Here is a 72,089-nt window from a genome sequence, read left to right on the forward strand (position 1 = left end):
GTATATTCTGATATTGGCATATTTTGTTACCAAATGTACTACATGCATATCTCATTTTATTGTGCTTTACTCCATTGTACTTCACAGATTCTCTACAAATCTGCATTTTTTTAAACAAATTTAAGTTTTGTGGCAACCCCACATTAAGTAAGTCTATCAGTGCCATTTTTTAACATTTTCTCCAGTTCATGTCTCTGTGTCACATTTTGGTAATTCTCATATATCAAACTTTTTCATTATTACTATGCTTTATTTAAATTTTTTTAAAGATTTTATTTATTTATTTGTCAGAGAGAGAGGAGCGAGAGTGAGCACAGGCAGACAGAGTGGCAGGCAGAGGCAGAGGAAGAAGCAGGCTCCCTGCCAAGCAAGGAGCCAGATGTGGGACTCGATCCCAAGACGCTGGGATCATGACCTGAGCTGAAGGCAGCTGCTTAACCAACTGAGCCACCCAGGTGTCCCATTACTATGCTTTTTTATGGAGAACTGTGATTAGCGATGTTTGATGTTACTATGGTAATTGTTTTGGGGCCCCACAGACTACATTCATTGGAGATGGTGACTTAACCAGCAAATTGCATGTTCTGGCTACTTTACATAACAGCTGTTTTCTCATCTCTCTTTCCCTTCTCTCTCTTCCTTATTCCCTGAGACACAGTAATATTAAAATTAGACCATTTAATAACGCTATAATAGCCTGGAGATGTTCAAGTGAAAGAATGACTTGCACACCTCTCAGTTTAAGTCAAAATCTAGAAATGATTAAGACAGGCCAAACGCTAGGCATCTTGCATCAAATACAAATGTGGAGATAAAAAATATTCACACAAATAATAACCAAAAATTTCCCCAGTCTCTGAAAAACCTAAACCGACAAATTTACAAAGTTGAGGAAATTCCAAACACTCAAAGAAATCTATGCCAGACATACACATCATAATCAAACTTCTAATAATCAAAGAAAGAAAACCTCTTGAAAGCAGCTAGAATGAAGTGCCATATACAGGAGAACACTGATCTGAATGATGGTGGAGATCTCATGTGAAAATATGCAGCCAAAAAGTGACAAACATATTTAAAATGCTGAAAGAACAGAACCACAAATTTTGAATTCTATATCCAGTAAAAATACTTTTTAGAAAAAAAGAGGAAATAAAGGCATTCTTAGATGCAGGAAAGCTTAGAGAATTTATTAGCAAATACGAATGGCTATAGGAAGTTCTCCAAACAGAAAAGAAACATAACAGAAGAGACTTGAACATTTGAAAATGAAGAAAGATCAATGAAAAGGGCAAAAGTAGGAGTAAATAAAATGCACTATTCTTCTCCTCATGAGTTTTTGTAGCTATCTTTTATGTGAACACAAACGAAAAATTCTTGAAGGAAATTAAAAGTGCCTTCCAGTGAACACACAAATGATAAGAAAACAAACTAACATTATGCTGATATGCAGAAAGTTTTAGTCATTTAGACAGAAGATCAAACCAATCACAACATTCCGTTAAGCCAAAGCCTACTCCAGAGCAAAGCCCTAACTGTCTTTAATTTTAGGAAGCTGAGAGAGGTGAGGAAGGTGCAGAAGAAAAATTGGAAATTAGCAGTGGTTGGTTCATGAGGTTTAAGGAAAGAAGCCATCTCCATGACATAAAAGTGCAAGGGGAAGTAGCAAGTGCTGACGTAGAAGTTACAGTAAATTCTCCAACATTTAGCTAGGACAATTAATGAAGGAGGCTACACTGAATAACAGATTTTTTAATGCAATGAAACAGCCATAGAGGAAGATGCCATTATAGGACTTTCATAGCCAGAGAGTGGGAGAAGTCAGTGCCTGGCTTCAATGTTTTCAAGGAGAGGCTGACTCTCTTGTTAGGGGATAATGCAGTTGGCGACTTTAAGTGGAAGCCAAGGTTCATTTGCTATTCCAGAAATACCAAAGGCCTTAAGAATTATGCTAATCTACTCTGCCTATACTCCCTAAATGAAAAATCAAAGACTAGAAGATAGCACATCTGTTTACAACATAGTTTGTTAAATATTTTAAGCCCACTGTTGAGACTTAATACTCAGGAAAAAAAAAAAAAAAAAAGATTCTTTTCCACATACTACTGCTCATTGACAATGTACCTGGTCACACAAAAGTTCTGATGGTTGTATACAGTAAGATAAACATGGTTCTCTTGCCTGCTAATACAACAACCATTTTGTGGCCCATGGGTCAAGGAGTCATTTCAAATGTCATGTCTTATTATTTAAGAAATATATTTTACCATAGATAGTAACCCTTCTGATGGATTTGGGCAAAGTAAACTAAAACCCTCTGGCAAGGATTCATCATTCTAGAAGCCATTAAGCACAGTTGTGATTCATGGGAAGAGGTCAAAATATCAACAAGAACAGGACCTTGGAAGAAGTGGATTCCAACCCTCATAGTGACTTTGAGGGTTTCAAGACTTCAGTGGAGGAAGTAACTGTAGATGTGGCAGAAATAGCCAGAGAACTAGAATGAGAAGTGGATCCTAAAGATGGGATTGAATTGCTGCAATCTCATGATAAAACTATGAGAATGAGGAGTTACCTCTTATGGATGAGCAAAGGAAATAGTCTCTTGAGATGGAGTCTACTCCCAGTGAAGATACTGCATAGATAGTGGAAATGACAATTAAAAATATAGAATATTATATAGATTTAGCTGATAAAACAGCATCAGGGTTTGAGAGTATTGACTTCAATTTTGAAAGTCCTACTGTGGGTAAAATGCTATCAAACAGCATTACAAACTATAACAGAGAATTCATTCATGAAAGGAAGAGTCAATCAATTTTGCATACTTCACTGCTTTATTTTAAGAATTTACCACAACCACCCAACCTTCAGCAACCACCTATCTGATCAATCAGCAGATATAAGGATCAAGGCAAGCACCCCCTTACCAGCAAAAAGGTACAACTTACTGAAGGTTCAGATGGTGATTAGCATTTTTTTGGTAATAAAATAGTTTTAATTGAGGTATCTACACTGATTTTTTAAGATATAATGCTACTGCACACTTAATAGACTATAGTGGAATATAAGCACAATTTTTATATGCACTGGGAAACCAAAAGAACTTCACTTGACTCATTTTATTGTGATATTCACCTTTTTACACTGGTCTGGTGCCAAACCCATAATATCTCTGGTGTATGCCTATACTCATTCCACTCATTCTTTTAATTGCTTTAGGTGACCTCAAACTTAGAATCTCAATAATTTATAGTCTGTTTACATTTTAGCACAGTACAATAATACAGTGGTAGTCACAAAAATCTGTAAATGCTAAATAAACACTCTGCCTTCTTGAGTAATACCTGAAATTTAATTATGGAATAAAACACATATTTCTATGAGTATTGTAAGATACCTCTATACTTAGAGGAAATATTGCATGATGGATATGATTTAGAATTCTAAAATCAGACAATTCCAAGGTTAAAACCAGGCTCTGCCTTGATTAAGTTACCTATTAACAGTGAAACTTTCCTTAGCTCCTTATCTGTAAAATGGGGACAGTTATATTTCATAAACTTTTTGTGAGAATTGAAGACATACTGTAGAAAAAGAACTAAGTGCTAGACCCAACATATTTTACGTACTCAGTAAATGTTTTCTATTTCTTATTTTATGTCAAATTTCTGAAAACTGGTGTGTGTGTGTGTGTGTATTTTGAGCTAATTTTATTTTAGGCAGACAATTTGGTATTATAAAAGAAATATCTATTCCATGTGCTGAAAGCAAAGATTTGCTTAGAGGGCAAGAGGGAAAAGTAAGAGTGGAATGGAAAGAAATATCCCCCTTGCATTGGTGCCCAAAGAGATTTATCTCTTTTCAATGAATAAAAAATAAATTTAAAAAAAGGTATGAAGTCAATTTTCTCCAATAAGATCCATAAGTGAATAAAAAGAATTCTTTCTTCCAGTTCTGTTCACTATAGACATAGAGTGTATCGGTTACATCATGACCTGATTAAAAGCACAGTAGTCTCTAAGACAGAAAAGATTTGTCTTGCTCAAAAACCAAGAGACAAATGAAAGTACTTAACATAGAAATAATTAACAGGGATCATTTGAGTTGACCACAAGGTTTTTAGAAGGAAGATTAGGAGTTTTATTTTTAACTACTAGGAGTGAAAAATAGAAATTAAAAAAAAAAAAAATTACACCCCTGACTGACCTTAAGTAATTGAAAGGACCTGCTGCTTAATTCCTTTTTGTCACTTACTCCCAAGGGCCTCCACCTCCAAGCCTTCAGGCAAGGGCAATTTTCTGGGGAGAAAAAAAAAAAAAAACTGCTTTGTTGCTGGATTGTGTCTTGCCTGTCACAGCACGGGGGGTTGTTTTCCTGCCAGAGCTCAGCAAACACCTGAAAAGAGAAATGTCTTTGGGAAGAGCTGACATCCCAAATTATCAGGCTGTAAGCTCTTTCTTACACCAATCTCCACACATTATGAGAATAAAGTCAGTCAATGACTCAAAACAAACTTTTCCAAACACTGTTTTTCTCATTACTGTCTCTGCTGGGGAGCTCTATTCTTCAATAACCTGACCTTCTGGTTCAAAGCTTCCAATCAATTCCCCAGTTAAATATTGTCTCTCAGGAATTGAGAACACCATTGAAATTTCAAAGACTGACATTTCTGAACACCTGGGTGAGAAGCTCCTGGTGAGATAAAACAGAAAAACGATAGAGTGGGCTCATCCATATACTGCAAACCTTTGGTATTCAGGAGAAGGACACACAATAATTAATAAGAGTAACAGCTTAATAATTTTGGTCAAGGTTTCTAGCTGATGGCCAAATATACTCTTCTTAATGTGATATGCCCAGGTAAGGAGAACTTCTTCAGTCTCCAAAGATTTCATGCTCTTCTCTTTTTATAACCAGAGATAGGTGAGCCTCCATTATGGTTGAGATTTCTCCTTTTCAAGATAGAAAATATTCAATGACAGACTAATGTTTTGGGGGTTGCTCCAGATTTTATATCACCAAAGTCCCAAAAGGTGCATATCTACCTCAAAGAGGGAAACACAACAACAACAACAGAGCTGGACTTCAGAAATCCCAGTCACATGATTATCAAAGGAGCTTCCTTGCAGAAACAATGATGAGAAATTCAAGTCAGACAAACACAAGAATCAGAAGCAATTCTCTCTCCTGCTCACATAGCATGTGGAATGCCTTATTTCAGAGGAAAAGCTGGCAGGCTTCTCCCAACACAAGATAAGAAACTAGGAAAACTCATCAGACAACAGAAGCATTTTCTTCCTGAGGAGCACAACAGTATATACAGCATATACATATATAAATAAGTAAGAAAGTAATGAAAAGTTGCAATCAATGTAAGCAAACTCAATGAGAAAGATGGAGATCAGTTACAGAGAATGTAGGGAGGCCACATCCAGACTTTGAGAAAGTGGCATTTTCAAAAAGTAAGATGAGCTCATTCAAGATGGAACAAGGGAAATGGGAAAAGAATTGTCTATCAGCAAGTAAAACTAATTGTCCATCAACAAATAAATAAAGAAAATATCATATATAATATGATAATGTAATATTCCATTGTTTTTTGTGTATATACAAACATATGTATATATGTATATAATCAATGCTCAATATTGTGTGTGTGTGTGTATATCTATATACAAACAAATACACACACATATATACACACATACATAATGGTATATGTATAATACACAATATTATATATATGTATCACACAATGGAATATTATTCAATCTTTTAAAAAGAAGAAAATCCCATCATTTGCAACAATATTGATAAACCTGGAGACATTACGCCAAGTGAAATAAGTAAGACACAGAAAGAAAAAAACTTCATGACACAATTATATGGAGAATCTAAAAAAGTCAAACTTTTAGATGCAGAAAGTAAAATGGTAGTTGCCAGGGTGTGGAGATAAAGGAGATGGGGAGATGTTAGCCAAAGGGTCCAAACTTTCACTTATGCAGTATGAATAAGTTCTGAGGATTTAATGTACAAGGTGACTATAGCTAATAACACTGTATTATACTTGAAACTTGCTAAGAGAATTGATTTTAATTGTTCTTACCACAAAAGCAAAAAATGTTAACAATGTGAGGTAAAGAATATACCCATTAGCTTGACTGTGGTGAACATTTTACAACATACATATATGTCAAAACATCATGTTGTATACCTTAAATATTAAAAAATTTTTAAATAAGTATATCTCAATGAAGCTGGGGGAAAAAAATTAAAATTGAAGAGGAGTTCAAGATCATAGCAGAGGAAGATCCTGAACTCACTTCTTTCCATGGACACACCAACTTTATAACTACATATGCATCATTTCCCTCTGAAAAAGATACTAAAACTTCCAAAACTAAAAGATTCTATAAGAAAACATGAGCTCTCCCATCAACAGATGAATGGATAAAGAACATGTGGTATACATATACAATGAAATACTACTCAGTCATAAAAAAAAAATGAGCTCTTACCCTTTGTAGCAACATGGATGGACTTCAAAGTATTATGGTAAGCAAAATAAGCAACACAGAAAAACTAATACTAATATTAGTTTAATACTAATATTTTAATATTTAGTACTTAATATTAGTTTAATACTAACTAATATTAATACTAATAATGTGGAATCCAAAAACAAAACAAACAAAACAAAATATAACTTGGACTCATAGATAAAGAAAACATTTTGGTAATTGCCAGAGGGGTGAAGGATGGGGGGTTGAAGGGGATTAAGAAATACAAATTTCCAGTTACACAATAAAAAGTCATGGTGATGCCAGTTAGAAAGGCCAAAATTAACAAGACAGGAAACAAGGTGTTGTTTGGATGTGGAGAGGATGTGGAGAAAGGGGAACCCTCTTACACTGTTGGTGGGAATGCAAGTTGGTGCAGCCTCTTTGGAAAACAGTGTGGAAATTCCTTAAGAAATTAAAAATAGAACTTCCCTATGACCCTGCAATTGCACTATTGGGTATTTACCCCAAAGATACAGATGTCGTGAAAAGAAGGGCCATCTGTACCCCAATGTTCATAGCAGCAATAGCCAGAGTCACCAAACTATGGAAAGAATCAAGTTGCCCTTCAACAGATGAATGGATAAGGAAGATGTGGTCCATATACACTATGGAGTATTATGCCTCCATCAGAAAGGACGAATACCCAACTTTTGTAGCAACATGGACGGGACTGGAAGAGATTATGCTGAGTGAAATAAGTCAAGCAGAGAGAGTCAATTATCATATGATTTCCCTTTTTTGTGGAGCATAAGAAATAACACGGAGGACATGGGGAGATAGAGAGGAGAAGGGAGTTGAAGGAAATTGGAGGGGGAGATGAACCATGAGAGACTATGGACTCTGATAAACAATCTGAGGGTTTTGAAGGGTCGGGGGGTGGAAGGTTGGGTGAGCCTGGTGGTGGGTATTGGGGAGGGCATGTATTGCATGGAGCACTGGGTGTGGTGCATAAACAATGAATTCTGGTACACTGAAAAGAAATTTAAGAAATAAAAATTTTTTTAAAAAGTCATAGTGAGGTACAGCATAGGGAATATAGTCAACAACATTATATTAAGTTTGTAAGGTGACAAATGGTAACTAGACTTATTGTGGTGATCATTTAACAGTGTATACAAATGTCAAATCACTATGTTGTACACCTAAAACTAATATAATATTGTATGTCAGTTATATCAATAGATAAAAAATAAGAAAAATCTTTAAAAAATTAAAATTTTAAAAATTGAAGTATTTTGAAAAGACGGAACCAGAGAGCTCTGAAGTAGGATCCAGCCACCCAGAAAAGTACTGGTATATATATAAGGAGAAGGTTGTGGTTCTTAGTCACTTTTTAGGGATTCAAATTGAGGCTGCATTTCCTAAAGAGAATGAAAGGAGAGCCTGACACCAGGCAGTTGAGTTAAGGACCATTCAAACAAAGTAACCCATACATGGTAAGAAAAGATTCATTCAGTTAACTTTCAGGGTTTCCACATGGATTCCAAATTCCAAATTTGTCACCAAGTCCATGACACTAGAGATGCTGGGAATTACTGCTGGAAGCATAAAGGGAATGGGGTTCATTAGGGTAGATCTAGATAATGTTTGGAAAGCATTTTCCAACCGTACCACCAGTGACTTCATTCCCACTGAGCCTGGTCCTGGATAGGCCTGAATTAGCAGTAGTAGAATTTGCAACAATCTTTCTACCCTTTTCTTTCCCTTGGAATCCATCACTACTGAATCACTGGGTAGAGCAATGAGCTTTTTGTCATGTTTCACAACTCAGCTGAATGTTTTCATGTAAAATGACAACTAGAGAATTATTTATAAAATGGAGATACTTTATCTACCTCTCAAAATTGTTGTGAAAGAAAAATGTGATAATTCATGTATGGTTTATAGTTATGGTGTTTGATAATGCTATGCACTCATTATACAGCAGCTGTAATAGTCAAAATGATAATAATGATTCAAAACATAAGCATCTTTCTCTCCCTTAGCTGATAATTAAAATACTCAAAGGAACATAAAAATATAGAGAATTCTACATCAACAATGAAAAATAGACAAAAGTACAATCCAGTAGACAGATATTTCTGCCAGTTATGTTGCAAACAACTCACTCAGAAAGTCATTATGCAGAAAGTAGTACAATGCCACAGGTGATAAATAGAAAAGATATTTGCGAACTGTCATGAATATCCGTTTATTCAAAGGGGAAAAAAACTGAAGGCAAACGAAGGCTGTGAGAGATATGGGGAGCCCTCTACTTAATCCCATTTTTCTCACTGCTGAACAAGAACAAACCAAAGCAATTATTCTGGGTGATGTAAGGAGAAGTCAGCATGTGGTAAAACCTCTAATGCAGTTGCTTCTAGAAGGAATCCATTCACAGCCTCACTAAAACCAGTGATTCTCAAGCCTACCTGCATGGTAAAATCATTTGGGACCTTTAAGAAATATTGATGGCTGAATCCTTTTCCCCAGAGATTCTGTTTAATTGGTTCAACCAAGTTCTGAGAGCCATTGAACCTGAACTGTAGGCCATGATGAATTAAAACCTAGAAGCAAAAGGTTGGCTCCTAATGCAACAGCTTCATCATCACAGAAAAAAAACTCTGCAGTTCATCCACGATGCTGACTGACTTTCTACTCCCTTGGGCAGCAGGATCACTGGATGGCTGAATGCAGCATTCTATGGAGCAGAATGTGAGGGGATTCCAAGAGCATGACAAGGCACCAGTCCAACCACCTTGCATTTGATCATGTTTCAGACTGTGGGAGAGCTCGCACTAAAAGCACGTGAACATAGCAAAGCCAGCAGAGCTTATAGAAAAAGAAAAATCATCATGAACAGAAAGAGAATAATGTACCCAAGAAGATAAGAAATAAACTACTTTTGAAAGGTAAAGCAGGACATTTTTTAAAAGTGTTTTGTGTATTAATGAAATTTCAAGAAAATGTGAAGTCTATAATAATGAACAGGAGATAACAAACAAAATAAAGTAGCAATGAGCACTTTATGAAATTCACTGTACAAAAGTGGGTAGCATCATTGCTCCAGTTCTCAGCTATACTTAATTATTTGTTTATTAAACCAAATGGATTATCAGTGACAGAGTTTTTCAAGGAAGAGGTTGTGACTGAAAATTAAAGCACTCAAAATGATTGATCAAATGTGGAAGCTTACAGAAGACATTCTCACAAATGCAAACCATCAAAAAATATACCACTTGAGGAACTATGCAATATATATATAAGTAAAAAACAAAGATTAAAAAGAGTCTCTTCATTTAATTCTTACTTCATTTAATTCTAAATTATTAGAAACATAGGGAAACAACAGAAGAAACAAAAAAGTAGTGGAAGATATTAACTTCTTTCATGTTTTTTGTTTTTATTTTTCATTTCATTTTATTTTGTTTTATTTTATTTCTTTTCAGTGTTCCAGAATTCATTGTTTATGCACCACAACCAGTGCTCCATGCAATACATGCCCTCCATAATACCCACCTCCAGGCTCACCTAACCCCCCAGTCCTAACAGCCAAAGACTTATAATAAATAAGTATAAATGGTACAAAAGTCTAGACTGTAGTACCATAAATGAAGAAATAGGAGAGGGAAAGCTGTTAGGAAATGAAACTATACCATTTTTTTTCATACATGGAATATTCTTACATGGAATATTAGGTATTAAAGGAATAGATAGATTAAAATGGACATTTACTTTTGAAGTTACTAAAAAAAAGATAGTATAACATGTTATTCCCTAATGGAAGAACAGGAATCATTAAAAAAAGTATTAGAAATAGTGACAGAAATGAAACCAATGTATTAATTATCTCATCCAATCTCATTAAAAATTTAAGTCTCTCAGGTTGGATTATAAATGCATATATGTTTGTACATAAGAAATACAGCCAAGATAAAGTGACAAAGATTATAAGAATTAAAAAAAAAAAAAAACAGCAAAGATATTCCAAGCAACAAGAAAGGTAATGGAAGCAGGGGTGCAATATTAAGTCAGACAAAGTAGAATTCAAACCAAAAAAAGCATTAGAGACTGCAATTATGTTTTTGATAATGGATCCATCCATCCATTTTGGATTATATCCAAAGTCAGAATATATATCAACCATGGACATTTAAGCATCACATAGCAGAGCATCAAAGCAAAAATTATTAGAAACATATGGAAACAACAGAAGAAACAAAAAAGTAGTGGGAGATATTAACTTCTTTCATGTTTTTGTTTTATTTTTCATTTCACTTTATTTTGTTTTATTTTATTTCTTTTCAGTGTTCCAGAATTCATTGTTTATGCACCACACCGAGTGCTCCATACAATACATGCCCTCCATAATACCCACCTCCAGGCTCACCTAACCCTCCTGTCCCCTCCCCTCCAAAACCCTCAGCTTGTTTCTCAGAGTCCACAGTCTCTCCTAGTTTGTCTCCCCCTCCTATTTCCCCCAACTCACTTCTCTTCTCCTTCTCCCAAGGCCTTCTGTGTTCTTCCTCATGCTCCACAAGTAAGTGAACCCATATTTTAATTGACTCTCTCTGCTTGACTTATTTCACTGAGCAAAATTTCTTCCAGTCCCAGCATAATCTCTTCCAGTACTGTACATGTTGATACAAAACTTGGGTATTCATCCTTTCTGATGGAGGCATATTGCATTGTACATATAGACCATATCTTTCTTTATCCATTTATCTATTGAAGGGCATCTTGGTTCTTTCCACAGTTTGGTGACCGTGGCCATTGCTGCTATAAACATTGGGGTACAGATGGCCCTTCTTTTCACTACATCTGTATCTTTGGGGTAAATACCTAATAGTGCAATTGCAGGGTCATATGGAAGTTCTATTTTTAATTTCTTAAGAAATTTCCAGACTGTTTTCCAAAGTGGCTGCACCAACTTGCATTCCCACCAACAGTGTAAGAGGGTTCCCCTTTCTCAGCATTCTCCCCAACATTTATTTACTGTCTTGTTAATTTTGCGAATAACATCCTCAATAGGGAAAAGCTGAGACTTTAACTTCTCATACTTGATTAGTCAAGTATTTGTGTGCATGTGAGTGTGTGTGTGTGTGCAAGTGTGCAAAGGGAGAGAGAGAACAAGGATCTTAATAATGTAAGGTTTATTCCATTTGCCTCTAAGCAAAGAAAAATAGCAAAGTTGAAATTGGCACACCAGCAACAAAGAGTCAAGATCAGAAATACACTGTCACCTATAGCCATACCCAGTAAAATAAAAACTGGTAAGGCATGCATCATTTGGCACATCTTTTTATACATGAAGAAACTAAACACAGTTTAGCATGGCTACGATGTTGAAATACTTGAGAAAAGATGTCCATATTCATGTATACAATATCCCTTTAATAAATCATATTTTATTCTTAAAAAAAAATAATGGTGGGCTTAAATGGGTAGGAGAAGAATAAATGAAACAAGATGGGATTGGGAGGGAAACAAACCATAAGTGACTCTTAATCTCACAAAACAAACTGAGGGTTGCTGGGGGGAGGGAGGTTGGGAGAAGGGGGTGGGGTTATGGACATTGGGGAGGGTATGTGCTTTGGTGAGTGCTGTGAAGTGTGTAAACCTGGCGATTCACAGACCTGTACCCCTGGGGATAAAAATATATGTTTATAAAAAATAAAAAATTAAATAATAATAATAATAATGGTGCAGTGGTGGTGGCAGAGAATAAAAGAACACCACTTCAGAAAACATGCTATGTTTATATATAGTATAATGATATGGATGTCACTGAGGTCTCTTCACCTCTCCTTTTCTCTCCAGGTTGGTGAGTACCATGCTTTTTCATTGCACCTCTGTATCTGCTAGCAGAGCTAAATGACACTACATTTCATTCCCCTTCTCCTTATACATCAGTGTCAATGTGGCCCTGGAAAAAGATCTGCAACTAAAATGAAACTGTTCAATGCAATCTACTATACTATTTATTGCCTATTCCCATTTTTTTTTTCAGTGAATTCACAATAATCTCCTTCTATTTGGGAGGGTGGAGAATAGTTATTTCCCTCTATAGATTGCCACATAATTAACACAAGATCATAGAAGTATTTACCTATAGTAACGTATTTAAATTTTGAATTTAAAATGTCTAAGGTAAGGGGCACCTGGGTAGCTCAGCCTGTTAGGCATCAGCCTTAAGATCAGGTCATGATCCCAGGGTCCTGGAATCAAGCCCAACATTGGGCTCCCTGATCAGCAGCAGCTCCCTTTCCCTCTACTACTCTCTCATACTTTCTTTCTCTCAAATGAATAAATAAAATCTTTTTAAAAATGTTTATGAGAAAATAAAATTCCAGAGACTAGAATTTGGGTTAATTATTTATTAAAAAGATAAAGTTAATAATGCTTTAAATATTTTTATTAACTTGTAAATCTGAGTTTGAGTTTAAAATAAATTTTAAGTAAAAATATAATGCTTTTTAAATAAAACAAGATGGGATTGGGAGGGGGACAAACCATAAAAGACTCTTAATCTCACAAAACAAACTGAGGGGGTAGGGGGAGCTGGGCTGGGGATGGAAGAGGGTGGAGGGGTTATGGACATTGGGGAGGGTATGTGCTATGGTGAGTGCTGTGAAGTGTGTAAACCTGGAGATTCGCAGACCAATACCCCTGGGGCTAACAATACACTATGTGTATATAAAATTTTTTTAATTATTTTAAAAATATATATATATATAATTCTTTTTTTTTGCTTCCTAAAATAATTTTTAAATTTAAGTTCAATTAACATATAGTGTATTATTAGTTTCAAAGGTAGAGTTCAGTTATTATAAGTTAGAAATATAGTTTCTTGGGGCACCTGGGTGGCTCAGTTAGTTAAGCATCTGCCTTTGGCTCAGGTCAGGATCCTGGGTTCCTAGAATGGAACTCAGCATCTGGCTCCCTGCTCAGCAGGGAGTCTGCTTCTCTCTCTTCCTCTGGCCCTCTCCTCCACTTGTAATCTCTCTTGCTCATTCTCTCTCTCAAATTAAATAAATAAAGGAAATACATTTTCTTAAATAATGAATGACAACACAAAACTATGACATTGAAAACTACTGTACAATTTTTTTCAATGAATTCTAGCACAATAAATTTTTTAAATTTCTCATATTCTCTCTCATTTCATCTCATCAACATCCCATGAGACAGATAAGAAAAATATAATCCTATTTTGAAAGAAATAGAACTAAGCCAGCTAGAAGCAATTACCTCCTCCAATAGTTAATATTTTGCAGAATCCGGTCTCACTGGCATGAGTTGCAGTTTTATTGTGGTTGGGCAAATGGCATGGCAATTAAAAAAAAAAAAGAAGAAGAAGAAAGAAAGGGAACTAAGATTTTTTGAATGCCTGCTTTATGTGAGACACCATTTATTGGAACAAATAAAAGTAATGTCATCACTGTTATTTAGTACAGCTAGAGAATGTAGGTTTCAGTTACTCAAACATTCTGGTTATAAAAATATCTAAATATTTGTTAGTTGGCAATCAAGGAGAGGATTGCAGTCATTGTAAGACAGGTACCATCTGAACAAAGAGATGAGTTATAAAAATGAAGAATAAAACACTATGATAAATGACTTACCTACAGGATGATTCTGTCAGGAATATACACTATCATCCCTAGAATCTCAACTCCTTATTACTGATATAAACCTCATTTGGGGGTTTAGTTTTAATTCTGGATATAACATTGGATTCTATTAATGTCCAATCCACCCAATTTGGCTTAATATTTTCATAAAATGCAGTCCTTCTTCAGTTCTACTCTGTTCTGAAGGGTTCTTCTGGTAAATCTCTCTTATCATGCTCCTTATGATGAACCTGAATTATCCAGTACGGCAGCCAGTGGCCTTTGTAGGCTACTTTGTAGGCTACTGAATAGCTAGAGTAATTGGAAATGTAACATAAGTATAAAATACATACTGGATTTTGAAGACTTAGTACAAATAAATAATGTGAATTATCTCATTAATATATTTTATGTTGATTATTGAGACAGTTCATATTATTGGGTTAAATAAAATATACTATTAATATAAATTTGTCTATATTTTTAAAGTTTTTTTTAAAAGATTTTATTTATTTATTTGACAGACAGAGATCACAAGTAGACAGAGAGGCAGGCAGAGAGAGAGAGAGAGAGAGAGAAGCAGGCTCCCTGCTGAGCAGAGAGCCCGATGCGGGACTCGATCCCAGGACCCTGAGATCATGACCTGAGCTGAAGGCAGGGGCTTAACTAACTGAGCCACCCAGGTGCCCCTAAAGGTTTTTTTTTTTTTTTTTTTTTTTTTAATGTGGCTACTAAAAACTTTTAAAGTACAAGTGTGGCTTACATTACATTTCTACTAGAGAGCACTATGATAGACTGTCTTGACTCTCTTTTAAATGGAACACAGTCAAATATATTCCAAACCATATTAAGAATAAACAGCTTTCAAAGAATTAAAGTGTATCAAACTATGTCTAACTCAAAGCACCTACCAAATCAAATCTCTCTTCTAAAATAATTTAGAAGGCACTTTAAAATTTTTTATGGCTCAGCATAATTGCAATAAATAATAGTTTGCCCAAGTGGTGGGAAGGGGTAAGCTGAGACTTGTGTATTCCATGGCACATAGAGTACACAACTCAGACTTCTTGGTTGCAAATAGCTTGGATAGTTCTTGGATAGTGTAAGCTGAATATCAAAAGATATGGGATAACTCACAGAATCACTAAATGACCTGGAATAACAGACTCAAGTCTAAATTTCCAAGAACATTATTTCAAAGCCAAAAAATGGATATATTTGCCAACAAAATGAGAGCTTGTTTCTAATCCTATTCACATTACTCATTTCTGAATCAAAGTTCCCTGAAAGAATTTTTGTTTGGTAGAGCCTAAGTCAATGCCAGTGTCTGAAGCATCCAAGGAACCGGATTTGAGTTGTGAATTATATGTTGGAGAGCGAGGGTTCAACACATGGGAATTTTTGCAAGGACATTCAAAAGATTATAGTCTGCTGAAAATATAAAAATCAGCTACTACAAAGAATAAACCCCTTTTCTAGAAGACAAATCTCTTGAATATTCTTTATTTGCTCTACTATAGAATGAAAACAAAACATTGTCAGTGGGTGGGGGAGGGATCGGGAGGCTCAGTGAGTTAAGGATCTGGCTTCCACTCAAGTCATGATCCCAGGGTCCTGGTATCAAGCCCCCCATCAGGCTCGCTGTTTCTCCCTCTTCCTTTGCCACTCCTCCTTCTTGTGCCCTCTCTCTCTCTATGTCAAATAAATAAATAAAATCTTAAAAAAAAAAAAAGCATTGTCAATGGGAAAGTAAATTCATACAACATTTATTCAGACACACACACAAACATATATTTTCAATGATTCCTTTTATATGAAATATAAGAAAAGGTAATGCCAGTCTCTGATGAGAGATACCAGGAAAGTGATTATATATATCAGGTAAGAATGGTCTGGAAAGAGTAATGGAGGGAACTTTCTGGGGTGATGAAATCATTGTATATTCTGATTGAGGTGATGGTTTCATCAATGTCTACATTTATCAAACTCACCAAATTGTGTACTTATACTCTATGCATTATGATGTATGTAAATTTTGCTTTGTAATGAAAAAATACAGAGTGAATGGCTTAATAAGTTTTAGCTTACTTTTCTAGTCCATATCATTCTAGACACAGAGCCTTCTCTAAGGTATCAACCCCTGCAGACCAAGCCTTTGTAGGCTTCCTAAATTTTTAGTATTAGGCAGTAAATGAGGTAATCAAAGTTAGGGGAGAAGGAAGTGAATAGGAATTAATAATAAAATATTTATAATTATTAGGAAAAAAAGTTAGCTAAAGAAATGAAGATCATTATACCAAAAATCATAAGACATAGACAAAAAAGTTGAAGGCACAAATACATGAAAAGATATCTCGCGTTCCAGATTAGATGACTTAATATTTCTAAAATTTCCATAGCCAGCTATAGTTTCAATGCAATCCCTACTAAAATTCCAATGGCGTCTTTCACATAAATAGAAAAATTAATCCTAAAATTCATAGAGAACACAAAAAACTCCAAATAGCTAAAGGAATCTTGAGAAAGAACAAAGCTGGAGGTCTCATACTTCATTGTTTCAAACTATACTACAAAGTGGTATAATCAAAACAGAATGGTACTGGCATAAAAATAGACACATAGATCAATGGAACATAATCCAGAGCCCAGAAATAAACCCACACATATATGGTCAACTAATATTTGGCAAAAGAGCCAAGAATACTCAATGAGGAAAAGTTGATCTCTTCAATAAATGGCATTGACAAAACTGGATAGTCACATGGAATAGAATAAAACTGGGACCCTATCTTACAACACTCAAGAAAATTAGCTCAAAATGGTTTAAAGACTTAAATGTAAAATCTAAAACCATAAAAATCCTAAAATAAAAGATAGGGAAAAGTTTCCTTGACATTGGCATTGGCAATGATATTTTGCATGTGACAACAAAAGCACAAGAAACAAAAGCAAAAATAAGCAAGTGGTACTATATCAAACTATAAAAGCTTCTGCACAGAAAAAGCATCAAAAAAATGAAAAGGAAAACTCTAGAATGTGAGGAAATATTTGCAAATTGTATATCTTTTTTTTTTAATTTTTTATTTTTTATAAACATATATTTTTATCCCCAGGGGTACAGGTCTGTGAATATCTTAAAAGGAATTAATATCCAAAATATATAAGGAACTTGTGTAACTCAATAGCAGAAATAAAAATAATAATAGTGCTTCAATTTAAAAGTGGACAAAGGATCTGAATAGACATTTTTCCAAAGAAGACATACAAATGGCCAACAAGTACATGAAAAGGTGTTCAACATCACTCATAATCAGGGAAATGCAAATCAAAACCACAATAAGATATCTCCTCAAATCTGTTAGAATGGCTATTAACAAACTGACAAGAAATAATAAGTGTTGGTGAAAATGGAGAATAAGGAGATTTTTGTGCACTCCTATTGGGCATGCAAACTGGTGCAGCTACTATGGAAAATAGTATGGAAGTTCCTCAAAAAATTAAAAATATAACTACCCTATGATCAGTAATTGCACTATTTTACAAAAAAAATTAATAAAAATGCTAATTTGAAAAGATACATGCATCCTTATATTTATTGCAGCATTTTTAAAAAAATTTTTTCAGTGTAGGGTGCCTGGGTGGCTCAGTGGGTTAAGCTTCTGCCTTTCGCTCAGGTCATGATCTCAGGGTCCTGGGATCGAGTCCCGCATCGGGCTCTCTGCTCGGCAGGGAGCCTGCTTCCTCCTCTCTTTCTCTCTCTGCCTGCCTCTCTGCTTACTTGTCATCTCTCTCTGTCAAATAAATAAATAAAATCTTTAAAAAATTAAAAAATTTAAAAAAATTTTTTTTCAGTGTAACAGTGTTCATTGTTTTTGCACCACACCCAGTGCTCCATGCAATACGTGCCCTCCCCAATACCCACCACCTGGTTCCCTCAACCTCCCACCCCCTGCCCCTTCAAACCCTCAGGTTGTTTTTCAGGGTCCATAGTCTCTCATGGTTCACCTCCCCTTCCAATTTCTCTCAGCTTCCTTCTCCTCTCCATCTCCCCATGTCCTCCATGTTATTTGTTATGCTCCACAAATAAGTGAAACCATATGATAATTGACTCTCTCTGCTTGACTCATTTCACTCAGCATAATCTCTTCCAGTCCTGTCCATGTTGCTACAAAAGTTGGGTATTCGTCCTTTCTGATGGAGGCATAATACTCCATAGTGTATATGGACCACATCTTCCTTATCCATTTATCCATTGAAGATCATCTTGGTTCTTTCCACAGTTTGGCAACCGTGGCCATTGCTGCTATAAACATTGGGGTACAGATGGCCCTTCTTTTCACGACATCTGTATCTTTGGGGTAAATACCCAGGAGTGCAATTGCAGGGTCATAGGGAAGCTCTATTTTTAATTTCTTGAGGAATCTCCACACTGTTCTCCAAAGTGGCTGCACAAACTTTCATTCCCACCAACAGTGTAAGAGGGTTCCCCTTTCTCCACATTCTCTCCAACACATGTTGTTTCCTGTCTTGCTAATTTTGGCCATTCTAACTGGTGTAAGGTGGTATCTCAATGTGCTTTTAATTTGAATCTCCCTGATGGCTAGTGATGATGAACATTTTTTCATGTGTCTGATAGCCATTTGTATGTCTTCTTTGGTGAAGTGCCTGTTCATGTCTTCTGCTCCATTTTTTGATATGATTATCTGTTTTGTGTGTGTTGAGTTTGAGTTCTTTATATATACTGGATATCAGCCTTTTGTCTGTACTGTCATTTGCAAATATCTTCTCCCAGCATTTTTTTTTTTAACAATAGCCAAGACCTGGAAGCAATGGAGGTATCCTTCAATAGATGAATTGATAAAGAAGATGTGGTACATATACATACAATAGAATATTACTTAGTGATAAAAAGAAGGAAATATTGTCATTTATGACAACATGAATGGAACTGGAGTTCATTGTGCTAAATAAAATAAATTATACAAAGAGTAATTCCAAATTCTCTCACTTATATGTGGACTCTAAAAAAGCCAAATTCATAAAAACAGGGGGGTGGGAGAAATGGAAAGATATTGGTCAAAGGGTACAATCTTTCAGTTATAAGAGAAACAAATTCTGGGGATCTAAGGTACAGCATGGTGATTATATTTGACAATACAGTATTGTACACTTGAAAGTTGCTATGAGAGTAAATCTTAAACGTTCTCATGACAAAAAAATTTCAATCAAGTAAAATGATGAAAGTGCTAACTATTGTAATAATTATTTTACAATATATAATCATATCAACTTATCAGTTATCAGGTGGTACATCTTAAACTTACACAATGTTAAATGTGAATTTTTTTTTTTTTAGTTTCAGGTTTTTGCTTAAATTCTAGTTAGTTAATTAATATACAGTGTAATTTTAGTTCCAGGGGTAGAATTCAGTGAGTCTTCACTTACATATAACACCCGGTGTTCATCACAATCAGTGCTCTCCTTAATACCCATAAACCCATTTTACACATCCCCCCACCCATCTCCCCTCCAGCAACCCTCAGTTTGTTCTCTATAGTTGAGTCTCTTTTTTGTTTACCTCTCCCTTTAAGCTCTTCATTTGTTTTCTTTATTAAATGTTAATTTTTAAATTAATTACTTTTTTATTTAAATTCAATTAACCAAGGGCACCTGGGTGGCCCAGTCATTAAGTGCTGCCTTTGGCTTGGGTCATGATCTGAGGGTTCTGGCCTCAGGCCCCATGTCTATGGGAACCCTACTTCCTCTCTCACTTCCCCTGCTTGGGAAGTGGGTCTCTTGCACTGTGTCTCTCTCTCTGTCAAATAAATAAAATCTTTTTTTAAATTTATAATTTAATTTTTTTCAGTGTTCCAAAATTTATTATTTATGCACCACACCCAGTGCTCTATGCAATATGTGCCCTCCATAATACTCACCTCCAGGCTCAGCCACCCTCCTCCCCTCCAAAACCCTCAGTTTGTTTCTCAGAGTACACAGTCTCTCATGGTTTGTCTCCCCCTCCGATTTCACCCAACTCACTTCTCCTCTCCATCTCCCAATGTCCTCCACATCATTCCTAATGTTCCACAAGTAAGTGAAACCATATGATAATTGAATATCTCTGCTTGACTTATTTCACTCAGCATAATCTCTTCCAGTCCCATCCATGTTGATACAAAAGTTGGGTATTCATCCTTTCTGATGGAGGCATAATACTCCACTGTATATATGGACCATATCTTCTTTATCATTAGCCCATTGAAGGGCATCTTGGTTCTTTCCACAGTTTGGTGACTGTGGCCATTGCTGCTATGAACATTAGGGTACAGATGCCCTTATTTTCACTATATCAGTATCTTTGTGGCAAATACCCAGTAGTGCAATTACAGGATCAGAGGGAAGCTCTATTTTTAATTTCTTAAGGAATTTCCAGACTATTTTCCAAAGTGACTGCACCAACTTGCATTCCCACCAACAGTGTAAGAGGGTTTCCCTTTCTCCACATCCTCTCCAACACATGTTGTTTACATCTTGTTAATTTTGGCCATTCTAACTGGTGTAAGGTGGTATCTCGGTGTGGTTTTGATTTGAATCTTCTTGATGACTAATGATGATGAACATTTTTTCATGTGTCTGTTATCCGTTTGCATGTCTTCATTGGAGAAGTGTCTGTTCATGTCTTCTGCCCATTTTTTGATGTGATTATCTGTTTTGTGTGTGTTGAGTTTGAGGAGTTCTTTATAGATCTTGGATATCAGCCCTTTGTCTGTAGTATCATTTGCAAATATCTTCTCTCATTCCATGGGTTGCCTCTTTATTTTGTTGACTGTTTCCTTTGCTGTGCAGAAGATTTTGATCATGATTAAGTCCCAAAAGTCCATTTTCACTTTTGTTTCCTTTGCCTTTGGAGACATGTCTTGAAAGAAGTTGTTGCAGCCAGTGTCAAAGCAGTTACTGCTTATGTTTTCCTCTAGGATTTTGATAGAAATAAAATCTTTAAAAAAAAACTTCAATTTCCCATCATATATTACATCATTAGTTTCAGGTGTAGTGTTCAACAATCCATCAGTTGTGTATAACACCTAGGGCTCACCACATCATGTACCCTCCTTGTCAATTATTTTTAATAAAGCTGGAAAAAATAAATGAATGATTAAATAAAGACTTGAGATACATGAGCAGTTGGAACAACATTATGACCAAGCCGGAAGCATGAAAACTAATAAATACATTCACATCCAACTTTCCACGTACATTCTTGTGCCATCTATCTGCTTGGAATGTTTTCTCACTACTCTCTTTGTTGGTCCAAATCCATCCAGAAATAGTCACTTGAGGTTCCAACATCAAGGAGTAAGATACCTGGGAAGTAACTAAGAAGTTCAAGGGTAGCAGCAAGCTCTCCTAGTACCATATGTGCATCTTTTTAAAGTTTAAGCTTCTTAATTTGTTGATGTGGTAGAGATGGGACTACAATATTGTCTCAATAGAGCAGTTGCTATTGAAAGTGTTCTGTCTTGCTAAGCTGCCTGCCTCTGGGTGCTTTTGGATGGAGAGTGGGCTTTTTGGGGGGGGTTTTGTCTGCACCTGTTGACATTTCTGGTTTTCTCATTTCTTTAACCCCAAGTTCAGGATATATGAGGCAGAAAGGGAGCCCAGGCAACTCACCATCATATCATTCCTGGGGCATGAGATCTGTTTCTTATCTGCCTTCATCTCCATATCCTTCCAAGCTTCCTTATGTTTTCTACTTAAAGTCTGGGATTTTTAGTTGTACTTAGCACAAGAACTATGGAAAAGTACTAACAACTAACACCATCTTCCTGTATGTACTTTGTCATACTCTTTATCACTCTAAAGTGTTATTGTTTGCTTTTTTATATCCTCCATATTAAGTATTTATTGCCATAGTACTACTGTGAGACAAACCTCAATGATTAAAAACTATATGCCTTTATTTGCTCATGAGTCTTTGAATTTGTGATATGGAATGGACAGTTCCTCTGCACTTAGCTGATCTCATTTGCACGCTTGATAATTGACCACTTGTCAGTGTTACGGTCTGTGATCAAAGGAATGAGACTGATACAAAGCAAAGGTCAAGCAAAACTTTATTTCACGCCAAGCATCAAAAATCAAACTGACTGGGCGGGGCCATCCCTTACAAAGAGGCGACGACAACGAGGAGGATGACCCTGACAGTAGCACTGCTCCCGACGACTACTACTACTCCCCCACCCCAGCCTCACAGACTAAACTTTATAGAGGTAGTTGAGCCCAGCCCACACACAGGTGGCCAATGAGATTGCAACACACAGGGAAAACTGCACAGTCATGCTCGGTCAGCAATATGGGTGGCCAATTGAATTCCTATTCGCCATAGTAAATATATGCACACCCCACTGCTTGGATGTCTCCATCTGGCCTGGCCTGGCCCGCCCCGTATCCTGGGTTTGCAAGTAAGTTCCTCTGGGAGGGGCAGGGTCAATCCAAGTTTACAACGAAATGGCTCCTTCTGGCTAAGCAGACCCTTATAGTCAGCTCAGATTATTTCACTCTGTTCCACATGTTTTCATAGTCTTCTAGATGGTTCACCCTCATTCAGGTTCACAGTTGAAGGAAATGTTGCAAAAATGGAAGCAAAAGTTGCAAATCCTTTTTCAAGCCTCAGGTACCTCACATCAGCTAAAATGCATAAATTCAGAAAGCAAATTCATGGTTGCCAGTGGGAGGAAGAGGGGGGCTAAAAGAGAGGAGTATAATAAGTGAAGGGCACAGACTTCCAGTTATAAAATAAATAACTACAGAGATGAAAAGTACAGCATGGAGAATATAGTCAATATTATTGTAATAGTGTTATAAGGTAACAGATGATAACACTGATCACAGTGAGCATTGTATAATGTATAGAATTGTTGAATCACTATGTTGTGCACCTAAAACTAATATAACCTTGTATGTCAGCTATACTTCAATAATAAACATTTTTTAATAAAATAAAATGTCACATGGCCAAACTCAGAATCAAGGTGCCTACAGGGAGAAGAACTCAAAATCTCAAGGCAAAGCATATATACACAAATAAAGATCAAGAATTGGGGTCATTCATCACGACACACGCCCTCCTTAATACCCTTCACCTAGTTATCCCATCCCCCCCTTCTGTAACACTTAGTTTATGGCTAATTGAACATAATTTTTAAAATGAATGAATAAATGAATATGCACATAAAAAATTGGGGGTCATTCACACAATCAGTCTAACAGTCTCCCACCAAAGTTTATGCTTCTTAAAAGCAAAGAGAGATATTTTGTTTTATGCAGCCATATATCCCAAACATTTAAAGTGCAAAAAGTTCAAAGTGCTCATTAAATGTTTGAATGAATAAATGGATAAATGAATGATTGACAAGCAGTGTTTCAATATACTTGCCAATCATTTAGAGATGGAAAGACAGACTTCTTGGTCTCTAAAACTCATCTTTAGATTTGAGCCTTTGGTTCTAGAGAGTTGCTAATGATACACCTCCCATCAGGACATTTTCCACTTAGGAGATCCTGGCAAACAACTTTTTTCAAGGAATCTTAACTTTCTACTGCAAACTACTTTACCATGAGTACAATTCACTAACAAAAAGATATTATCTGTACCAACAATGAACATTAGAAATTTCAAAGCAGGCAACATTCTCCAACATAACCAGACCTACCTCATTTTATATTAATCTGATCATTTGCCTATAATGGATTGGAGTCTTGCTACAGGCACTGGGACTTGTCTATTTGGGATTGCAGCAGCCTTAGCTCCTGACCTATTTCTCTGAGTTTCTAACACTTTCTTCTTCCATTCTGGTTTCTTCCATGTTGCTCACAGCATGAAGAGCATTACTATCTTATAATGACTCGCATGCCTCTGTTGGAATCAAAGTTCAGTGTCAGTGCATATATTTAGACAATCCCTGAATATGTTCATGAACCTTTAACTGGAATGATGCAACCTACATAAACCAACTTTCCTCAGACAGACTTATACTGTGAATCCTAAAATTACAGCACTCATTTCTTTTAAGATTATGCAGACTGAAAATATAATTTATTTTGAGATGACTATTGACATTCCCAATGATTGATATAGAATATCTTTATAATGAGTATTTCATGATGCTGCCCTCCGCTTTGAAGTCAATGCAACCTTGCTGTCCTATAAAATGTCTCTCAACTCCCAGGACAAAAGAATTTATGATGACTCTTGAAACCTTTAATTTCCTTTCCAAATATATTGGTATGTGGTAAAAGATACATAGCAAATTATGTCTCAAGGCAATTTGGAAAAGTTACATTTTGCTTTAAAGGAAAATCAACTGCAGCAAAGGAGAACTGGTCTTATGTTTAAATTTCAAGAAACACCTAGAACTTTAAAAAACAAAAGCAAAAACAAAAACAAAAAAACCTCATCCTATTGGAAAGAAAATGTGAATTTCATAATGCACAAGAAATGTAATATATTTTCTGCCTTCACTTCTGTAAAAGAAATAAAATAAATATGAAAAGGAAGAAAATGGAGAGAACAAGGAAAGATGTTTCCTTGTTTTCTCTTTCTACTTTTATATTGCCATGTTTAACTATTTCCAACTATTTCTGTAAGGATCTAACAGTTTCTTCTCCCTTTCTGGTCTCTTTCACATTGCTCATAGCAATGTGGTATTAACTATATTTATAGTATTAACTATAAAACCCACCTGTTTTATATAATGAGACTGATTAAATAAAAACATGAACCAAAGGCAAAACTTGAAGTAGTTACAAGAATCTTGTTCAGGAACTCATAATTATTGCAAAATTTTAAAAAATCTATTATGCAGCAATGACCTGCAGGGATTTTCATTCATTGACCTATCACTAAATATTTAATGAATAGCTATTATGAGTAAGGCATGCTGGATATAGTAAGACAATAAAAGGACTTGTCTGGGTCTAAAAAGTTCAGAGCTACTCTCTAAAGAAGATAAAAGAATGAAACTAAATAAATGAATAGATAGTGGATGATAGGTAGGTGATAAAGAAAAAAAAAAAAACAGAGACAGAGAGAGACCACATGATGCAAGAGGAGAGAGAAGAAAATGTAAACAATGGAAAGTAAGTGCTATGGGTAATCAAGTGAGAAATTTCCTTGGCCACCAGAGGAAAATGGTGGTTTAAGATCACAAAAGAGGTAAGAAGAGTGTAGCTATGAGGTGGTGAGAAGTGCTCTTTTAGTAGCTAGAGGGAGTGAGATGGAGTACAAAAATCAGGAAATTTTGCAAAACAGGGAAGTGTGAAAATACCTAGGGAAAAAGAAGTGGTTCCATTTGGTCAGAACACAGAAAACACGTAGAAAATAGAAGAAACAAAGATCAGTAATGGAAGTCCAGGCAACTTGCATCCCAGAGGTGGAAAATTACATGGAAACCCAGCATCAAACAAATTTTAAATTAAACAGATATTGTGTTTCTCTTGCCTATTAAATTTTTAGTGTAACTAATGCTAAACTTTCTATGTAAACTAGCTAAGATTGTGAAAACAATCACTAAACAAACACCAGAACATATTAAAAAATAAGAATATATTTTACTGTATCCTGGATACTTTTCCACTTACAATTCTAAAGAGCAATCCAAAGGTTTTTTTTGCCTGGATAGTTAGATGATAAATTGAAATAATTTTCCAATCCCATTAGAAAATGCATATCCCAGGCTAGAGCAAATAGCAAAAGCTAAATAGAAAAATAAACACATATGCAACAAAAAGAGAAAGAGAAAAATCAATATTGATCTAGAAGCCAAGTAGTTCTCTGAAGAATTACTGGTTTATGCCATATTTCACCTTGTGTTGAAAATTGAAAGAAAAAGTACTGTAGCAACCAAAGCTATGCAGATATGTTTTTATTGCTGCTTCATTAGTTTTGCCACCAAAGCCAGAGCAAAAATACCATAAACCTTTCCATACAATCTTGATCTCTGGAAGGGTGTTTAAATGGAACTATAAAAAATACACTGAAAGCTGATACTTGGCAGTCAGTCAAGACTGCTCCATTTCTGAAATTAAATGGCATGGCCTCTCCAAGAATGGGAGATGAGGGACTCGAAAGGCTGCTGCATTATTTCTGCAACTATAAGCCAGATGGTTTTAAAAGTCAAATGCTCCACACATGAGTAAGTCACTGCTCTAAATGAATTACCTGGGGATCTGCAAAATGGAACCTGAGCTGTCTATGCCACTGGGACATGTTCCATTGCAATTCAATCTGTGAGTAAAATGCTTGCTAGCTCATTCAACATTTTACCTAAAGAAAAATCATGGCAGCCAAAGGCCCTAAATAGCATGTTTAGAAAAAGCATAATGTAATCCTTAGCATGCACACGGAATACAGAATCCCTAATCACGTGAGACAAAAACATCTTTTCATTCAGGGAGGTAGGGACTGATAGAATAATAACAGGTGTATTTCAATTAATAGCTCCTAATAAAGTGAAAGCTGTGGAAGCAACACAGCTTTAATGAAGTACAGATTCTAGAGCTAAGTAAATTTAGTAAAGATACAGAACCTATGAAATCCAAACAGTTCTAAACATCCGACTGAAAAAATCTGATCATTACCAGGTAAGTACCATAATTGCTGTTCCTAGGCCTGATTCACTGCTCCTATAACTGCCTGTATATGATCTCCCAATCTGCCAATGCTGCCTTAGCCCCTCAGGGAACAAGAGAGCCTTTTCTGTGCCATCCTTAGAGTTGTATCACAGTTGAAAAATGGCAGGGAACTAGGGTGCCCAGAAGCTCTGTTTGTTAAATGTCCAACTGTTGATTTCACCACGGGTCATAATCTCAGCAACATATCGGGCTCCATATTGGGTATGGAGTCTGCTTTAGATTCTCTCCCTCTCCCTCTGCTCCTTCTCTCTCTTTCCCTGTCTCTTTCTCTCTCTCTCTCCCACTCTAAAAAAAAAAAAAAAAGCAGGGAAACTAAGAGAGATAGCTCTTAACATCTGTATTAATCCATGGCAATCAGGCTTCTTCAAAGAAACAGAACCAATAGAACATAGATAAGAGGAGATTTATTGTGGGATTCAGCTCACACAATTGTGAAGGCTGACACACACCACAAGATGCTGTCTGCAAGCTGGAGAACCAGGGAAGCTAATGATACAACTCTCAATGCAAGGCTGAAGGCCTGAAAACCAGGAGCTATGATGTCCAAGGGCAGGAGAGAAATAGCTTCCCCAAATCAGGAGGACAGTTAATTCACCCTCCTTCCATTTATTTTTGTTGTTGTTGTTCTGATTGGGCCCTCAGTGATGCCCACTCACATTGGTGATCTACTTAGTCTACTAAAAAATTTCTTCTGGAAACAACCTCACAGCCACACCAGAAATAATGTTTTGCCATCCCTTAGCTCACTGAATTAACACAAAAGTTAATCATCATAGCTTTCCATTATTAAAATAAACAAAAACACACAGGGCCATTTTCCCTAAGAAATAATTTCAACATCCAGATCTAAAGCTGTGCTCAGAAAACCACTGTCTTTTCATTCCCTGAGAGTACACTGCCCTTTTTCAATGAAAGGGTCCAGTCCTACTTCTTGATGCTTCCAGAAGATTTATTTACTACATCTAACAGAGCTGCTACTACTACCACCACACTGCCAGTGGAGACTTGGTCATGCATCTCTTCTCCTTCTGGCAAGGGGTAGCAAACTCCTACCAAAGGTCCAGCAAGTATGTATTGTGAGCAAGGCCATGCTTGAGATGCTGAGGAAAGGGGGTAGACAACTGTATGAAAAGTGTCCCTGCCTTCAAAGCACTCATAATTTGGTAGAGAAGATAAGACCTGTGTATGGAAATACATATGGAATACAAGACAGTGGGAAGTAAAGAAAGGCTTGTGTAAAACCTAACCTACAAAAAAGGGAAATTCAATCCTTAATGACCTCTTACAAAGGCCTTCTAAAGTTAGTAGCATCCAGAAAGTCCTTATGTTTCATTTTCTGTCTTTGATACAGAAAGAAACAAAGGAGCCTGATTTTCTTATCTTCCTTCCTCCCTCCCCCCACTTCCTTCCTTCCTTTTTTTCTCTTTCTTCCTTTTTCTTTCTTTCTCTTTCATCTTTCTTTTTTTCATTCTTTTCCTTCTCTCTCCCTTTCTCTTCTTTCTTTTCTTTCTCTTTCTCTCCTTTCTCTTTCTTTCTTTCTTTCTTTCTTTTCTTTCCCTCCTTGAAAATCCAATAGTGATAGGAGGAGGTGTACAAGGGAAGATCTGAAAAGCCTTCATAAAAATACCTTGGGAAACCTCTCTGAACCAACTGATACTTCTTCTTTAACCAAACTTGACTTTAGTATGCAGAGGGAATGCAGGATAATTACGCAGTAGAGTTTATGGAAATGGCAGAGTGAAAATTATTCTTTGCTTGCTGTTAGAGTAAATTCCATCCAATCATTACTGAAGGTGAATAGACAATTCCTCCAGGATGTTTAAAAGGTCTTTCATCCTCCATTTCTTGAGGTCTGTCTTTCATCCTATTTTTTCTCCTCTAGATTTAAACTAATACGAAATAAGCATACACTGAAAGTAATAGGAGACTTTATAAAATCATTTCACATCAAATATTTGAACATCTATGATAGAAATCCACAGTTTCCATTCACTTGCTTTGATGGACCTTAATACATCAAAGCATAGAATAAATATAAGAACTAGAAAGCTCCATGGTTGTAAGGATAATTATCCCTGTTTTTTCCATGGGGCTGTCATGCTCAAAAGGATTCTTACTGATTTCATTTTTTCAGGTATGGAAAAATGTTAGTACAACTATTAGTACAGTGCTTGGGAATTGTTTTACATAATGAAGCTCTGGACTTCAGCTATTCCCTGTGTTTTGCTTTAGTTGTTGCTTATACAATATCATGCCTCCTCAGCTAGGATGGAAGCTTCTCAAAGGCTCGATAACTTGCATTCACTTTGTGTTCTTTTCAATACAAGAACAGCACAAAGTTAACTCATGGTTGATTTACCCAACATACTTAATTGATTCATTGGTTGAAATGTGTACTTAAAAGTTGTGTCATTTTAATCAAAATAACATTTTGGAAGTCTATATTATCTTTTTAAAGGTATTTTATCTTAAAAGGGATGATATTTCTTAATTTATCACATTTGCCTATATTTTTAGCCTTATCACCATTCTTCATCATCCACTTGCCCTTGTCTTCCTAAATATTTAATGACTTAAAAACTGACACAACTTCACTTGGGAAAACAAACTTATTCATAATCTGTTTCTGCCCAAATCTTCATCATAAAGAATTTAGTCTTTTAGAATACTGGATTAACTCATTTGGACTATTACTAAAAAATACCATAGACTGAGCTGCTTATTAAACAACAGAAATTTATTTTTCAACAGTTCTGGAAGCTGGGAAGTCCAAGATCAAGGTGCCAAAAGATTCTGTGTTTGGTGAGAGCAACTTCTGTTTCACAGATGGCACATTCTCACTCCTTGTGTCCTCAGGTAGTGGAAGAGGTGACAGAGCTCTCTGGCACGTCTTTTATAAGGGCACTACTAATCCTACTCATAAGGGCTTTTCCCTCATGACCTAATCCAAACACCCCACATCCTAATACCATCATCTTGGGAGAATAGAATTTCAACATATGAATTTTGAGGGAATACCATCAGCCCATACCAAATAAAAATAACCAATATCTTTCTTAATTTATTCATTACCTTCTTAGATAGCACTTTCTTAAAGAAGCTATAAGCCAACTAATTCATTCTACAAAGGTGAAAAAATTAATATGAGAGTGAGCCTCACTGATAAGCTGTGAACTTTGGGGTCATCATGTGAATTCTCTGTGTCCATGAAAACATCTTTCTTTCCTTCCAACTTTCTAACCACATGAGGAATAAGGGAAAATAACATATCACCCCCCAAAAAAAAACAGAATCTTTAAAGACTTTTTTAAATTAATATCTCACCCTTTCTGTAGTGTGTCATTCAGAGAACATAATGGCAGCCAGTGGGGTGGTAGAAATATTAGGAAACAGAAGACAATTCCATTTAAATCAGCAGACTAGAGTTCCATAAAAACAGAAAGTTGTCAAGAGCAAGAGTAATGACTCTATTATTTTTCCTATCTTGAAGCCCACCACTATACCGGAAGTAACCTGGAGAACAGAAGATTAATGAAAATGTAGAGATACCCTTAGAAAGTAGAAAAACATATAAGAATCCCCTTAGGTGAACTCACTCTTCCTGAAAGCTTCAGGAGTAGTTGAGCATGAGGCATAAGCCCCTGAGGTTCCTCAGATCCACCTGTTCCTCCTTGACACATTACGGCAAGGAACTGAAGCCTGTCCAAAAGAATCCTGAAGGACTGACCTTAATCATTTAGTTGTCTGTTGATACAGCAGCTCAGTCACATCGTCTAGTCTGGAAATACAAACAAACATGGGTAACTGTGTATGAGCCAGAATTCATGAAATTTGGATTTTATGCATGGCCTTAAATCCTGCAATTAATGAGATGCTGAGTTATGGTATGTCAGTTAACCCATCCAAACATCCAAAGGAACATATTGATATTCTCACCTTTATACAAGGAATTGACTTCTTGCATATGAAAACTCATTAGAACAGAGATTTGAGGGCACTTTGACTCAAAGAAAAATGACACCCTTTGCAAAAAAAAAAGAGTCTTGAATACTCAGCAGAACATCTCTGCTTCGGTCTTTTACCAAATGCCGTAGATTCCAGGCCCTATAAACTAAGACATTAAAAAGAATATGCTTCAAGAAAAGGCCATTCTGGGTAAAGTTATTTCTATTCATCTCCATTACTTTGAGAACAATCTGTCAAACAGAAATTAACTGCCTAAGGAAACTTACCAAAAAATCTGTGTTCCCAAAACTGAAATATTTTAATTTTTCCTTGGCCTCCACTTGCCAAAACCATACATCACAGAATGTCTCCATCCATACTAGTGCTAAATTACAAGTCTCTCCTCTGGCTGTCATCTGGAAGATGGCTCCTAGTCAGGCTCCTGTTCACTATGTGGAAAGACGAGAATATTTTATGACAGCTTAGGCAAGAAAAAGTCAAGAAAGAAATCATTTCTGAAAGTTCCTGAATCAACAGTTTTAAACATATCTCTTCTCTTCATTGGAAAAGGTAGGTATCCCTGTTCCTACAGTGACAGAACCATCAGTACCAAAGTACTTGGGAGGAGTTAATCTGCTGAGGAAGTCACCCTGAGCTAATGAAGTCTCAAGGTGGTCACCTATAAAACTTGGGTTCAAGTTGAGTTTTTTCAGTAAGAGGGAGGGCAAGTTTGAGCTTGTCACCTCCTTGATAATCCTAGGGAGTGTTTTTCATGGCCTTGAGATCTCATTAAAAAAAAAAAAAATGTATAATGACATCATTGGAAAAGACCTAAGACCCCAATTCCAATCCACTTATTCTTGAACCTCTTCCAAAACATCTTGAAAAATAATGTTCCTGACGCCTATGCCTGAAAGCCTCCACAACTCCTCACTCCCTCAAAAACCTCAAAAACTGTTTGGTTTGGCTTGATCATAAAGAAGCTTTTCAGGAAGTAGGACACTAGAAAGTACATGGATTTTGGTATCAGGGAAACTCAGGTTTGATTCTTAAACTTGGGCTAATTATTTACCCCCACTTTTAACCACAGAGTAATAGGCTATTATCACCTAATATGTTACAAGTTTGATAATAATTATAAGTGGGCTGAGCATTCAGGAAATTATTATTCCCCAATTTCCTCTAACTAAACGCAGGATGGCTTCAAATGATCACAACAGCTGTACACTTTCAACAGCTAATTTACATATACCTTGGCTTCTTGAAGTTTGCCCTAGGACACCAAAGATGTTGGCCATGGCCTACTGGGAATATTGAAGTATGAGATAAGGCCATTGAACAAGAAGAGGTCAGAAACTTCTCAGAACTGCTGCAAAATTTTTCAGCAGCAAACTCTTATTTCTGACAATGTTCTTCTGTGTCACCCACTCCTACCCTTGCATACAAATGTGGATGATTACCTATTTCATGTGGTGGTGAAAGAATCAGAAGACAATCTTAAAAGATATTGTGAGTTTGGGAGCTTATGAAATCTTTGAGGAAACTTGTCTCAAAATCAGCTGTGGCTTAGTCATTACCTGATTCCCAGGCAGGCCTATAAAATTTGACATCTGGCTATCAAATGTTACCTGTTTCATTACATTAGCCCAGCCAAGGATATAAAAGGGAGTCATTTGTCTTAACCAAAATTCCAACTCTTAAGGCTGTTATGATGATTTTAAAGAGATAATGTGTGCAAAAGTAATTTCTGGTGCTTCAATCATATAAGGTAGCAATGATTGATTGATCAAATTGCCTTTCTTTCAGACGTTAAATTCTGAAGATTCTTGTTGAGCAAATTTTAAATTACAATGGATATGTAGTTTATGTGTTATGTAATGCAGATGTGTTAAATCTATAATATTCTCAGTTTATGGACATTTTGACATTTACACTTATTTCCACCCTAAAAAATCGAGAGATACACTAATTTTATCCCTACACCTTATATAATCCCCAAACTTCATAGCTTAGGAATGATATCAGAATATCAAATTCAAAACAACTTAACACAAGAAAAATTATTACATACAGTAAGAGAGGTCCTTAGAAAGAGTGACTCCATAATTTAGGAGAGCTGCTGAGTAGATAGTTTCATATTTTGGCAACCTCATCTACGACCCGGGTTCTTTCCATCATTCTGCTTGAACATTCCAGCACTCTGCTTTGTTCTCAGACTAGCTGCCCTCAGGGCTGCCAGATCCAGCTGCATGGTTTCAGGATTCAGATACAGGAATAAAAATACTTTTTTCCTTGCACCTTTTTAAGACGAGAATCTTTCCTCAAAACTGCCAGCATATACACCTCTTATCTCTTTATCTAGAACTAAATCACATGGATAACCTCAGTGCAGTTATCTACTGGAGAAATAGAATTACTACAATTTAGATGAATGAGAATGTACCTTATACTGGAGCTAAAGTCATCCTTCCTAAACCCACAGCTGCAAGGAGAAAACAGCTGTCCAAACAAACCTAGAGCTCTGTCTAGAGGAAGAAGGGGGAGTATTCAATGGTGAGTATACAACCAACACTGTCCCTTACACTCTTTAAGAAAAAAATAAGTGTTTTTATGTTTTAAATTTTTGACCAAATGGATTCATTTATATGATCTGAAAAACCTAATCAAATAGAGATTAAAATTAAAAACAAAACTCCCTTGTCCCATGCCACTTAATCTCTAGTTTTTCTTACATGGATCACACTGAACTTTAAAACTATTTCTAAAAATGTGTTTCTTTTTTTTTTTAAAGGTTATATTTATTGCTATGACAGACAGAGATCACAAGCAGGCAGAGAGGTAGGCAGAGAGAGAGGAGGTAGCAGGCTCCCTGCTAAGGAGAGAGCCCAATGTGGGACTCGATCCCAGGACCCTGGGATCATGACCCGAGCCGAAGGCAGAGGCCTAAACCCACTGAGCCACCAAGGTGCCCCTCTAAAAATGTATTTCTGATGATCACCTTCAGTCTTTAAATAATCTGCTTTTTCACTGTTTTTCTTAATACATTCATTAGAAATAGCATCTACTGATTTCTTATTCTGACATGAGGTTTAATTCTCTTATATCATCCCAAGCATTCCCTTCTCCTTCCTGCCAATATGACTCTTTCCACCCTTTTTAACTTTTTGTTAAAATTGTTTTTGTAACATTAAATAACTGTTCACCATTATATTTATTTTTGTAACAACAGCACTTGCCTTTAAATTGTCAGATTTGATAATATATGTATTCTTCCCAAGGCCATAACTGTTTTCTGTGCTTTATTTATTTATAGTTTGCTTATAAAAGCAGAAAGTTGGCTAATCATGCTTTGTTATTCCTCTCTAGGTGCTATTTACTGCAGAGCCAAGTAGTCAGTTATGATTGATTTTGCTTATTTGTATAACTTTTTAATTTTTTCAGAGTTTTTGTCTTCTTATTCTTTCACATTGCTGGCCTTTATTACATTCTTAAGGAGTTCTGTCTTCTTGAGGATAATATCAAGTTTATGATATTATCATAGATTTCAAATGTCAAATCTTTGCTAGATGCCTTCCTCCTGGATCCTCTGTTCTCTTACTTTTGTCTCGATTGTCATTCTCCAGCTCCTCTGCCAACTACCGTTTGGGACTCCTGCCTTTCTCACCTACCCTAAAGCTGTCTTTCCTTGGATTTCATGTCTTCCAAATTGTTATGTACTTTCCTCATTTTGCTAAAGTAAATCCTCAAGTAATATCCTAAGAAATTTTGTCTGGGAAGTAAATTCCTTAGTATCTATAAATGACTTTATTTTTTACTCATCCAGATTGAGAGCTTGACTTGGTATCTTGAAAATATCTTTGCAAATAATTCTCAGAACTTTGAAAGCACTTCTCCACTTCCTTTTAGAATTCAGTATTACAGATGTGAGGTTAACATTAGTTTAGTTCTCATTCATTTTTATGTGTCCTGGTTTATTCTCCCTGGGAGCTTTTGGAATCTTTCATTTATTTTGGCATTCTAAAATTTCAAAGTGATTTGTCTTGGTGTAAACTTTTTTGTAATTCATGGTGCTCTACATTCCCCCACTGAACCCTGTTAGTCTGATGGCCCTTATACTTCAGGTCTTTAAATTTCTCTTTTAGTATTTATCCTATATTTTCTCTGTACCTCCTCTTAGTCAAATGTTTACCACCAGTTTCAGCCTTTTATGTCTCTCATTATTTCATTTATCTTTTCTTTCTACTTGTATTTTTTTCTATAGCTAGGAAAATTTCATAAAACTCATACTCCAATTATAAGTTGGAATTTATATATTTTTACCATTAATTGCAAAACTCTAATTCTTAGTTTCTAGTTTTTTTACAATTTTTCAAGGCCCTTCTTATTTATTAGTAGAGATGATGCTTTCCTAAATCTCTCTGAGAGCACTGAGTTATTTCACAATTCTATAGTTGAGTTATCTTAATTTCTTTTTTTTTATTAGTTTTTTTTTTCTATTATCACTTTTTTTCTATAGTTTTTCTTCATTTTTCCTATAATATTCCCAATTTCTCTCATGCTGATTGCATGATATGTTTATATAAGTAGAAAATTCACCATCCAGCTTCACTTTAGAGCCATTGGCACGTATCTGGGGACTCAGAAGTGTCAGAATGTATAGGTCTTTATTAAGCAGTGCTGCAGGTCAGATTGGCATCTCTGGAGCTTCTGATTCAATAGATCTAAGTAGGCCCTGAGAGTTAGTATTGCTGGAGCAAGTGCTCAGATGACAATGATGCTGATGATCTGAGAACCTCACTTTAAGAACCACTGGGAGTGCAACAGCTTTGCAAAGGAGAGCTGCTCCTGCTTCCATTGACCCCATCAGCCCTGTATATCTCAGAGCCCTATTTCCCTCACCTGACTTCATGAGCCATCTGTTCTCTACCTTCTTTCCATCTTCCACAAATTGCTAAAATATCTTGTCTATTAACGGTCCACCATCTAAACTTTATGTTAGGGATAAAACTTTTTTTTTTTTTGGTCTCTGTTTCCTATTTATTTGTTTGTCTTAATTCTTTACTCATTTTAATCACATTTGGAGTCAGCCCGCCTTGTTGAGCTAAAGACATTCTGTTATATTTAGTTACATCAATATGTCCCTAGCATTATGTCTGTCTTTGAGCTTCCTCTGCATCCATAGCTCTCACTACCAACCATAATTTCAAGTCAGATTTTTAAAAATTGATTTTTGTTGTAAAAATTTCAGGTATCTGACAGTATATAAAAGAGGTGGGTGTGGAACAAGAAAATATTTTTTAGTAACACAAAAATTAAATATGGCGTAGTTGGGCTAGCTGTTTACCAAGCCCATTTTCTCTTCTGACACAACTGGAAAGTCTACATGTTCTAGTTCTTGGTAATGGGCCGGGAGTGGAAATGATGCAGCCAATGTGGTGAAGATTTGATGGACCTTCTTTGCCTTCTTTTTCACCCATATGCCAGCTTAATGCAAAGTGCTCTGAGGTCTTAGAGGAGAGCAAATCTACAGATGGAAGAAAACTGAGTCCCTGAATGACCCAAAAGAAGAGCAGTTGATCAGGAACAACCTCGTGAACTGCTATATGCCAAGTCACTAAAACATTTCAGTTTACATTACAGTAAACTAATTAATCCTACTAAAATAAATGATAAAAGAAGATCCCCCTAACCATGTGTTGGATGAATTAACTTTGTGTTGGACTACTGTCTACATGAACTTCTGTTTTATGAAAGCTGCAGATCCACATAGAATTTCACCACGGCAATGTATTAGATCATTTTCAATTGATTTCTTGCTTAAAATTTAGTCTTATAAATCTAAAGAAATTGTTCTTGTTTCATTTCCACTTTAATAAATAATATCCAACATTAAATTAGGATGATTTGAATAGGATAATAGATATAAATATACTTTCCAAAAAAAGATATCAGCTAAGTGTCACATAATAATGAAATTTTCTTAAGAACAAGGGTGAATTAGAAACAATTCCAAATTTTTTCTTTGTATTAATTTGTTAATTGAACTTGTAAATTTCAGATTCTTCCCCAATAGGCAGAAGATTCAAGATTATCGGAAAGCTTAAATTAGTATTCTCAGCTTGGTGCCTAAGTTAGTGCCACTGCACTATTGTTAACAAACTTAATTTCCATATTATTTAATTTTTAAGACATGAGAAGTTCTAACTGAGCACCATCAGTGCTTTTAACCTTTGGAGACTCTGAGGTTCTAACTGCAATACGTCATAAGTCATCTAAGATGATTGAGGACCTTGAAGGCCAAATGAGTCTAATCAGACACATTTCCACTTTGGTAATTGAACCACTGGCTTCATTCCATATGCCTAGAGAGGACTCTCAAAAGTGAGTTGTTATCCTCCAGCCCTAAGCTTCATTATTAAGACCTACTTACAAAAAAGTAAGAAAGGAGGAAAAGAATTTTGAGAGCACTTCAGTTCTTCTGCAGATGTAACATTCAGTAGATCACTTATAAATGCTCAGGTTTGTACACTTCATCTAGCAAACATATATTAAACACACAATATGTATCACATTCTGTGAGATGGCCATAAGGCAAGGGTAAGGAATTCACCTTTATTTGATAGCAGAAAATTCAGTTCTCAGCCTTTCTTTTATAAGACAAGTTTTTCAATTTTCTGTGTAACAACATTAAAGTCTTAAATTCATACCAGGAGTGATTTGCAAAAGACCCATAAAACTCATCAGTTCAGACTAGTCCTCTTGTGATTGTTTTGACAGGAGCTGGCTTGGCAATTGATTTAGTGCTTGATGGAAAAGAAATAAAAATATAGTGAGCAAAGAAATAGTGTTAACAAAAATAGAAAGGAAAAAGTTTATTTTTAAAAAAATATAAATTTTAAAGGTTTTATAAATACCCACATGTAGAATACAATTAATGGACTAACACAAACCACCAGTATTATAGCACTCAAGCAGGACTGGAAGAACTTCCATTCGACAACATTAGTTCAGCTGGTGTTCCTGTCAATGCTTAAAATGATGTAGCACTGCTTATCGATAAGATCTAGTCTTGTATATATCTGGGCCAAATTAGCTGTTCACTAATCACTCTCAACTAGAGTTTAAACAATGTTTATTGAATATCTACTCTGTGCCACTCTGCTTATCATTGACCCAAGATTTAATAGGTGTGGTCCCTGCCCTCAAAACCCTTGAACTAAAAATGAAAACGTAATGAACAGTTACAGGCAACAAATGACACACAAATGATACAACCAAGTTCTACTACAGCCCAGAGGAGGCAAAACTCACTTCCAGTTTCAGTTTTCTCAAGACTTTTCTCAGAAAGGTGAAATTTCAGCTGGACCTCAAGGAGAGATGGGATTTCAACAGGCAGTGAGAAGCAGGGAGTTTATTTCAGAGCAACAAAATATGTCGATAGAAAGATGAGAATGCCCAAAGCAGTATTAGAGCATTAAGAAGTCACTCATGGGGACGCCTGGGTGGCTCAGTTGGTTGGACGACTGCCTTCGGCTCAGGTCATGATCCTGGAGTCCCGGGATCGAGTCCCGCATCAGGCTCCCAGCTCCATTGGGGAGTCTGCTTCTCTCTCTGACCTTCTCCTCTTTAATGCTCTCTCTCACTGTCTCTCTCTCAAGTAAATAAATAAAATCTTAAAAAAAAAAAAAAAAAGGAAGTCACTCATGAATGTGAGATTCGTGACTGGAAGAAGGATAGAAAAGTAATTAAGCACTCAAAATTTCAAGCTAATAAGGAAAGACTGATGCATGAGCTTTGATGACAGGCAGATAGGTCTGGTTTCTCATCCTGCAACACTAACCCACATGACTTTGAACAATTTAATCCCTCACAGCCTCCCTTGTATGTTTGTATAATGGAGATGATAAACCTAATCATTGATCTGAGAACCACTAACTATGAAGGTGAAATAAAACACTATATGAAAAACACCTAACCAAGAAATGCATCAACCTATTAGTACTTTCTTCCTATAATACTTCCATTGCATATTCACTTTGATAAGTAGTTGAGTGGTATATATGCTTCCTGATTAATTTGGGATCTGGTAGTACTAGCTAAGAGAAACACCCAGGGCCAACCATTTACCTTCTCTGGGTTGTGGAGATTAAAAAAAAAAAAAAAAAAAAAAAAAAGATAAGGCATTCTGTTCTAACTAAAAAGTTTTATTTAGCTCAAAGTATATCTTAGTCAACTTATCTTTCTCATACAAGATGGCCAAAGAACAAGAAATTCTACTCCCATTTGATACCCAAAACAGAAATATAAGAATTCCATAATGTAAATAGAAGTAACCTATACAGAGGCCCATGGGTGGCTCAGTCAGTTAAGCAACAAAGTCTTCATTTCAGCTCAGGTCATGGTGTCAAGGTTGTAAGATCAAGCTCCACGCCATGCTCCATGCTCAGTGTGGAGTCTGCTTGTCCCTCTCCCTCTATTCCTCCCCCTACTATCTCAAATAAATAAATAAATAAATAAATAAATAAAATCTAAAAAAAAAAAGAATATGTACAGAAACATTAGAAAAGCTAATTAATTTGATATATAACTTTCTGTATTTCAAAGAGTTCCTCAGTACATGACTTCACTGGTGAAAACTAGCAATGTTTTAAAGAAGAAATAATATAAATTCTACCTACAGTCTTGAAAAAAGAAAGGGGGGGGGGAGGAGAGAAGAACTCCCCAACCAATTTTATGAGGCCAGCACTATCCTAAAATCCAAATCAGACAATTATAGTATTTTCAGTGATGAAATGAAATGAATAAATTGCCCTACTTAGGTGTCATGATCATTATGAGAACTAAAACATAACATAGGTGAAAGTCCCTTGAAAAGTTACATATACTATACTGAAACCCCACCTGCTACATTGAGTCATAATCTGCAGTATTGAACTTGCACTTAGAGTCAGTCTACAATGTTACACAGAGTCCTCTTCATACTCTACTCCCAATACTGCATAGTCCTTCCTTGCATTCCTTGCATTTCATGGTTCCAGGTGCATGTCTTTGCAATAGGCACTGAATCTCTTTCCCATATAGTCATTCCCCCACCTCTTATCCATAGGGTATACATTACCAGACCCCCAGTGGATGTCTGAGGATGCCAATAGCACCCAATCCTCCATAGACTATGTTTTTTCTTACATATACATACTTACAATAAAGTTTAATTTATAAATGAGGCATAGTAAGAGATTAACAATAACTAGTAATAAAATACAATTATAACAAAATACTATTAAAAAGCTGTGTGAACGTAGTCTTTCTCTCAGAATAGTTTTTTATACTGTAATCTTCCTTTTTCTTCTTGTGTTGATGTGAGATGATAAAACATCTATGTGATGCAACGAGGTGGCATGAATGACATACGCACTATGACATAGTGTTGGGCAATGACTGACCTTCCGACAGTACATCAGAAGAAGGAGCATCTGCTTCCAGACTGTGGTTTACTGTGGGGAACTAAAACCACAGAAAGCAAAATCATGGATAAGGGGCAAATAGTCATTTTATTCTGACTAATGTTATTTGCCATTATCAATAGATTATACGATAGGATTTGCAGGTTAATCTAGTCATTGAAATCACAAGGAAAACTGAATGATACAACAGGCAATACCCAGGCTGTAGAATTAGGCAAAATGACTTTTTTTTTTTTAAGAGGGAAAAAATGTAGAGGAGTGGCAGAGGAAGAGAAAGAGAGAAACTCAGGACCCTAACATCATGCCCTGAGCCAAAACCTAGATAGAGTCAGATACTCGACTGACCAAGCCACCCAGGCATCCAGAATAACTTTTTTTTTTTTTTTTTTTTTAAGTCTGTGATTTACCAGCACTTACCAGCTATGTGTCGTTAAGCAATTTAACCTCTTGGAAGACTTTTGTGTAAGATGGGAAAATATGTTTCTTACAAACTGTAAATTCTGGCACCTAATAAGTGCTAAATGTTTCATTCCTTTCCTCTTTCCAAGTACATAAGCTGAAGATTCAATTCTACTTTACAACTGCAAAGTGCTGTTATTAGTGTCAATTTATAAACCATAGGCTGCTGCAAATAATGTTACCCACTAATGTATTAAGGTGATGATGGAAAAGGAAGAGTAAGAGATGAAAGCTGACAACAAAGCACATCACCACAGGGACTTGGAACAGGACTTGATGGTTCAGGATCTTAATCCTGTGTATTTTTATATGATCTCAGTGTTATGTATGCTTCCTGGTATCCAATCCAAAATCAATTGGATATAAAACTCAGAACCAACAGCTGTTGCTAACATTATTATATCACTTTTTATTTTTATCTTACTAACCACGCCTAAGTTGGATGAAATAAATGGATCTGAAGTTTAAGTAGGTGTCTATGCTGAATTTTGCACTGAATTTATAAATAGACGAAGCATGAATTTCAATAGGGTTCCATGTACTTTTGCCCTTTCTTCACTGTTTTAGAATTGAGGTTAACTTATCTCATGAATAATGAGATAATGTCAAGAGAAAATACTTTGCCTTTTAGATGATTAAAGCAAAATATCTGGCTCATCTTCACAAAAATGAAATCATTTTTGTCAAATATAAAAAATTAAAATGATTTACACAATAAAATACACCTAATGTCTGTGCCAATAACATTAGATTTCTCCACCAAGTTTCAGCCAATTTTACCTGGGGGGAGGGGGGTTGGGAAAAGGGGGTGGGATTATGGACATTGGGGAGGGTATGTGCTTTGGTGAGTGCTGTGAATTGTGTAAACCTGGTGATTCACAGACCTGTACCCCTGGGGATAAAAATATATGTTTATAAAAAATAAAAAATTTTAAAAAAAATTTAAAAATAAACAAAATCAATGCTGTAAAAAAAATAAAATAAAATAACATTAAGTCATCACCATGTAGAAAATAATAGTTCACAGCATATTATGCATCAAATAATAATCTAGTATTTATATATTATTAGCTATAATAAAAATAGCACAAATTAAACCAGTCTATGGAGTCTAACTTCACTTTAATAACCAAGTCACTGTGGTCTAAGCCCCCAAACATTTTTAACGCAGAGTTTGACCAATTTCATCCTTTCAAAACAAGTTATTGTTCAAGTTTGTAAGTAGAAATTCTTTTCTCTCATTTAAAAAATGAAAATGAGCCACTGAAGGCTACTGTAATGTTTTGGACGAACTGGAAAGTTTATTGCTAGGGACCACTGAAACGTCTCTTAAGCCAGTTTTGCTGCAGCTGCGCCCCTCCGGCCCTGAGCTGTTGCTCCACCCTCCACCAAGCTTCCCTGGTTGTACCAGACACCCTGCTACAAGGTTGTAGTTACTCAGTTGCCAACAAAACCAAGTCTGTAAATTCACAATGCATTCAACATTATGCTGGGAAAATTCTATATCAGTTCCCTTTTTGAAGTCATCCTTCTCCTATTTTCTTATCAACATTTTCACATCCTTTTCACAATTTTCTCCATCCCAGCTTGTGTATTACTTGAAACAAAATGGTACTAAGATCACCACAACCACAGTTCCATAGGAACAGGAAATGAGGTTTGGAGATACAAAACTAAATGTACAGGAAAGTTTACCAGTTATGAATATGACCTACAAAGATGTGGCTCAGTTAAAAGGGATACCCATTTCATGTTACTTTACAAAATGCTCCCTTTTCCAGGCTGAACCATTAATATTTGGAGTATTTCATTGAATTCGGGTCTTCTATGAGAATAAGTGGGAAGTTAATTTTGACTTGCCTAAGTGAAAGGGTTATTATTTCTAAGGGTTAGTTTTTTTTCCCCCAGATTAGTGGGTCAGTCTTCTCCAGTTTCCATCTTAGTTGCTTACAATGTTTCAAATAGTTATCAGATGGTTATTGTTATTGTTATTGTTGTTCTTTTAGCCTGAAAAAGCTATAGGTACAGATTCCGCTTTCACCACCTGCTGAATTCTAATCATTGTGTGCTAAAAATATATCTGCCCTGGTGATTGAAAAATGAAAAAAACTAAGACCCACAAATACCGAGTTATTTGTCCTACATAATATAATCCCACAGATGGCAATGTGAAAACTCTAACTTTATAAAAACTATAATTTTCATTCTTTCTCAAATTCAGTAAGTACCTAGTGAGTGAACACATAAGCTATTAGGAATGGTTGAGAAGTAAATTGTCAGGAAATAAATTTTACATGCATTATTCCCACATTGAAAATATAAGTGATATCATATAGTATTTGTCATTCTCTGTCTGACTTCTTTCACTTAGAATAATGCCTTCAAGGGCCATCCATGTTATCACAAATCTTACTCATTATTTTATGGCTGAAAAATATGCAATGAAATGGTATTCAGCAATTTTATATATATATACCAACTTCTTTATCAATTTACCATGTCTTGGTTATTGCAAACAATGCTGCTATGAACATAGGGGTACAGGTATCTTTTTGAGCTAAGTGTTTTCATTTTCTTCAGATATATTCCCAGAAGCGAGATTGCCAGGTCATATGGTATTTCTATTTTTAATTTTTGAGGACCCTCCATACTGTTTCCCACAGTGGCTGTACCGCTTACAGTCCTACCAACAATCCTCAAGGGTTCCTTTTTCCTCCAGAGCCATGCAGGCATTTGTTATCTCTTGTAAGGTTTTTTTTTTTTTAATCCTAAAATGGGTAATTTAATGAAATCCCCTCTTATTTTATTTCTTTTCAGTGTTCCAAAATTTATTGTTTATGCACCACACCCAGTGCTCCATGCAATACCTGTCCTCCATAATACCCACCACCAGGCTCAACCAACTCCCCACCCTCCTCCCCTCCAAAACCCTCAGTTTGTTTCTCAGAGTCCACAGTTGACCAGGCTCTAAGGCCTGCAAAACTTGTCTGAGAATATGAATCAGTCAGATTTGCACCCACCAAGTTTCCTGGCCAGAATATGTCTCTAACTTGGTTCTGCAGAGGAGCAAAACTCCTGACTGGGATCACTACTTGGACACTGCAGGTGTGAAATCAGTCTGCAAACATCTGCATGCCAGTTGTTGCAATTCCTTCCTTCCTTCTCTGTCACAGTCAGATTCCTAGTAGTGAGCCCCACCCCGTGGTTTGAGATTAGAATGGGGGCTCCTACAAGGGGTGCCAGTGCTAGAGGTGCTGGTTGTCCCCCCACTGATTCTCTTTTCTCTCTAAAGCAACTGGAGGGTTATGGGTGACCTCTCTCCCTGTGGTGTGTTTTGTGTTGTCCTGAGGGAGGGGAAATGTGGTCAGCCTGTAGCCACTTCGGTACCCTTTCAGTACTGTCTGTCTTTGTCTCTCTGTGCAAGAGGGTACTTCAGCCTCACTCCCATGTTCTAAGATCTCTCAGTGGTGTCTTATTCTCGAATAGTTATTACTTGTCCTTGTGAGGGAGAGTGAAGTCAGGAACGACCTATTTCACTATGTTGGTGATGTCACTCCCTTTGATTTTCTTAGTGACATCGTGGGAAGTGAAGAAATTTTTAACTTTAATAAGGTGCAATTTATCAAATTTTCTTTATATCATTAGGGCTTTTTGTGCCTTATGTAAGAAATTTTTTGCTCATTTGAGGCAGATTAAATATGAGCAAATTCTTTGACTTTCTCTCGATCAACAGACAGAACCTAGATTTCCTCCTCTTGAGTCTGCAAGGGATATATTATTGCTTGGCCAATACAGTGTGGCAGAAGCTACGCTAGGCTCAGGTCTTAAGGGACTAGCAGCTCCCAATTCATGTCTTTTTGAATACTGCCTTTTGAAATCCATGTTCTAAAAAACCTGAAGCAGCCCTTGGAGAAGTCCCTGGATTGGGACAGAGGCCACTAGATGTCAACAGTAGTTGAGCTCCTGACTCATAGTCAACATCAACTGGCCAGCCATTTTGAAATGAGATACTCCAGTCCAGTTCAGTAATCCCAACCTGATAGGTGAAGGAGAGTTGAGCTATCTTGCCCAACTTGCAGATTTGTGGGCAAAATTTATAATTGATGTTTTAAGTCATTGTTTTTAATTGGTTTGTTACACAGCAATAGCTAACAAGAATACTATCTTAAGGTTACAAAGACTTGTTGCTTGTTCATCTAGAAGTTAAATAACTTTGGATCTTACATCCAGTTCTCCAACGACTTTCAAGTTACTTTTTATAAATGGTATGGGGTAAGGGTTGAGGATTATTCTTTTTCCATACAGATATCAAGTTGTTCTATTATGACTTTTGAAAAATCTTTCCATTCCTTTCCCCTGCCCCCATTAAATTACCTTTAATGAAAATCTACTGACCAAATATATGAAGACCTATTTAGAGACTATTCTATTCCATCAATGTATATATTCATGCATATGCTAATATCACACTGTCAAACTGTAATTTATAGTTATAGAACTACATAGAGTTAACTTGGATAACAGACTCCTTTTTCAAACTTTGGGAGCTCTAATAGATTTTTACATTTTAATATAAATTTTAGAATCAGCTTATTCATTTTCACAAATAAGCCCGCACAGAATTTTATTGAAATTGCACTGAAACCCAGAGATCAATTTTGGAATAATTAACATCTTAACAACACTGAGATTCCCAATCCTTGAATGTTATATATCATTCCATTTATTCATGCCAGCAATATTTCTTGTGCTTAATTCCATCTAGTAGTATTATGTAGTTCAGCATAGCAGTCTTGAACATCTTATGTTCAATTTATCCCTAGTCATTGCACATTTTAGTCTATTGTAAGATTTCCAATTATGTACTGCTAGCACATAGAAAAGCAATTGATTGTTGAACTTATATTCTTCAAACTTGATAAAGTCACTTATTAGATCTAGTGATTTAGATACCTTGGGGTTTTCAGTGTTAAAAAATATATATATAACAATGACTATAGACACTGTTAAATGCTCTTTTATAATCAATGTGCCTTTTATTTCTCTTTCTTGGTTCATTGCAGTGGCTTAGACCTCCAGTATAATTTTAAATAAAAGTGGTAAAAGATAACCTTATTCCAGATCTTAAGGGAAGTACGATATCAGCTGTAGGTTTTTTCATGGATGCCCTATAGCAGAATGAGAAAATTCTTATCTCCAGTTGTGCAAGAATTTTGGTGATGAATGGGTGCTGAATTTTGTCAAATACTCTATCCACATCTGTTGACATGCTTTTACTTTTTGTCCATTCACTCGTTAGTATGGTGAATTAGCATAGTTGCTTTTTGAATTTTAAACCAAACTTCCATTCCTGGGATGAAAACTTTCTAGTCATAATATGCCTTACTTTTTATGTGTTTCTGGATTTGGTTTGCTGATGGTTTGTTTATGGGTATTTTTTGCAGGTACTTTGTCTGACTTGGATATCAGAAAAATGCTAGTTTTATAAAATTGGTTGGAGAGGTTTTTCTCCTTCTCTTTTTTTTTTTTAAAGACTGTACATAAAACTTATATTATTTCTTCTGTAAAACCTTGCTAGTTTTCAGAACGGAAGTCATCTGAAGAACTCTGTGGGAAGGCTGTGATTACAAATTTATTCACTTTAGTTTAAAAAATATTTGTTTTGGAAATTTTTCTCTTTCAAAGAATTTTCCAACTTCAACTAGCTTTCAGACTTGTTGGTATGAAGTAATTAATATTTCTTTATTTTCATTTCAATTCTATAAGTATATCAAATGATGCTCTCTCAATCATTTCTGATGATGATAATATATAATTTCTTTCTTCCTTTATTAATTAGTCTAGCTTAAGGTTTATCGATCAAAATGATGTCTTTTAAGATGTCATTTCTGCAGGGCGCCTGGGTGGCTCAGTGGGTTAAAGCCTCTGCCTTCGGCTCAGGTCATGATCTCAGGATCCTGGGATCGAGTCCTGCATGGGTTCTCTGCTCAGCAGGGAGCCTGCTTCCTCCTCTCACTCTCTGCCTGCCTCTCTGCCTATTTGTGATCTCTCTCTCTGTCAAATAAATAAATAAAATCTTTAAAAAAAAAAAAAGAAATCATTTTGCTTTCATTCATCTTCTTTATTTAATTCATATATGTTCACTGATATGTGCTGTTATTCTTTATTATTGCCTTTTCTCTATTTATTTTGGGTTTACTTTGCTTTTCCTTCCTGGGTTCTCAAGATAGAAGATCACTGTTTTGTGACCTTTCCCCTTTTCTAATATAAGTATTTAATTTTTTTGTTAGTAGTTTTTTAAATCAATAGACAGATTTTAAATTAATTTTAAGTTTACATAAACAGAAAATACAGACAGTTCTCATATATTCCCTCTCACCCCCTCCCTACATCCCCAATTGTTAGCATCTTGCACTAGTGAAGTACATATGTTGAAATTGAGGAATGACTATGAATAAACCATTATTCATTAATATTAATTATATTGATATTATAATATTAATTGTATAATTATAATAATTATATATTATGCTTACGTTATATATCATTATATCAAATTATATAAATACTATAGAAATATTATATAATATACATCATATATTATAATGCTATATTATATATGTTATATAATTAATATAATACATTATTAGATTATGTATTATTATATTAATTATATTATTCATATACAATAAAGTCCATAGTTTGCATTAGGGTTCACTTTTTGTGTTTTGTAGTCTATGGTTGTCGATAAATGTGTAATGACATGTATCCACCACTACAGTATTGTAGAAAATAATTCCAACCTCCTAAACATCCCCTGTGCTCCACCTTTACCTCTGACCCTTCCCTTTTTCAAAGCACGTGGTAAACACTGGTGTTTTTACTCTCTGTAGTTTTGCCTTTTTCAGAATTCTATGTAATTGAGATCATGCAGTATGTAGCGTTTTCATATTGGCTTCTTTCACTTAGAAAAATGCATGATGTTTTCTCCATGTCTTTTGTAGCATGATAACTTTTTTTAAAAAATCACTGAATAATATTCCATTGTGTAGGTATATTAAAACTTATCCATTCACCTGCTGAAGGACATCTTGGGTGATTTCAAGTTTTGTTTATTATGAGTTAGCTTCCATAAACAGATATGTGCAGGTTTTAAAAATGTTTTATTTATTTACTTTAAAAAAGAGAGAGAGAGAGAGTGCAGCGGGGAGGGCCAGAGGGAGAGAGAGATCCTCAAGCAGGCTCCATACCCAGCACAGGCCCAATGCAGGGCTTGATCTCAAGACCCTGCAAACATGACCTGAGTTGAAATCAAGAGTCCCATGCTTAACCAACTGAGTCACACAGTCACCATGTATATATGCAGGTTTTTGTGTAGACATAAGTTTTCAACTCTTTTGGGTAAATGTCTAGGAATGTATTTCCTAGATCATAGAGTAACACTACACTTAGTTTTGTAAGGAACTGCCAAATGTCTTTCAAAGTGACTGTCTGGATTCCCACCAGAAATGAATGAGGGTTCATTCTTTTCTTCCACACTTTCATAGCATTTGATGTTATCAGTGTTTGGGGTTTTAGTCTTTCTAATAATTATATAGTCATATCTCATTGCTGTTTTATTATTTTTTTAAAGATTTTATTTATTTATTTGACAGACACAGTGAGAGAGGGAGTACAAGCCGGGGGAGTGGGAGAGGTAGAAGCAGTCTTCCTGTGGAGCAGGAAGACCAATGGGGGGCTCGATCCCTGGACCTCATGATTATGACCCGAGCCAAAGGCAGACGCTTAAAGACTGAGCCACCCAGGAACCCCTCATTGCTATTTTAATTTGAAATTCCCTAATGACATGTGAGATTGAGTAACTTTTAATATGCTTATTTGTTATCTGTATATCTTCCTTGGTGAGGTATCTGTTCTGGTCAGGTCTTTTATCTAATTTTGAATTGTGGTTTGTTTTTTTTTTCTGATTGTTGCATTTCTTTGTTATATAATGTTATATTTATTTCCGGTGTATAACATAGTAATTTGGCAATTATATACATTATGCAATGTTCACCATGTTGTGTGAGGTTACCACTTGTAACCATACAAAATGATTACAATATTATTGACTATACTCACCATGCTGTACTTTCCATCCCTGTGACTTCTTTGTAACTGGCAGTGCGTACCTTTTAATCCCCTTATATTGTGGCAATGCCAGTTTGTTCTCTGTTTATGAGTTTGTTTCTGTTTTGTTTGTTCATTTATTCTTCTTTTATTTTTTTCATTTGTTTTTTCAGATTCCACATATAAGTGAAATCATATGCTCTTTATCTTTCTCTGACTTATTTCACTTAAAATAATACTCAAGATTCAGCCATGTTGTCATGAATGACTAGATTTCATTATTTTTTTAAAGATTTTATTTATTTATTTGACAGAAAGAGATCAAAGGTAGACAGAGAGATGGGGAAGCAGGCTCCCAACTGAGCAGAGAGCCTGACATGAGGCTCAATCCCAGGATCCTGAGATCATGACCTGGGTTGAAGGCCGAGGCCTAACCCACTGAGTCACCCAAGATTTCAGGTGCCCCAAGATTTCATTATTTTTTATGGCTGAGTAGTATTCCACTGTGTGTCTACCTCACATCTTCTTTATGTATGTATGTATCTACTGATGACTACCTAGGTTGCTTTCATACTCGGTTATTGTGAATAATGTTGCAATAAACACAGGGTTGCATATGATCTTTTCAAATTAAGTGTTCTTATTTTCTTTTGGGGAACACCCAAAATATTACTGCATTTTAAGAGTTCTCTGTATATTCTGGGTACCAATCCTTTATCAGTTGTGTGTTTCACAAATACTTTCTCCCAGTTTATGGCCTGTTTCACTCTCTAAATAATAAACTTCACAGAGAAGAAGATTCTAATTTTAATGAAGGCCAACTTATGAATATGTTTCCTGCACTGAAACAAGTGGGTGTGTTTCATGCATTCTTTTGTATATAAAGAGTCATCACCAAGCCCATGGTCACCTGGATTTTTCTCCTGTGTTATAATTTTTATTTTCTCACATGTGGGTTTCTCTTTCTTCTAGCACTTCTTAGTACTTTTATTTTCTATTTGTATTTTTTAAAGATTTTATTTATGTATTTTTTTTGAGACAGAAAAAGGATGAGCAAGGGGGAGGGGCTAAGGGAGGAGGAAAAGCAGGCTCCTGCCAGCAGAGGACAAATGTGGGTCCATTTCTTAGCATTTTTAAAATGCATACTACAAATTTTGATATGTTGTGTTTTCACTGTCATGTAGTACAAAATAATTCCTAGTATTTTGACATGTGGGTTATTCCGAACTATGTTAATTTCTAAATATTTGGTGGTTTCTACATATATTATTGTTATCGAGTCATAATATAATTCTATTGTATTGAGTGATTATTTCCTGTAAAAGTCATTTTAATTATTGAAATATGTTTTATGGACCAGCATATGTTTTTTCTTTGTGAATAATTTTTGTGCAATCATGAAGAAAATGTATTTTTCTATTGTTGAGTGTAGTGTTCTATATATGCCAATTAGGTCATCTGTGTCCAGGATGTTCAAGTCTTCTATAGAATTATGGGTTTTCTATCCAATTATTATATCAATTACTTAGAAGTGGTGAAATCTTCACCTATGGTTTTGTATTTGTCTATTTGCCTTCAGTAGTTTCAGATTCCCAATATGCATTTAAGATATTTGTATCTTATTGTTTCCTTAGCCTTTTGTCTGATAATATTCCTTGTTCTGCAATCTACATTGTCTGAATTAATATATCCACTCCAGATGTTTCACATTACTGTTTGCATGGCATAGCTCTTCCTATGCTTTTGCCACCAAACTGTTATTTGTTTACTATTCATCTGATGTGTTCTTTTTCTTTCTTTCTCTTCAACTTTTTTGAATTAAATGAGTATCTTTAGTGTTTCTTTTTATCTCTTCTACTGGTTATTAACTATATCACTTTGTTTCTTTTTTAGTGGTTGCTCTAGAGTCTACAATAAGCATCTTTAATTTATCATTTCCTACCTTCCACTAAATTCACTTCACATATAATGTAAAAATATTAACAAACTACTTACATTTCTCCTCTTCTTTTGTATTATTGTTATACATTTTATTTTATAGAAGCTATTACTCATAATACATTCTTATAATTTTTACTATAAGCTGCTGGTTATATTTTTATATTTATTCTACATTATCTATTATATTTATATCACATATACTAATGTTTACTGACATGTTCCTCATTTGTGGTGGTCTTTACTTTTTTGTGTAGACCTGAGTTTCCATCTGGTTTCACATTCTGTCATCCCAAAGAACATCTTGTTAAATTTTTTTGGTACAAATCTCCTGGCATTAAATTCTCTCAGTTTTCCTCTGGGGGAAAAAAAAAAGTTGCCTTCATTTTTACCTTCATATTTGAAAAATACTTTCACTTAATAAACAACTTCAAGTTAGCAAGTTTTCTCTTAGCACTTGGAGAAAGTTTCATTGTCTTCTGGCTTGCATTGTCTCCAACTCATTCTTGGCTTTGTTATCCTGAATGAATGGGATGAAATGGAAAGTAGTTTCTCTGGGTGCTTTTCAGATTTTGCTTTGTCACTGATTTTCAGCAGTTTGATTACAATGCACGTTGGTGTGGTTTTCTCTGTTTGTACTGCTTATGACAGAGCAAGATTCATGGATCTCTGCTTGATAGATTTCATCACATTGAAAAGATAATCTACTCTTTCTTCAGTTTTTCTTTATGCCTTGACTTCTACCTCAACCCTTTCTAAGCCTATCATTACCTGTGTGATACTTTAATATCATTTCATAGATCAATGAGTCTTCTACTTTTTTCACACTTCTATCATTTCTACATTGCAGTTTGGATCATTTTACTCCAGTGCCTTCACATTCGCTGATTTTCTTTTTCTTTTTTAGTGTCTAATCCGTTAAGCCAACCTAGTGAAATTTTAACTTCAGATGTTGCATTTTTTCAATGCTAAAAATAGTTTTATACCTTTCCTTTATCTCCTCATTATGTCATTTTTCTTTAAATCCTGAAAATATTTATGATAGCTGTTTTAAATATTCTTATATAGCAATTCAATCATTTTTGCCTATTTTTATTGCCTGATTTTTCTCCTGGTTATTGGCACAATACTTTGCATATCTAGTATCTTTTTTAGGATGCTAAAATTTTTAACTGTTACTTTATTGAGCATCTGGATTTTATTGGCTCCATTTAAAAGATGTTAGCTTTTGGATTGGGGGGGTTGTTTGTTTGTTTTTAAAGATTTTATTTATTTATTTGACAGACCAAGATCACAAGTAGGCAGAGAGGCAGACAGAGAGAGAGGAAGGAAAGCAGGCTCCCTGCCGAGCAGAGAGCCTGATGTGGGGCTCTATCCCAGGACCCTGGGATCATGACCTGAACCGAAGGCAGAGGCTTAACCCACTGAGCTACCCAGGCACCTTGTTAGCTTTTGTTTTTGCAGATAGTAAAGACATATGTGGGCCTTTTTGAGATGGATTTTTAAGGTTTGTTAGAGTATTTCTGGAGCAGGCTTTACTCCACAATGGACTAGCTCTACTACCAAGGCATGGTCCTTCTGAGACAGCTACAAAATGCCTCGAGTATTCCTTGAGGTATCTGCACTGTGGCTTATCAGAACTTAAACCCTTCTTACCCCTTCGAGAGCTCATGGAATCTCAGTCCACACATGCACACCTTCGTGTTCAGATAATGTCTCAATAGGATCCTTATACAGATTTCTGGGGTTCCTTCTTTACGTAACTCCCAGCTTTCTCACATTCTTTCCCACATATTCCAGCTGCATCAGGTTCCCTGAACTCTCGATTCTGTGTTCTCACCTCTGGAATATCACCTTCCTCTGTTTGGGTTCCTTTTATCTGCAATGCAGAGAGACTTTCCAAAAGAAACCCAGGAGTGATTTTCTTGCTCATGTTGCTTTTTACTCTTCTTTTAAATATCTCAGCCCTGTGCTGCTTGCCTTCCAACATCTTTAAACAATTGTTTTGAATACATACTCAGTCTCCTAGTTGTTTATGGCAGGAAGAAAAGACTGATACCAATTATGTCATCGGGCTGGAAGTGGATGATTTTTGTGATTTTTAAACCCATAACTACCATTTAAATATTGATTTTTCTGGGTTGGGTTTTTTTTTTTTCTTGGTGGGGGGTGACAGTTTGCATAGGAAGAAGGAAATGTGACTCATCCGTAAGCTCACTACTTTGTTAGCCACTATCATTACTGCATAATTTTTCCCATAAATCTGTATAATCCTTACACTATTCAATTCAGACTATATGTGCTATAACCAACTTTTGTCACTAAACTTCACCTTTTTTTTCATGATACCACTCTTCATGCACATAGTTCTTAATGCCTTTATCTTATGACATCATAAAATACATGTGCCAAGACATAGGTAATTTGTGAACATTTGTGTCCACTGTAATGTCAAGGCCCCTCTGTTTCCTTTATCCTGTTCTTCTCAATGATTCAGGAAAATAGAACAGGAGAGTTAATGGCTCTTAGGGGAGGGGAGATGTTCAAATATGAGAACATAAATTAAGTCTGTATTGTTCAAGCAGTGAAGCTTCAAAGGCATGAAATTCTGTGTTCATAAGAATTGCTATTTTCCTTGTCTTCTTTGAAGCCACACTGGCCCACACAGATCTTCTGGAACAGTGGAATATCCAATCCTATGTCTCTTTCAAGGAAAGTAAGTCTGTCTTTCCCAAGTAGAGTCCATGCCTAGGGAAGTTACACAGGACTCTGAATATCTGAAGGAGATAATTTCAAACAATAAGTTATTGGGAAGAAAACATTCACTCTCTATTTTTGTTCTCTTGCAACTTCATTTCAGCTGGTGTAGTGGGTATGGATTTTTTGATTCACTAAAATGGTAAATTCTGAGAAAATTCAGGGAAAAAGGGAAAGAATATGGCTTTGCCTCTCTGGATCATTCAAATGAACCTGTCATAATAAAAGTATAATTGTGTCTTGCATTGAGATTTTTAAACTTCTACATATGTGGAAGTACACTTCCCTCTGGGCTTCTTGGAAAAAGATGTGATGGAACCAAGCTATATTGACTCATTCCTGGGTCTTTTATTTCTTTTATTTTATTATTTATTTATTATTTGGGGGGTCTTATGTTTTTATAGCAAAGTAATAACCTGATAGTCTGAACCTAACTTCTTATAGACATTTGTTTCTAATATTTCACTTTTCTAGATTTCAATTAACATATTTATATTAAATCTTTATATGAAACTTTAATTGTTCAGTGGGAATTATTCTTGGAAGTTGAATTATGCTGCTAAAAAGTAGAAACTGAGCATTATCTACATTTTTAATGAAAATACCAAATTACTCTCTAAGAAATGTGTGCAGATATATATGCTTATCACTACAAAATGAATTTATCTTTTTATCATAGTCTCATCAATACTGGTCACCTTTAAAAAAAATTTTTTTGCCAAAACTGCTGGGAAAAAATAATCACATTTTGTTTATTCTATGGTATTTTGATTACTTTTTACACTTATTGGGCATTTATTCTTTCTGTTTTGAATTGCCAGCTCATGCTTATTGCCTGTTATTCTCATTAGGGTTTTTATCTTTATCTTCTCCTTAAAGATTGTCTATTTTTTTAAAATAATTTCTTTGTTTCTTTTTCTTGTTTCAGAACTTGTCATATGACTATTATCTCTACTTATGGTGTAATGTCTTTCTTATGCATTGAAATTCTTCCACCTGCCCATTTTTCAGTTATGATTGACGATCAAATCTATTTATACTTGGATTTCTAACACCTTACTGGTTAAGTATCACAAGATCTTCAGCATAATGGAAAAGTTAACATAACGTCTAGATACAGTGGTCCTCCAAATCACCTTTTCTCTCCTTTCTTCTTGCAATTTGACACCACCTAACTGAAAAGCCAGTTCCCACTTGTGTGCAGAACTCCAGGCCTTGGGAGGCAGAGAGGTACTCTGAGGAGTAAAAGTGTATCCCACTTTTATTTATTCTTTCCTATCTATCAAACTCCACATTTTGTTCTTCCTCCTCAGGTCTGTCAAAGATAAAGCCCCATTGCAACATTTCTAACAATCACCCTGAGGGTATTTATCTATGAGACAAATTAATTTGTGCTTGGCTCAGAAGGACCAGAATGCACATCAAATATCCTGGTGGGGTGACAGGACGAGAAATATTGGGGTGTGCACCTTATAGTCAAGGCACCCTGGTCCAGGTCTCTGGGAAGCTGTACTGGGCTGAAGGCATTGGTTTTTCCTGCAACCAGGAGTGAGGACAGCAGGGCAGCTGAAGAAGGATCTGGAGTGCTAGGATACCTGGGACTTCTTCCAACTTGCTCTAGGCTCTTCAGGTTTTCTACTCTTTATTTTAGTTTCCTTTCATTTTGAAGACAAAAATAGTAACATCTAAAAGTTCTGACAGTTCTTCTTTTTTTTTTTTTTTAATTTCTTTTTTTAAACAGGCGAGGGGCAAAGGGAAAGGGAGAGAGAGAATCTCAAGCAGGCTCTAGACCCAGTGTGGAACCCAAAGCAGGGCTCGATCTCACGACCCTGAGATCATGACTGGAGCTGAAATCAAGAGTCTGACCCTTAACTGACTGAACCACACAGGCACCCATGAAATTTCATTTTTAAAAATTAGTTTACAAAACAACAAGATCTTTCTTTTATAGATTGAAGCCCTGGAACATGTCCTCAAACTGAAGGCCTCATGCAATAGTAAACTTACATGCAACATGCAGTATCATGCTAAAGCTTTGGAAGACAATCAAGCATTCTTCCTCTGATTCTAGAGACCATATGGATCCAAGATGCAGGAGTAACAAAGAGATAAACATCAGGAGAAAGGTTCATGTACAAGTACAAGAAGACATTCATGAGAAAAAGACCTTCACGACATTCTGTGGTCATTTACCGTCAGTAATCCTCGTCACTGCTACATTTGTAAATGTTTATGTAACTGAATTAGCGTAAAGAATTCAAAGCAGTATTATCTTTGATGCTCAGACGGATGTTTCTCTGAACACAACTTGGATAGCATTCAGGCATTATTGTCTTAATTAGAAAATGTTTTGATGTGGTGTTACTTCTTGTGTGTGTGTGTGTGTGTGTGTGTGTGTTTAAGCAGAATTCTCGAAGACTAAGTTTGTGAATGGCTAGAAAAAGCTTTCTCAGAGTCATGTTAGAAGCAATTATGATGCAGGATGAAAAACTGGATACCTTCACATTTCCAGTGGAAAATAAGGCACACTCCCCCGAAATGAAAGTCTACTCTGTCCCTGTGAGGGGTTATTTGAATTTGTGGAAACAGAAGAGGCCACGGAGAGGGAGCTAAGCCAGTGAAAGAAATCAGGCGATAGTGAGGAAGAGTGAAGGAGGGACATTTGGCCCATGCTCTCAAGGGGGTCAGTTTTTATCCAAGCCTCAGCCCTTGAAGATTCTCTCTCCTGTTTATTCTGTAATGACCTTGGAGCCTCTGGAAAGGAAAAGGCTGGTGAGACTAGTGCTGCAGTCTGTGAGAACCAGCTTTACTCTGGCCTCAGAACATGAATGAACAATAAAATGCATTTGCCCTCAGAGTATGAAATGGGTTCTGTACGTGTCATCAAAGATGCCCCTTAGTCCCTGATAAAAGTCCTCTAAGAATCCAAGAGAGGTCAGTCGCCTGGCCTGATTTGCCCGTGATCCACTCCGAGGGGACTCGAGAGCCACAACCTCTCCAGGTCCCTCTGAGCACTAGGCTCCTGTGAAAAAGCATCCTGCTCACTTCCTCCCTCCCAACCAATTGCTAGGGGCAGCATGTAGTCTTTAATGAAACTGTCTGCAACCCTACACGTCCCCGGGGAGGCAGTGTAGGAGCAGGAAGCTGGAAAGCGAAGGACAAAGAGTACAGATTGCATTTTGAGGCAGGAGGGGGAAGGAGCCTCTCTGAGATCTGAGCTCCAGAGCAGCCAGCTTCATTGACCTCTGCCGCTCTCCTTCAGTCTGTGCTGTTGCTTTCATCCAGGAGTGTATGTTGTGCATGGAATGAGCTAAACCATCAATAACCATCACATAACGCCCCCAACACCTGACAGAATCAAATGCATGAGCAAGCATGCCCTTTCTTATGCCCTCCTGAGAAACTCAAGTCATTTGCAAAGAACTACTTTGCCAAGTAGCAGATAAACTTGGGGTCTGGAAGGAACGAACTCTTTCCCAGTGGGCCTGTTCACCTGCCCTTGTGAAGGAGAGTTGGCCTGGGCCACCCATTTGGGGACAGCATGTGCACTGACTCTCTGAGAACAGAAAACCTTTGCAAGGTGGGTGAGGCAGCTTTTTCAAGCCTTTCATTTCTGTGGGACAAACTGTTCTAGTTACAGGCTGCTTAATTGCTACTTCAGGGGCTCTGCTTACAGGAAAAAGGAAAAGGAGGGTGGAGAGGTGGATCTTAATTCTGCAAATCTAAAAGCTTGTAAAAACCCATCTGGGGATTTGTTTCAGGCAGGACCCACAGGACTATCTATCAAGCTAGTGGAAGGCAGAGAGCTGGATGCTTTAAAAAAAAAAAAAAAAAAAAAAAAATTCTAATTCAGCTTCCTTGTTTCCTGACAAAGATTTCAGATTTTATATATAAATCCTTTTGAGGAGGAAATGCTTCCTTTTGACAAAAGGAACACCACTGGACACCCCCGTGTTGCATATATACAGCACGGGGATCTCACTACCACCACTCCAAATAACTCAGCCAATGGTCTTGACTTGGAGGCTGGTGTTGCTTTTAATGAGAAAAAGATGAGCTTCCTGTACATTTTTTAAATTAAATAAGCCATGTGAATTATTCATTTTTCACCTCCCCCCAAAATATGGGTATGATTATATTTTAAACATCATTACTTCCCCAATAGAATAATCAATTTCTTTCATGATAACCTCAGCAGAAAGAAATCTCCTCTCTGAATTGCTGTCACATTTATGACCAGCCCCACTCACATGGTTTGCTGCATGGACAGCCTTACAGCTACTTAGGAGCACAGGCCCTTCCTGGTAGAGCCTGAGTAACCACCCAGGACAGAGGGATAAGAACCTGAGCCCCAGAGTCCTCATTTGTCTTGCTCGCCCTAATGCTAGGTGACTGGATCTGCCCACCTCATCTCTGACAACTGGTAACTGAGGAATGCAACAGAGAAGCTAACTGCAAGCTTGCCAAGGGCAGGGCGACTGAATTCAAATCCCACATACAAGCATCAGGGGTCGAAATTGTATTTATCTCAATCAATCCTAAAGGTTAATGTACAGACATGGTTAGCTCTGTAGAAATGAGAGAGAACATTTTCTTCTCTTCCTGGCTCTTTGTTATGAAAAAAAAAAAAAAATTTCATCTTCAGAAGCCAAGAGCAGATAATTAAAAAGCAAATGTCGGTCTGCTTCCAACACATCCATTTTCCATGCCCGACCACATGCGTTGCCCTTCCTGCAGTGTCCTTGGCCGGAATCACCTGAGCGCTCTCCAAAAAGAGCTATGCTGACTCAGAACTCTGCAGTGATTGCCTTAACTGCAGACCATCTTTTCCTTTGTGAATCCTCCTCAGCCCATTTGCTCAGTCGGCTGACGTCATGTTACCCAGAGCCAACCAAAGGACGGGTGCCTATCTCACCTTCTCTCTTTTGCAATCCCCCAGGAGTTAAAAAAAATATGCACACAAGCTTCTAGAAGGCAAAAGGCAAAGGGAATATCAAGCTGCTCTGATGGATGATTCTTGAGGCCAGAGCAGCCCCGCCTTTTCTCTGGAGTCCAGCACAATGAGGAGGCGCCCGGAGCCAGCATCTTCTGGCAAGGGGGAGGACTGCATGCGTCAGCTCTGCTGAAGTGTTGGAGCAAAAGGGCTGAATGGCTGGTCTGCAGTGCAAACCCCAGGAGGTATTTTTTTTTTCCACTTTCTTGCAAGAGTCATACATCAGAGCCAACAAACACAAGGAAAGGATGGGACGAGGTATACCAGCTGGTCAGAGGTGGGCAGGGAAACAGCCCCAGCAAAGCCTTACAATAAGTCAGCAGTGTTCCCTGTATCCAGGCAGCAGCATCTGTGAAATGAGTTGTGGCTTTCAGGTTATTGTTTCATTGTCCCACATGGAAGTAATCTCTTAGGCAGGTGTTCTTTTGGTTATTATTTTAATGCATGTCATCATAGAACTCAAGCAAGCACACCCCAATCCCTTTTACAGAAGGAGACAAAGACACAGGAAAAAATCATGGTGATGGGAGACAGGAGGCCAGTGTTCTAGATCTAGCTCTGCCACAAACATCCCATGTAATAAAAAAGAACCACATCACCTCTCTGAGTCTTAATTCTGAGGCAGACATTATCGGTTGCCAAAAGCCATATCTTTCTCTCCACATACTTCTTCCTGGCAGAACCCCAATTTTGTTTGGCTTGTCAGTCTCCCCTGAGCTCAAGGAAGATGGCTACTTCCCAGGCTCAAGGGATGAATATCAATTATCATACTTCCATTCTCCTCACTGTGATTAGTATATGCATGAATGTATCAAATCTGGCAAATGAGATATAAGACTGCAGCAGACCTCTGAGGACATTTTCCTCACTCATTAAAAAGAACACTGATGGGGATTTGCCCCTCCTTGTATTTGAAACTTCTCTATCCAGGACATAAATAATGTTTGGAGCTATGGCAGCCGTACCACGACTATGAGGAGAAATGCCATCCATATGCGAAGAATGGCAGAGTAGGAAACTAAAAAACACCTGAGTGAGTATATGGTTATGCCACTGAATTAACCCTGGAAAAATGAAAAATTCACCTTTTATCAACAAGCCACTCTTAGTTAGGTATTCTATATCATGCAGCTAAAATAATTCTCTGAATCCCAATCCTGCTTCCCTTCCTTCAATAACCTCCACATTCTACCTGCTATGCCCTTTCTTTCCTGCCCTCTCCTGACCTCTGACCTCTCTTGCCTTGACCAGCTGGGCAGCAGCAGTGAGGTGAAGGAAGGAGAAAAATGTGTCGATCATTCAGTGCACCTACGGCGTTCTCATTTTGTGCTAAGTGTTGTCCAGGAAAAAACAGGAACTTGTGAAATAGATGCAAGAAAAAGCCATATAATGTGAGAAGCCTTGGAATCCACAGCAAAATCAGATATGTGATATATGGAAAAACGTAAGAAATACAAGACTTCATTGCAAGGAAATTAGAGCACCATTCAGAATAAATAGGAGACATGAAGAGGTACATGACACTTGAAAGTCCAGGCAGGGCGTTTGTGGGAGAGAAAGCTGTCCCCCAGCAGTCACCACAGACAGCCGTCTATAGCCATCTATACATCTACACAGACATCCCCAGTGGGGACTCATCTCAGAATAAGGAGCACAGTGTTCTGGTAAGAAAGTTTTCAGACATAGAGTCCCTCTGCATCATACTCAAAAGTATGTTAGTGTCCCCAGAAGACACAAGGGCTGCTCGAGGACTTCTTGGACTGAAACTGAACTCTGTGCCCTCTAATTCTTACATCCTTCACCCAGATTGAAATAAGGGGAGTTGATGTGGGCTTAAAAGTTGTTTATAGAAGTGTCTATACCTCAGGGTTCAGAATGGCTCCTTAAATGTTTGCTTTCCTTACGAGAAGTCTCTGTCACCCTACTAAGATCATATGCTCCAGACCAAATACATCTGTACCCCCTTAAAAGTTTTCTTGAATAAACAGGGACTGTATTAGTTTTCGATTTCTGCATGAAAGATTGGAACATAAAACCATACCTATATATTATCTAATAATTTGTGGGGGTCAGGAATCTGTATATGACTTAGTTGGGTCTTTGGCTTAGATTCTCACAAAGCTGCAAGCTGTCTGCCAGGGAAGTTCTCATGTGGGGACTCATCTAAGGAAGAAGCCATTTTCCTGCCCATGTGGTTATTTGCAGCATTCAGTTCCTTGCAGCCGTGGGGCTCATGGCACCTTGCTTCTTCAAAGCCAGCAAGGGGAGAGAGAGCTAGTAAGCCAAAAGTTTATTTTGAATATTTATTTTGAATAATTATTTTGAATCTGTTAGCAAGCCAAAAGTTTATTTTAAAAAATCATGGTTCACCTATGCCATATGCTGTTGGTTAAGAGCAAGTCACAGGTCAAACCCAAACACATAGGAAATGAGGGGGCTATCACAGTTTGTCCACCCAGGGACCAAGCTGGGAATGCAGGTCAGATAACATGGTTATTATGTTCTTCAAATCCTCCTAGAACATAGATTGTTCTCATCCTTCCCTCCAGTCCCAAATTTCATTAACTTCAGCCGTTGGTAGAGGGGTTGGTTACCAAGGAACATGGATACCATGAGACTGAACAGAATCAGAAGCTAAGTGTGACCCTGAAGTCAATAGACCAAAGAGCAAACTTTAAACAGTCCCAAAAATTTGGCTTACACAAAACATTAAACAAGGAGCTATTATCAGTATGAGGTAGGTTTCCTAATTAACTAATAGGCAAATGGGAAATCATGGGTTTCAGGGTCCAACCTGAAGGTCCAGTAGCCCCCTTCAAGTGACATTTTCTGCTACAAACACTGACAGAATATAGTGCTATTTTAATAAGGAATGGGACTATCCGCAGTCAAGTAGTAGTCAGCAAGTCACCAGATGATTATGCTTAATTGGTGTCACCTGATAGATAAAATCTGTCTAAAAGATCAGATCTTGACAGACATGAGAACTTGATAACAAAAAAAGACACTGAGACTAAAGATTAAGAGTGGGAGGCGGTATCTGGTGGTAAATCCCTTACGAAGGTGGAGCCACACTAGACAGCACTGAAGGGGACCTCAGGGGTCCTGAGAAAATGGAGCCCCTGTAGGGGCTTGTTCTTGAGTCAACAGAGAGGGAGACGGGAAACCAGTGTTCTGCAGTAGCTGGTTCCCCTTATGGAGAAGCTCTGCATGGAAACGAAATGGGTCACACTGGATTCTCCACAGAAGCCACTGCTGCCTTTAGAGGAATTCCAGTTCCACACTCACTGTTTGCTCTGACTTTGAGGAGGGGAGATGCAAAGATCTTGTCCTTTAGGCCATATTTGGACACTTTTAGAGTTGCAGCAAAGAGTGTTAAAACCATGACTTGTGTCCTAATGGTTTGGTCTTCAGATTGACTCTCTCTGCGCACACCCAGCTAACTGGAATGTTGGTTGGCTTGCTACCAAGCAGAGGCCCAATCACGGACGGTTCTGTTGGCTCCAGACAGACTGCAGGAAGAAAGACATCCTCTTGCAGCATTTTACCTGGGCTTAGATTTTCTTCTCTGTTGTCCCCATAAAGCAAGACAGAACAAGTCAGGGAGATGGGGGAAAGGATGAGTCTCCCTAGAGTCCTTCTGGGAAGGACCCTAGGCCAGAGATCCAAAAGAAGTTTTTATAGGAATTGATTTACTCCTACTTATCGGCCATAAGGGAGTCTGAATCCACAATTTAGGCCCATTTCCCCTCTGTGTCTCCTTCTTGTGAAACTGACATAATAGTAGAAGCTGCATCAACAATCTTAAGAGAAAAGATATACTCTATCATGAATGTAAGCGTGCTCTTTTCCTGGTCCTTCTCCAGGGAGCACAGAATAGCATTCCTCCATCTTCATACTAAGAGTGGTCCTGTGGCTGAATTTGGAATGTGAGAGCCCAGTCGACAAGTAGCTTTAAGAGCCAGTGCTTGATTTGCCTACTCTTTCCCTCCAGGGCATGTCTGACTGACCAGTCAAGGGGCTGCTCTGTCATCCCAGTTCCCTAAGCGGCTGCAATAAACACAGCCCCACCAGCCTGCAATGGCCATGGAGTCTTAACAAGAAACGAGTCTGCATTGCTTTGTACTGTTGGATTCTCTTTTTGCTTGTTGGCTTTTCTTTTTCACAGCAAGACCTGGCTTATGCCGACATCTACAGACCATATTGCCTCCAGCCTCTGAGACTGCACAGAGAGTGAAAGAATCCTCGTGAAGGCTGTGATCCTGGGCTCAAATTTTATGTCTGAAATTTGGGATGCACTAAGCCTCACCCTGTGAAACATAGGCTGCTCAGCAGTTTGCTGGGGGCATACAGGCTTCTATGAGCAATAACCAAAATGATAAGGCTGAACTTTTTATCCCTATTTATAAATTGCTTACTGGAAAATTCCCCCAGGTTTTTATTTTTGAGCTAATAGGTGGAGGATGCCTATGGCGGTGGGAGGAGGGAAGTGGAGTGCAGGGAAAAAGGAAAGAGGGGGAGCTTTCTCAGGGGCAAGTTCCCACAGCTTATATTCTGTGTGCTAAGTCTGAGGCAAAGCTTTACTGATGTCATGGAGGAGTAAGCTAGACCTATTAAGAAATTTACTTTGGAAAGTGGCCTAATCATGTCATATTTAATTCTCTGAGGCAGTAAAATATAAGCATTTTTGGAATAGAGACTCAATAAGATCATAACAATATAAAGTATCAAAGGTATCGGGGCACCTGGGTGGCTCAGTGGGTTAAGCCTCTGCCTTCAGCTCAGGTCATGATCTCAGGGTTCTGGGATCGAGCCCCGCATCAGAGTCACTGCTCAGCAGGGAGCCTGCTTCCCCCTCTCTCTCTGCCTGCCTCTCTGCCTACCTGTGGTCTCTCTTTCTCTCTGTCAAATAAATAAATAATATCTTTTTTTAAAAAAAGTATCAACAACACGTTATCAATGGACAAAGCCCTTAATTCTTCTATTAAATTAAAAATAAAAGAAGAAGGAAATAAAAAAACAAGGCCTGTAAGAAAAAAGGGACACTCATAAAAAGGACTGTAAATAGTAATTGTGATGATAATACTTGAACGGGAATACTACCTATAAGAGACTACTAACTTGAAAGTAGGTAATGACAGATAAAATTTCTTTTTCTGAGTAGGAATGGAGGTAGTAAAGGAAATTAGAAATAAAGGGAAAATGGTGATAAAATTATATATATGTGTTTGGTTTGTGACAATCTGATTCATATCCAACACAAGAAAAATAAAATCAGTTACTATAAGAATATTAAATAACATATTACACCAAGTAACTCATGTAGTAGCCAGGCCACAAAAAAACCATAGGAAAATATGGAACCTTGCTGCCATCAGAAAGGTCAGAAGAGGTCAACATGCTAATTGCAGAGAACTTTGAAATATGAGAGGTAGAACAGGAAATAGAGATTCTGACTCCACATAAAATGATGTTCTTTCATCGTGCAAGCGCCATGATCACAGAAGTTCCAAGTGATGAAGCTAAAAATCCTCTCAAAGCCTGCAAAATTTCTTTTGGAATCAGGATAAAGTAAGATAAGTCAACCCCAGAGTTGACAGAAGAAACCTCCACGTGACCTATATTCCTCTGTATTCTAGATGCAGGGATGATGTTCCAAAAAGTGAGAGGAAGGCTCGGGGAGCCTGGGTGTCCAGATGTTAATTCACTATCCCCAACAGATAACCTCCTGGTATGAATAGGTTCTGCAAGAGTTATTTTATACCCAGACTTGTTAGAGGTCCTCACACATAGATGTGGTACCAGAAAAGAGGTGCTTTATCACCAAAGACAGCTTTATCAGCATTCCAGGAGAAAATGTAGCTCAGTGGTAAGAGCATTAATGTCAGCAGCAAACAGACCTAAATCCAGTCCTCATTCTGACATCTACTCATTGTGTAACTTTGTGCAACAGCATCTCTTGCTCTCAATTTTTCCATGTATGAAATAGAGATAATAATAGAATCCACCCCAGAGGGATGACTCTGAAGATTAATCAATATAATGCTTATAAATGTTCAGTTCCTGGCATTCAGTACAAAATCAATATGTGTTTGCTATTGTTAGAGTGTAAAGTTTTCCCTTTGGACAAAGGAATGTCCCAATCTCTTTCCAATATTAGGTCAACAACCACAGTACAGTTGGAGCATTTAACCTGCTTACATTGTTGACATTCATCCCAGAATATGGAAGCCGACTTAGAACATCTATGCCTCGGGAGAGGCAATTAGGAATTACAAGAGGTAATGTCATTAAGATACATAGAATAAAATCATTCCTTTAGGACCAGATGGAAGTTGTAAAGTCCTGATCAGTTCTCCAGACCTAGACTGAAGTTAGAGGCCACTCGAAATTGGTCTAATACTATTGGACATTTATTCTTTAGTGTGGGTCCCTGCTTTCCATTTTGACTGGCCTCCTGGAAAAGAAGAAATCAAATAAGTACATCGTACCTTTAGATTGTCCCAGACAACAGTACAGGAGTGCTTGGTATCACTTGTTGCTTAAAGAGGATCAAGTCTTTGCTCAAAGCCCCATCAGGTTTTTGAAGTGATTAGGAATCATGAGGGATTTTAGTCTCAAATTTTAGTACTCAACATTGAATCAACAATAGTTTGATTTCCTAATGAAATATCTTAGCAAATTTAAGAATGTGGTAAGTGGTGATGTTTTTGGAACACTTTGAGTTAAAAGTTAGGAAAGATGGAAAGAGCACTGGGCGTTATATACAACTGATGGATCTCTAAATTCTACCTCTGAAACTAATAATACAGTATATGCTAATTAAATGGAATTTAAATAAACTTTTTTTTTAATGAAGAAAGATTGGAAATTTGGGCCAAAAAAAAAAGTGCTACCTGGAAGGGGAAGCTAGAGTGAAATGGCATTGGCCACAGATAAATAAACCCCTGTGCACATGCTTTCCTTTAGTTCCCACAAAAAGTAGATACCAAGCCATATCTAAGAAGCCAAATCATTTATTTTTGTTCCTCTTTGAATTCATCCTTAATCTCATTATCTTCTGAAAAGTCATCTATAACTGATATGATTAACTTCATTAGCTTGAGATACAAATATGACATATATCTCTTTTAGTTTTTGAATTCATTGCACTAGTCAGAAAGTGTCTTCATTAATACAAAGCTTAATGTTGAAGACTTCTCTTGAACAGTCCAAAGAAGATTCATGTTGAGCGTATAAGCTCTTGAGGATAATGATTTCTATTGTCCTAAAATTATGACTAAGATCCAGAGCCAAGGAAAAGAACACACTAAGGACCTTATACTTTGAGGTCAGGACCTACCAGCAGCTGGACTCAGTCACTTCCCAGCAATGTTTACTGAGAGGCACCAGTACAGAAGGATCTTCCCACCACGAACCAATAGAAGAGGATTTAGAGGAAGGAGTATGTTTTCAGCCTTTTGGGAAAGAGCACTGTCCCTTGAAAGAAGCTATTCCCTCCCTTTTCCTGAGAAGCCAAGGAAGAGAACATTCTAGAAAACTGAGAAGATTAGGAGTTCCTGAAAGGATGGTAACTGGAATTTTGGTTCTTCTTTAAATATTCAAGTACAACAACCCTTTCAATATGCCCCTGTGCTACATAAACAGATGAAAAGCGAACTGGAGAGAAATGAAGGGGGTAGGAGAAGGACCCGCAGTGAAGCAGCCTGTGAGTCCACCATTTCATGTGAAGAGAACACTAGTGCCATCGTGTGGGTTGAGTGGACACTCAAGAAAGTAGCTGAGCTTGAACCCTTTCTCTGGGTAAAGATACCCCACCAGCAAAGGTATACTTTTAGTGGTGGGAGGAGCTAACAGTTGTGTATAAAGTGCTGAGCCAGAATTCAATCTCTCACTTTACAGAAGTATATATGAAGGGATCCCAATGAATCTCTGAAAGACCCTCGCATATACTAGCATTTGAATACCAGCTCTTCTGAAGGTAGGAAAATCAGATAATGCTGGACAGAAAAGCAAGGACAACCAGTAAAGGATCCCCTGTTAATGATATACCAAATCCAGTGTATGATCTATCCCAGATGCCTGTATTTGCATGGTTTTCTGGCCAGGGTAGCCCTAGAAAACACTAGTGATGTGCTTCTGTTTATGGAGTCAGGTCACTGATCTTACCTGAGCCATCTGAGTCTAGGGACTCAGTCTAGGGACTAGGGACTTTGAATATGGGACTTGTCTGAGTCTAGGGACTTTGAATATGGTTCCACCTTAGAAATATGGATTGAACCTATCAGGTATCTAGCTTTCCCCCAATAACAGCTTACAAAGGTTGGGCAACACAACCCAGAAGTATGGGGGAGTTAACATCTCATGGGACATGAATTGGCCAGTGGAATACAGAGGATGAAGCAAAACTAGCTGACAAATTCTTCCTGAAACATATTGTAAGTGTATACACTTAATGTTCCTCATACTCCTCATTCTCCAAAAAACACTGCAGCCAGTAATTAGGGAAAGTAAACACAGCAAAAGTGGCCTACCCAGACCTTATGTGTACTGTATTATGGGTCTGAACAGTCACATAACAGAAGGCCTAAAATGTCATCAGGATCTTTTGGTAATATGCATGAGTGGTAAAAATTCAATTTTATTTTGTCTTAAGTCTGTCTCACAATGACTCCACTGGGTTCAAGATCCCACCTAGGTTTTTGGCTTTTTTTTTTTTTTTCCACCAGTATCCTAATTGAATAATTGGGATAAATACACATTGCCACTGGAACTTTTTAAATTGATTCCCTGATCCGAGGAGGAGGGTTATTATGGTGGGAAAGACCAAGTGGAAGCCCAAAAACCTCCCCACCTCCAGCAAAGGGAGTAAATCAGAAGCAATATAGAAGACCAGGAAGACTACATATAACTTGGGCTTTGCAGAACACAGATAGTCTGAGGCTATAGCATGGACTAAGGCAAGGCTGACCAAGGGGAAAACCCAGTTGAAGCTGCCAGACTGAATCACTGCAGTCTCTGACACTTGGTCTGGAGATCTGATCTGGTACAATCTTACTTCTCAATCTCCATCAATAGGGAGGATCAAAAGCAGTTGGCTTTCTCTTGCAAAAGCAGCAATATACATTTTCCCTCCTCCTTCAGGGCTCTGCTAACTCTCCTGCTCTCTGTAATTAATTGGTCTGCAGGAATCTTGATATTCTTGACATTTTGAAAAACATAACGTTGGTCCGTTATATTGATGACATCATTTTAACTGAACCTATGAGCAGGAATTGGTGAGTACACTAACTCTTAATGAGACATACATGTGCCGGAGGGGAGAAGAAAAACTCCACAAATATTTAGGGACATGACACATTGGTGAAGTTTTTAGTTTCTAGTAGTACCTTTTTGGATTTGGGACACACCTTATCGAATGGACACACTTCAGTCCCAGCTCTGGACCAATCCAGAAAACAAAAGCAAACATGAATTAGTGGCCTGGACTTTCAGGTCACTGACCAATGTCATAGTATGACTACCCCTCAGCTCAAATCTTTGGCCTCTTGGGGGTTCCTATGACCAAATGATGAAGGAGGAAAGAACTTGGCCTCATTTGCAGATGGACTCATGAACTGTGTTGATGTTTGCAGGAAATGGACTCCTACATTTCAGCCCCACTCAAAGGTGATCCTAAATAATAGCGGTAAAGGGAAATCATTCCTGTGGTCAGAACTTCAATCAGTATATTTGGTAGTTTATTTCATGTAGGAGGACAGATGTCTGTAACACACGAAACTTGTGGAAGATGAGAGGGAGTGGCAAACGGCTTGTCTTTTCCAAGTCCTGAAAAGTACCATTTCTTAGCTAAACCAATCACCCAATCATAGTTACTAGACCCCCTCATCTTGGATATGTCAGTGGTTTCTTCTTATTAAATTCAATAGTTCTCCAGATATGAGTTTGCCTGAACATAGTACTTCTGCCAGTACCATTTTCAGAAATTTTTGAGAATGCCACATCTTGTCAACATGCTATTCCACACAGAATTGCCTCAGGCCAAAGAAACTATTTTGTAACAAGTGGTGTGTGACAATGGCCCATAGAATCCACTGGTCTGACTCTGTCCTTGATCAGAAGCAGTAGCCTAATGGCAGAGTGGAATGGCCTATTAAAAGTTGGGTTAAGGTGTCTGTTCAGGGAAAATGTCCTATGGGGCTAAGGATAGGACACATGGTCCAGGTTGCAGTATATGCTCTGAACCAACAACCAGTGTGTTGGACTATATTCCCACTGTCTAGAGTAAATAAGTTCAAAAAACACATGGAAATTGGATTGGTCCTTATCCCCATAATTCCCAGTGACCCACCTATAGAGTCTGTGCTTCTCTCCATGAACCTTATGCTTTTGTCAGAGTATACAATAAGGAATCTATGGAACTAGAAGATGCCTTTAAACATGACAACTTTGGGCTTCCCAAGCCAGCAGACCCAGAGGCAAAGAGAGATGTCACTGTAGTCCTTAGGATAATTGATTCTGATTACTATAAAAATTTGGGCTGCTGATACACACGAGGACATAGGAGTCACTGACACATCCTTAGTGCTTCTGTACCTATTAGAGATGGACAGCTTTAGGAAACATGCCTAAGCAGGGCAAGATAAGTAAGGGGTCAGATTCTTCGGAAATGGAAATTTGTGTTATACCTCCAGGCCAGCAACTCAGACTATTTAAATTATTATCCCAGAATAAGGGAAATGAATAATGAGTGTCAGAGAGAGGATAGTGAGGAATATCAATTAAAATCCCAGGACCAGCTGGGCCTGAAACCAGCTAGATTTACTGATCCTCATTAAGCCTTTTTAAGACTAAAACCCACCATCACCTTGAAGAACTGAAACTTTTCTTTCAAGGAAGAATTGAGGGCATCTTGTGGTGAGGTAATGTGTGGACATCACAATAGAGTGTGTATCTAAGTGATACTAGAAATGGACAGAACCCAACTTAGTTTATGTGCCACCTCGTTCCTGAGCCTGCCTTGTTTCCTGGCCAGAATAAACCTAACAACTGTGTGTGTATTGCTGATGGTGATGGAGTTAGTTCACTGTTGCTGTCACCACAGGTCCCAGATCTAGGAGCTCTGCATGGAGTTGCACTGAGTCAAGAGATCACTGAACCACAAAGAACTTAGAGGGACTCTGACCTCCTCAGTGATCATCTGGAGTAGTCAACTGATGCAACCAGATAGTGTGGGAAGTTAATGTCCATGGAGGAAATTGGGATCAATGAGAGAAGAGCCTGGCAGGGAGCTGGAGAACAAACTGTTCTCTCATTTGCCTCATATAGACAACCTTGAGATATAGTAGTTTGTTCAACCTTTCTTGAAAGCAAGCAATCAGCTGCACTCACTGTAGCCAGGTCATTTAGACATCATCTTACATTCGTTTCCATTTCTTCTTTGTGTCATTTATCCTTTTCCTTCACTTTGCTTTCCTGTGTGTGAATTCCCGACAAAGTCTTGGTATATAGGCTCTTACCTTCAGCCCTCTTTTCTGCACAACCTGGAAGGGTAGTTTTCATTCTCCCTCCTCTCTCTCAGTGCTCTCAAACTAGACAAGCCAATGAAGAAAAGAGGAGCACGTGTGTGAAGACACCATGCTTCAGCACTCCTAACTAAACCTATGGAGTTAGAGATAGGATTTGCCTGCCTAGCATGATTTGGGCAGGAATCAGAAGAACTGATTCCTGAGGCCTGGTGGTGGGTATTAAGAAAGGCATGTACTGCATGGAGCACTAGGTGTGGTGCATAGACAATAAATCTTGGAACACTGAAAAAAAATTAAATTAAAAAAAAGAAGAGTTGAGCTTTGAATCAAGTTTGCTTTTGCATTTTCTCATGAACAAGACTAAGTCATAAACACTAGATTGAAACTGTTCCGATAATCGGACATACCTGAAAAAATTTAGAGTCCAGCTAAATGTTAAGGAACATGTCACCACAATAGGAAGTAGGATTCCACATAACACAGTGGAGTTCGGTTATGGGGAAAAGGGTAATACTTATATATAATCAGACTGAGGTGCTTTGATCAAGGATCACATCCTCAGGGAGGTATTCACAGATACATCATTCTAAACCAATTAGCTATACACACTGCTATAGCAATGTCCTTGTGCACCATGATAACAGCACTATCATACTATTATTCATCTCTGAGCCTAGATTCGCCATTCAAAAAATATAGGGAGCAGACAGTATTCTAGGCACTCATAATCTATTGTTGGACTGAAGTAGACAGTCTCTACTTTTATCAGACTTATAGCATAGTGGAAGAGATACATATTAACCCAGTAATCATGCTAACATTTCTATAGGTAAAAAATTCTCAGAAAAAATGTAGGAGCATATGGTAGAGGAATGTGACCAAAACTAGAGAATCAATGAAACCTCCTAGGGAGGCTGAGATCTTGAGCTAAGAATGAGAGGAAACATGGGAGTTAAGGAGAAGTTGGCTCCGGGGGATGGGATGCTTTCCAAACAAAGGGGAAAGTATGTCCAAAGATCCTGGGGTGGAGGTAGGAGCAAGTGGATATTGAGAAGATAAGATCTGTTGGAGTTGGAGATAAATACAGAGGAAGAGGACAATCAAGTGTGAGTCTTCAGTATCTGCCTGTAGATAATGCCTGCTCTGGACCAGAAGACACTGCAGTGAAATGATCTGGGAGGAAAAATCATGAGTTTGATTTAGATGTATTAAGTTTTATGAAGTTTTTTCCCTTTCAGACTGCAAAGTAGATTCAAATTCATTCATATATTTTAAAACAATCTTATTTATATAATTAATGTGTTTAATTCTGTGCTAAACATAGCATGGAAGAAATTAAGCACAGTTGGAGACTCAAGTGGAATGTACTTAATGCCATCTTCTCTGAAAATTCAATTACTCAGGACTTAATAACCTTTTAGCGTCACAGGCTCACTCCCTCTCTCTCTCTCCCAGAATATTTTTTGAGCACATATATACATGTGGTTTTGTTCTAGGTGCTGCAAATATAACAGCAACAAGATCTGTCTTTAAGGAATTCAGAGCTTTAGAAAAAAAATTTTTAATAGGTCATTACAATGCCATGTAATAAAGGCTTCAAAAGCAGGGACTAGAGAATTCTATGGGAGCACATAATAAGGACCTTTAGTCCAGCTTTGGAGTGTGGGATTAAGAATGCTTATCAGGAGGTAGCGATGTATTGCCAAAATAAGCTAAAGGCTAGGTCAAGGAAGGTAAAAACAGAAAAGTGCAAGTAGGTTTTAGTAACAGGAGGTATCAGTGACTCTGGCACACTGTTCTGACTGAATGAATGAAATGCCTTGTTATGGGTTCACATAACCTGCTTAATACCTGATTTTGGAGGATGTGGGGAGGCACTGTCGAGCATTCAAAAACATGTATCAGGGCGCCTGGGTGGCTCAGTGGGTTAAAGCCTCTGCCTTTGGCTTAGGTCACGATCCCAGGGTCCTGAGATGGAGCCCCACATCTGGCTCTCTGCTCAGCAGGGAGCCAGCTTCCCCCTCTCTCTCTGCCTGCCTCTCTGTCAA

This window comes from Mustela nigripes, chromosome 1, assembly GCF_022355385.1.
Source record: "Mustela nigripes isolate SB6536 chromosome 1, MUSNIG.SB6536, whole genome shotgun sequence".
In the NCBI taxonomy this organism is placed as follows: Eukaryota; Metazoa; Chordata; class Mammalia; order Carnivora; family Mustelidae; genus Mustela; species Mustela nigripes.